This window comes from Emys orbicularis, chromosome 4 (assembly GCF_028017835.1).
Source record: "Emys orbicularis isolate rEmyOrb1 chromosome 4, rEmyOrb1.hap1, whole genome shotgun sequence".
Taxonomy (NCBI): domain Eukaryota; kingdom Metazoa; phylum Chordata; order Testudines; family Emydidae; genus Emys; species Emys orbicularis.
The window spans coordinates 29,689,874-29,761,962 of record NC_088686.1 but is presented as its reverse complement, the minus strand read 5'-3'; the positions used below and the strand labels follow the sequence as shown (position 1 = coordinate 29,761,962).

Genomic DNA, 72,089 nt, shown 5'->3' with positions numbered 1-72,089 from the left:
TGCCATTCTCATGAACATTCAACACGGCCTTGTGAATAGCCTGCAAGGAAATGAGGCAAATGTTACAGCGTGAGTACAGGACCATGAACAGCAGCTGAAATTGAACTTGCTGTGTTAGGAAATGGGAAGAATACAAACAGGATTGGTACAGCCCAATGAACCCAACTCCACTGAGTGGCAAATCTCCCCTGGACTTCAAGAGGCGTTTTCCCTGTGTCCGGACTCCAGGATCAGACCCAGCAATATTAAGAGGCTGTTGCAGTTATTTCTCAATTGCAGTTCCACTGAGAAGAAAGATAGGCCTGCATGGATCAAGTCAGCTGCCCTTCTCCGCAAAAGAGAGAGTTTTTTTTCTATCAATGATTACTATCAGCAATTCCTCCTTAACATTACAAACAGTCAGTACGTTTAGACAGTACAAAGCCGTGTTCCAGCAGAAATGTCCAGGCGAACAATGATCAAGAATCCATGGCCCTGAGCCCCAGAATTATTTTTCTTCGGTGCAGCTTTTGTGTCATACTGTGCATTGATACTGCTGAACCTTAATTACTCCAAACCCTAACTGGGTTCTGTACAGAGGTGGTGTGGAACCCCACTCAGAACGTCCTTATTGTCCCTAATGTGACTTAGATGATAATATCTCAGTGCTAAGCTAGGGTCAGATTCTGATGACTTTACCTCTTTTGAGCTGTAGCCTATTACCCACAGTTAAATCCTGGCTCCATTGAAGTCAAGGGCATCGCTCTCATTGACTTCAGTGGGGCCAGGATTTCACCCATCTTCTCACTGGAATCTGAGGCAATGCTTGAGGAAAAAGGGTGACTAAGGGTATCACAACCTAGCCCTGGATTTGGAAGTGATTGTCACTGCTGCTATTGAGCCATTCTAGTCTGGGGGCAAGGAATAGTTAACATAAGAACATAAGAACATAAGAAAGGCCGTACTGGGTCAGACCAAAGGTCCATCTAGCCCAGTATCTGTCTACCGACAGTGGCCAATGCCAGGTGCCCCAGAGGGAGTGAACCTAACAGGCAATGATCAAGTGATCTCTCTCCTGCCATCCATCTCCATCCTCTGACGAACAGAGGCTAGGGACACCATTCTTACCCATCCTGGCTAATAGCCATTTATGGACTTAGCCACCATGAATTTATCCAGTCCCCTTTTAAACATTGTTATAGTCCTAGCCTTCACAACCTCCTCAGGTAAGGAGTTCCACAAGTTGACTGTGCGCTGCGTGAAGAAGAACTTCCTTTTATTTGTTTTAAACCTGCTGCCTATTAATTTCTTTTGGTGACCCCTAGTTCTTGTATTATGGGAATAAGTAAATAACTTTTCCTTATCCACTTTCTCAATATCACTCATGATTTTATATACCTCTATCATGTCCCCCCTTAGTCTTCTCTTTTCCAAACTGAAGAGTCCTAGCCTCTTTAATCTTTCCTCATATGGGACCCTCTCTAAACCCTTAATCATTTTAGTTGCTCTTTTCTGAACCTTTTCTAGTGCTAGAATATCTTTTTTGAGGTGAGGAGACCACATCTGTACACAGTATTCGAGATGTGGGCGAACCATGGATTTATATAAGGGCAATAATATATTCTCAGTCTTATTCTCTATCCCCTTTTTAATGATTCCTAACATCCTGTTTGCTTTTTTGACCGCCTCTGCACACTGCGTGGACATCTTTAGAGAACTATCCACGATGACGCCAAGATCTTTTTCCTGACTCGTTGTAGCTAAATTAGCCCCCATCATGTTGTATGTATAGTTGGGGTTATTTTTTCCAATGTGCATTACTTTACATTTATCCACATTAAATTTCATTTGCCATTTTGTTGCCCAATCACTTAGTTTTGTGAGATCTTTTTGAAGTTCTTCACAATCTGCTTTGGTCTTAACTATCTTGAGTAGTTTAGTATCATCTGCAAACTTTGCCACCTCACTGTTTACCCCTTTCTCCAGATCATTTATGAATAAATTGAATAGGATAGGTCCTAGGACTGACCCTTGGGGAACACCACTAGTTACCCCTCTCCATTCTGAGAATTTACCATTAATTCCTACCCTTTGTTCCCTGTCCTTTAACCAGTTCTCAATCCATGAAAGGACCTTCCCTTTTATCCCATGACAGCTTAATTTACATAAGAGCCTTTGGTGAGGGACCTTGTCAAAGGCTTTCTGGAAATCTAAGTACACTATGTCCACCGGATCCCCCTTGTCCACATGTTTGTTGACCCCTTCAAAGAACTCTAATAGATTAGTAAGACACGATTTCCCTTTACAGAAACCATGTTGACTATTGCTCAAGAGTTTATGTTTTTCTATGTGTCTGACAATTTTGTTCTTTACTATTGTTTCAACTAATTTGCCCGGTACCGACGTTAGACTTACCGGTCTGTAATTGCCGGGATCACCCCTAGATCCCTTTTTAAATATTGGCGTTACATTAGCTAACTTCCAGTCATTGGGTACCGAAGCCGATTTAAAGGACAGGTTACAAACCTTAGTTAATAGTTCTGCAACTTCACATTTGAGTTCTTTCAGAACTCTTGGGTGAATGCCATCTGGTCCCGGTGACTTGTTAATGTTGAGTTTATCAATTAATTCCAAAACCTCCTCTAGTGATACTTCAATCTGTGACAGTTCCTCAGATTTGTCACCTACAAAAGCCAGCTCAGGTTTGGGAATCTCCCTAACATCCTCAGCCGTGAAGACTGAAGCAAAGAATCCATTTAGTTTCTCCGCAATGACTTTATCATCTTTAAGCGCTCCTTTTGTATTTTCATCGTCAAGGGGCCCCACTGGTTGTTTAGCAGGCTTCCTGCTTCTGATGTACTTAAAAAACATTTTGTTATTACCTTTGGAGTTTTTGGCTAGCCGTTCTTCAAACTCCTCTTTGGCTTTTCTTATTACACTCTTGCACTTAAGTTGGCAGTGTTTGTGCTCCTTTCTATTTGCCTCACTAGGATTTGACTTCCACTTTTTAAAGGAAGTCTTTTTATCTCTCACTGCTTCTTTTACATGGTTGTTAAGCCACGGTGGCTCTTTTTTAGTTCTTTTACTGTTTTTCTTAATTTGGGGTATACATTGAAGTTGAGCCTCTATTATGGTGTCTTTAAAAAGGGCCCACGCAACTTGCAGGGATTTCACTTTAGTCACTGAACCTTTTAACTTTTGTCTAACTAAGCCCCTCATTTTTGTATAGTTCCCCCTTTTGAAATTAAAGGCCACAGTGTTGGGCAGTTGAGGTGTTCTTCCCACCACAGGGATGTTGAATGCTATTGTATTATGGTCACTATTTCCAAGCGGTCCCGCTATAGTTACCTCTTGGACCAGCTCCTGCGCTCCACTCAGGATTAAATCTAGAGTCGCCTCTCCCCTTGTGGGTTCCCGTACCAGCTGCTCCATGAAGCAGTCATTTAAAGTATCGAGAAATTTTATCTCTGCATTTCGTCCTGAAGTGAAATGTTCCCAGTCAATATGGGGATAATTGAAATCCCCCACTATTATTGGGTTCTTAATTTTGATAGCCTCTCTAATTTCCCTTAGCATTTCATCATCACTATTACTGTCCTGGTCAGGTGGTCGATAATAGATCCCTAATGTTATATTTTTACTAGAGCATGACATTTCTATCCATAGAGACTCTATGGAACCTGTGGATTCGCTTAAGATTTTTACTTCATTTGAATCTACACTTTCTTTAACATATAGTGCCACTCCTCCCCCTGCACGGCCTGTTCTGTCCTTCCGTTAAAGTTAAAGCCATTCTTGTGCTTGTGCCCATTCTTAATGTACTTGCTGCTCCCTAGGACCATTTCCTTTTATAACAACCTTCAGAAACTACAGGTGAAGCCTTGTGCTTTCTGTAATGAGCCTGTTTGTGCCCTAGTCTAGAGAAAACTGACTGAGTGCCAGCAGCTACTGAGGTCAGTGAGAGTTCTGCCAGTGGCTTTAGTGGGAACAGAATCGAGCCCGTAAATAGTCTCGGATGTAAACTTTATAATCACAGGTACAGACAAATCCTGTTAACAAAACCATTTGTTCACTAACTTACTTTTGAAACATGCAGGTTGGACGTCCCAGCAATTCCAGACAGATCAGCATGGCTAGAAAACACATCAGTAATACCCATTTTCTCAAACAGGACTTTCACATCGTAGGACCCCGAAATAGAAAACTTTGGAATGTACAGATTAATACTCCTGTCAACAAAGAACACAATATGATGGTGGAACATTGCACTCAGCTAATACTACGGAGTACCCGCAATTTAATGACACTGCCCAGTGCTTTTCTGATTCCTGAGACATCGGCATTCTCTGTGTGATTTGTGTGTCTGAGTGAGGATTGAGCACCTAGAAGGGTCTAGGTGAGCCTTTTGTACATGCCTGGATGCTCCTGAACAGATGTGGTTGGACCATTAATAATAATTAATAATTATTATTAATAATAATTTATTAATAATAATAATTAATAATAACAAATGAACTTCTCCTGAGTCCATAACTTCATTTCAGAGCCCTGACATGTACCTTCCAACAGACTTCTGTGGGAACAGGAGCAGTTGGAGGGACAAGGAGATGGTGGAGTGGGGTCAGAGATTAGGGTAAGGAGGTTGGAGTCAGTGGCACCAGGCAGTTAATAAATCTCATTAGCAACATGAAAGAAGTAGGAACTTTCAAACATTCAACTGGCAACAAGATCAGTACTTGTTGTAGTCCTAGGACCTGCCAGACTTGTTCAGATCAGTGGCCTGGCTAGAGTCCTAAGGGACCAGCAGTTGGGATGCTGCAGCCTGTGCTGTCAGAAGAGCTGGAGCTGTACATTCTGCGACGCTCTCCTCTAAGGTAGCTGGGGGATCATTTGAGAACTCTACTTACTCAACATGGAGAATATTGAACTATGATACCTGCGTTAATATTTTGCCTTGCTCTGGAATTCTCTCCTAAATGACCATCAACTATCTATCCGTACAATGGTGGGCAAAGGGTTACCTTTTTTGAAGTAATTTCTCCCATTTACACACAGTTTCTTTCAAGAGAGCAGCCTCCAACTGCTTCATCTTCCCTTCGTCAGGCAGAATAAATAACGCTTTGGCATTTCCATTGTACGGTATCTGCACCAGCCAGCACGACAGCTGGTTATCATAGTGACTTTCATAGTCGGTATCCCGGCGCATCATACTGACTTTAACGGAGGTTTTCTCATCCACCAAAAAATCCTCCTCGAGGGTGTGGAAAGGATCGAAAGGATTTTCCCAGGAGGCTTATCATCAAAAGCAAAGAGAATGCAATTTAATAGTGGAGGGAGAGAGGAATTTGTTGGTAGAAATTGGACTAATTCAAAGGGAAGAAGCTCATAGGTGGGGGTAACTCCAAGTTTATTATTATGAAGCGATGTCTGTTTTGCAGGCGAGCGGCAGCAGAATCGCTGATGTGCTGGAGTTTGGGGTAAATGGGTTATTAGTCAAGATGAAAACCACTAAGTGAAATGAACAAATGTTGTCGGTTTTCTTTAAAGCATTATTGTGGAGAGAAGAATAGGTCCCTTAAATATTTATTCTGATGTAATGCTGGGGCCCCCCCCAAACTATTCCAAATCAAACTGTTGCTACCTAGAGATGTCAAACCAAATATTGTCTTCATGCTTCTTACCCCTAGGAGCCAACAGGCACAGAACCACACTGGGTGAAGGCACAATCCCACTTGCAGCTCCAGGGACCAAGAGCCAAGAGTGTATGCTGCACCATTCCTGAGAATGGGCTCCCCTCTCCACAACCAGCAATGCCCCTCCCATTGTTGACTGGTGAGGAGCGGAGCAAAGCTATAGCCTGCTCCACTCAGCTGGCTTGTGTTCCACTAGTGATGCAAAGAGGCAACAGCCCTTGGGCTTCCCATATTGCTAGGAGTGCGGGAAATGCACATATTGTTTCATACATGCAGTAGAAACTGACCTGAGAATAACAAATCAAATAATGACTGTAAATATTCCACCCCCCTTGCAGAACAGTGGACTGGAAATCAGAATCAAGTCACTTCTTGTTTTAATTCTTTATTAGGAAGAATTTACCTAGCAGGTGCCTCAAATAAAACAGCTATTAAAATGATTTCTTGTAGCTGTTTTATACTCAGTAGGCACCTAAAACACAATAAATGAACATGACTGCTCGGATAGAGTTTAAGGCCAGAAGGGACCATTTGATCATCTAGTCTGACCTCCTGCACAACCCAGGCTTTGGAATATCATCTGGTGACCCCTGCATTGCATCTGTTCTTGATTAGAAGACATAAGAGATGGAGAATCCACCACTTCCCTTGGTAGTTTGTGACACTGGTTAATCACCCTCATTGTTAAAAAATATTTCTAATTTGAATTTGTCTTGCTTTGATTTCTGCCCATTGGTTTTTGTTATTTCTTTTCTACCCTTCCAAAGTCCCTTCCAACTAAGAATCTTAAAGGAATTTTAAACTATTGGATCCCTCTTTTATGGTACATCAAATAAATGTTTTTTGTCCTTACCTTCAAGGCCCTGCACAATTTAGTCCAGTTCTAGCGCTGCGCTCTATTATATTATGACAGTTTCTCTTAATTTATAGAAAAAGCAGCAACAACGTTTTCTTTGCTTTAGATCAAAATCAGCCATTCAAAGATTATAATTTAAATACATACCCATCTGGGCTCCATGCCTTACCTTTGAAATAAATGTAGTTAACAAGAACCATTATAGTGTTTGGATCAAGATAGCCGACTAGTTCCGGAATTTTCCCATGGGTTTTCTTCTGTACATAACCATTGATCTTTTTCGTAGCCTCTTTTGAATTATGGAAATCAGTAGGAAAATATTCTGTTTCATAAAAGGTTTTGACGTCTTGTAAAAACTTCTCTAGTGCTTTAAACTCGTTCGCTATGAAAAGGGCATTTCCCATACTTGTCTGGATCTTATTGTTAGGACAATTCATCATGTGGATGTGATGATGGAAACTTTCATGTATCTCCTCCTCCTGAATCTCTGTCAGGCTAAAGCCCATTCCTTCAAAAATCTGAGTCCGAGTGGCCGATTTAGCACCCATTGCCAGCATTGCAAAGGCAGTGGCAATGCTCACGGGAGAGAAGAACACATTCTTGTCTGCTTCTGCTAATATAGCCTGCTTATAGAATCTAAATGTAAAGTCCGCATAGCTAGTACCTTGTTTGACACAGGCCTGGCTCAGCAGTGCATGCTCTTCCGTGTGATTTGTATCTTTATGGTCATCCTCGCAGGTGGGGTGATGAGGAAAGTGATGGCAATGGGCAAGAGCACAAAGAGCAGCAAGTAACAAACACGCAGAAAGGGCGGAATTCATTTTCCTTTCAAATTATTCTGTCACAAAATAGAATCAAACAATTAGAGGGGCAAAATTAATAGTGACTTTGGTAGCAATTAATGGCTAGTCGTTTGCATTAGTTGTCATAACAATTATTAATAAAATGTATATAAAAATTATGCAAAAAACAAAGGAACATGGCATATCTAACATGACTATACATGATTATAAATCCCACTAAGGGATAATTTGGTTTAGTTTACTAATATGTCAGTTATAATAAAGATTGCAATATGCCTCCGCTGTTTAGGATATGTGATGTGTTCTTCTCCAGCAAAATTCTGGAGCTAGTGTGTGTAGGGTCAGTAGTAACAGTGATGTCATTTTTTCTACCATAACTATGTCTCACTAGTCACTGGACACAATTAGAAAGTTTAAGAGGCCTAGCAGGAGTTGGAGCAGCAGCTCTTTAGCTCCCTCTAGTGGTGAAGTGCGAGAATTGAGGGAGTCTGCTGCCTGACTAATTTGCATATACCACTGTGACTCCCCCTATAGTAGTGGTTCTCAAACTTTTGTACTGGTGACACCTTTCACACAGCAAGCCTCTGAGTGTGACCCCCGCCCCCTTATAAATTAAAAACACTTTAAAAATATTTAACACTATTATAAATGCTGGAGGTGAAGCAGGGTTTGGGGTGGAGGCTGACAGCTTGCGACCCCCCCAAGTAATAACCTCATGACATCCTGAGGGGTCACGACCCTATAGGAAAACTGAGTGGCTCCCTACCTGTTAGCAGGTATAATTTGCATCATGTCAGGAGTTCCATGAAGTGCCAAAAGCTGCACAACCTGGGGTTTCCCTGGTGCCACACATACAATCTGTGATAAATGTGCTGGGTAATTGCAGGTATATGAAAAAGGAGGTAAGTGTGAAAACGTGGGGAAGTGGAGTTATCCACTGGGCCACTCTTAGCTGGGCAATGGGTCCAGATTGGGTAGCCATGCCCAGATGGGCAAGAGGAACACAGAGTCTTACCTTAGAGAAAGGGGGTTTCTTTTGAGTCCACTGGGGATTCGATAGGACCTTGGAGTGAGGACTGAGCTGAGCAGTGTAATGACAGCAGCAGCAGCAACCGGTGGGGCACTTGCAGGCTAGAGCAAGTCCCCAGCTGAGAGGAGCCCCTGCACCCCCCTGACTGAGGTGGGGGCTGGCCTGGATTTGCAAGGGAGGCCCAGGTGGAGATATACCTAGCTCATAGAACTGGAAGGGACCCCGAAGGGTCATCAAGTCCAGCCCCCTGCCTTCACTAGCAGGACTAATTTTGCCCCAGATCCCTAAGTGGCCCCCTCAAGGATTGAACTCACAACCCTGGGTTTAGTAGGCCAATGCTTAAACCACTGAGGGTCTTGACCACCAACCCAATTCCCTATTACTTTAATACCTTGTTGGTCTTGTCATTTGTTTATTTGTGTACCCTACATAAAATTTGGTTGTGTTCCCAAGTTTACCAGACTGCGAGCTGCTTGCCGGAGGGGAAGGTAACTGCCATGAAAAGTGACCAGGGGTTACATTTTAAATGTTCAAAAGTCAGAACATGGCCCTGAGTGGTGATTTACCCCAACCCTATTTATTTATTTTAAATGGAACCCCATTTTCAGCCCAGCAGAAAGTCAGATTCCCTATGTAATCACACCCCTGTGTGTTTGGAGATACACCAAATAACTTCCAAGTATAAAGGGAGGTTGACCTCAGTTTTTTCAAATATTTTTTGTTTCATATTCCCTGCCATCCCCCAATGCTTAATCTTTAATCAGCTCTATCAGTGATGCAGTTACATACACTAATAACTACAACCCCAGCAGCACAGAAGAACAGCTCTCACTTATTGTATTTAACCTGGAGGGGATAAGTCATGGCCAGCATTTTAACCTGCGTTTTTCTAATTATCTGAGAGGTAGCACACTAGTTCCAGAAGCACTTTTTCTTTTGTCTGCCTGAGTCAACAACCTCCCCCTGTCTACTTCCCATAGCTGAGCAGAGTTTAATTCAGTGTTTTAGAAAGCTTGTTAAGTACAGAATATATGCTGCCTATAGTGAATTTATACCAGGCAGGGTTGAAGACCCCGTTTTCTATTTCTGTTGTACTGCAAAGATGTCATCAATTTCCATTTCCTTTTCTCATAGAAATTTTAATTTGTATTTTTGTCAAAATTTTGACATTGGAAAAATTTTGGCCAGCACCTTTTTTATTAGTTCCCCCCCCCCCCCCCCCGCCCCCCAGGATGGGTGAAATGTCTCAACTGAAGAGATCAAAAAGGTGTGTTATACAGCCTAGCAACATTTATACAATAGCCACAGCAATGACTTTTCCCTTGGAAAAGCTGGGATGGCATCTTTAAGCCCAAGATCTGAGTCCAGAAATTAAAACGGTGCTAGACTTTGTTTCCCTGAGATTTGGTTGTCTATGGGAGTAAAAAGAGAAACTACATTCAGAAACAATGGCATTTTTCTTCCCTCCTCTCTACTCCCAAATTCTAATAGTAGGGTCTGCAACTAGACATTCAATTATCTGTTCTAGGCTATTTTGAGTTTAGTCACCAGGAAAATGTAGCAATGTACTGCATTTTAAATGTTTTCTCCCATTTCCCAGAATGCATTCATCTCCCCCCAATGAATGTGTCTTGGTAGACTATGCCATTGTGAAAGACACAGAAAGGGTGACCTAGCACAAAGGGGCACCTCAACAGCTTCCTAGTTGATTGGGCACTTTAATGGCTCCTCATGGCTTCAAAGGACATTTTATTCTAAGGACTGGGCTCCCAACGCTGCGCAGCAGGGATCGATTTAGCGGGTCTAGTGAAGACTTGCTAAAGTGTCTCACATCGACTCAGTGCTGTGAAGACACGGGGTAAGTTGACCTAAGCTACATCGACTGCAGCTATGTTATTCACGTAGCTGGAGTAGCGTAACTTAGGACGACTTACCCCCATAGTGAAGACAAGCCCTAATTTTAGTCTGAGTGCACGTCCACTAGAACAGCAGGGTTTGCTGTTCCCTTGGATGTTTGCTTCAGTCCTATTTGAGAGTAATAAATCAATTGTAACAGCTACAGGGAACAAAGTCACAAATATGTGAATGATATAATCCTAGCACCAAAATGGCAAAAACCATAAATAACATCAATTCAAAGTCTCTAAGGAAAAATGAATACAGAACTGTACTTACATTGTCAAAGGGATCCTGCTGTGTTCATTTGATCTGGATTGCTCCTTGCATCACTATTTATATTGCTAAGCAGTACTCAGATGAATTTCCACTATTACACATTAAACAGGTTAAAGAAAAACGATCAGTGAGAGCACAGAGTAAATACTGATGGCCTGAAGGGGACTGAACCTGGGTGAATGCCCTAGTCACTGGGGTAAAAGTTATAAGGGGAAGGACTATTTCTCTTTTGGCTGCTTTGTGAATCATGAATGGCACCAAACGTAAGGCACTAGAACCTGGATCTTAAGAGCCTGGGGACAGTTGATGTTCCCACACCAGTAAGAGGCCATGCAAAGCAACATCCATGGAGCAATGTGGAGATTAGGTGCCATAGGAAGTACCACCCAAAGGGTCCAGAGGGACAGCACCCTGTGACTCTCTGATTGGCCCATGTGCACTATTTAACCCTGAAGGGTGCCCAAGGAAGCTGTCTGGGCAGCCACATACACTTCTGACTTGCTGTGACTTCAGACTGCACCTTGCTTTCTGATCTCTGTCTTCTGACCCCAGCCTGACCCTGGCCCCCTGATTCCAGCCTGGTTGTGCCTCTGATCTCCAGTCACCGACCCTGGCCTCATGCTGACCCTGACACATGCTTATCAATCCTGGTGATTACGCCAATCCTTGCTCACTGTCTATTGCCTCAGGGCTGTCCTTGACTTGTGGACACCAGCTCAGCAGTGACCATTACGCCAGACCACCTTTACCCCACTCCCTTATACCAAAGTCCCCTTGTGAATCCAGCCTGGAAAAAACCCCTCAAACCTATTAGGTGAAGGTGTGTAAAATTCACAAATAGTTTTATAGGCTGCAACTGCATTTTTCAGCAAATAAACTATTCATCCGGAAAAAAATTATCCACCTTTATTGATAGCTTTCTGGTGTTAGGGTGGCCAGACAAAGTACAATGTTCTGATATAAGTGTGGGCTCAACATATCATCTCCTTCATTAAAGATGTGATGCATGCATGTTACATTTCCATTCTTCTCAATGTATGCAGGAGGGAGGGAGCAAAGGTTTGGGAGGGGTGGGGGTTATAGTCATGAGAAAGCCTTTTGTAGTATTTTCTGTGTTTCAACCAGTGGGATAAGCAGCCAGGATGATGTATGTGGACAATATGTTATAAATTGGAATAACATATTTTAATGTTTGTCTTGATCGAGCATTCTCCCCCAATCTACAGACAAGTATCTATCAACCCCAGACAAAAGATTCCTCCTTCTGAGTGACTTCTCCCATTTGAGCAGTTTCCTTCAACAGAGCACCCTCCCCCTACTTCCTTCTTCCTTCTTCCAGCAGAGACAATAATGCAGCAGCATTTCCCTTTAAATGTATTTGTATCCACCAGCAAGGCAATTTCTCATCATAGTGATCTTCATACCACCCTATTTCACTTTAACAGATGTATTCTATTAACCAACCAAACAACAACAACAAACCCTCTTCTTTGGTCAAATTTGGATGAAATGTTTTTTCCTGGTGGGCTTCTGATAAAAAGGAAGAAAAGGCTATTGAGTGCTCGTGGGAAAGGGAGTTATTAGTATAAATCGAACTGAGCCCATAGTTGGAGGTTTAAATGAACTTGAAGCTAATTTTCACAAGGGGATTTTTTATCTGCAACGTGCTAGCCAGCCTATTGGCAGCAGCATCTCTGATGCATTAGGATTCGGTATAAATCTTTGTGAGTTACAATGAAACGTCAAATGAACAAATATCATCTGGTTTCTCTAAAACTATTATTTTGAGTGAAACAAATGCCCTTTAGTAAATATTTATACTGCTATTAAATTGGAGATGCCAAATTTGCCAAAAACTGCTACGGATCACATGATGGTAACTACAAATGTATAGTCATTAATAAAGCAAACATTTTCTTCATGCTTCCTATCACGAGGAGCTAATAGGCACAGACCCATGGTGGAGTAGTATCGAACTGCACTGGTGTAGGGGAGCTCTTGGAGAGACATTGTGCAGCTCTGAGGCAGAAATGGTCCCCGGTCTCCAGGGGCCCTGGGAGCAGCATGCACACTGCAGAATCCTTTGCAATGCTGCAATGTCTGTTCAGCAAGGTCCACTCGCCAGCACTTCACCTACCTGCCCTTGATCAGTCAGTCTCACTTCTTCAGTATTTCAGATCTCATAAAATTACTGGTTCTTCAGTTGACCGTAGCCTTGCACAACAGGAAAAGCCTGAATTTCTAATGTAAAAGGCATACTAGAAAAAGAACATTTTAAAAGCAAATTGTTAAACAAAAAAACCCTCATGCCTTCATTATACTTACTAAAGAAGGGAAATGGAGCCTATTTTTCAAAATCCTTTGCATGGCCCCTCTGTGCTTTACCTTGTTTCAATGAACAAGGTAAATATAGTTATCTCCATTTTACAGATAAGAATACAGAAGCACAGGGCAAACTTTGGGGACATTCCCAAGGTCACAATGGAGCTCTGTGATCCAACTGGCCCACCCCATGCTTCAAGTCTCAAGACCATCCTTCCCATCCCAAGTTGGTTGCAACATGGAACACTAGCAGGGCAATGTGACAGTCTGGCCGTGAAGTTTAGTGTTGGTGAAATAGATACGCACTTGGTCATTTGATTTTTCATCTCTTTTTTGCTGTATAGAGGAAGAGTCAAAATAAACATGTGCTATCCTTATGGAAAGACTTTCCAGATGGGATCAGTCTCCAATTAGGTGAGCTTACAGGCCAAACCTCTTATTGTTAGTATTATGCTAGCACTTACACAGCAACTAGACACCTGTGGCTAGCCCGTGCCAGCCGAGTGGGGCTCTGGGGCTTGGAGCGGGGCTGTTTCATTGCTGTGTAGACTTCTGGGCTTGGGCTCCAGCCCAAGCTCTGGGACCCTCCTACTCTCAGGGTCCTAAAGCCCGGGCTCCAGCCTGCGCCTGGAAGCCTACACAGCAATGAATAGCCCTGCAGCCTGAGCCCCATGAGCCTAAGTTGGCTGGCCTGGGCCAGCCCTGTGTGTCTAGTTGCTGTGCAGATATACCCTAAGAGGTCTCAGGCAAGATTGGAGCACCATTATGCAAGATGCTATACATACAAATCATAAAAGAAAGTTCCTATGCTGAGGAATTTACAGCCTAAATAGGCAAGACAGATAAAGGAAGGATTATTATCCTCATTGTACAGCTATGGATCTGAGACACACAAAGAGATTAAGTGACTTGCCCAATTTATACAGGGAGACTGGCACAGCTGGGAACCAAACCCAGATCTCTTATAGCCCAACCCGGTGCCCTAATTATAGGACCATCCTTCTCTCTAATTACGTTCTTTTATTAAAAGACAAATGACAGCGTCCTTCCCCCTAGGTCTCAGTCAGGAATCCAAAACTTGTAATTGCTATAAAATGTGTGCATGGATAACATGCATGTATAGTTAACAAGCACCATGACAGTGAGTGGCTCAAGATCCTCAATTAACTCACTATTTTTCCATGGCTTTTTTTCTCTGGGTGATTACTGATCTATTGCTCAGCTTGTGGGGATTCTTGATGTCACTAGAAAAAAGGAGACATAGGTTCTATTCTTGGCCAGAAGTCTGCTGAGAGACCTTGAGCAAGTCGCTTCACCTTTCCGTGGCTCAGTTTCCCCATCTGTAAAATGGGGGAAATGATACTAAATTTGTCAAGTGCTTTGAGAGCTATTGATGAAAAGTGCTATATGAGAGCTAGATATTATCATCATTATTATTCCTAAAAGCTTTTGTCATCATCTAATAAACTCCTTAGTGGCTGCAGTTACTGCACTACAAAAAGGGCATTTCCCATTGTCAGCTGGATCTCACTGTCGGGATCGTTTAGCACATGTGGGAGATGAAAACCTTCAGCATCTCCTTCTTTGAATCTCTGTCAGCTTAGAGGTGAGTCCTTCCAGAATCTGCCTTTGGGCTTGTCTTCACTATCATGCTATATCAGCGCAGCTGCATCGGCTGCAGCTGTGCCGATGTAGTGCATCTGGTGAAGACGCGCTATGTCGACGGGAGAGTTCTCTCCCATCGATGTAATTACTCCACCTCAATGAGAGGCGGAAGCTATGTCGACAGGAGAGCGTCTCCCACTGACATAGTGCGGTGTAGACACCACTTTAACTCGATGTAACTCACGTCACTCCGGGGGGTGGCCTTTTAACACCCCTGAGCGACGTAAATTACATCAATTTAAGCGGTAGTGTAGACAAGAGTGGCAGATTTATCATCAGCATTGCAAAGGCAGCGGAGATGATCACAAGAAAGAAGAAAATATTTTTGTCTGATGCATTTGCAGAAATCTGCTTGTAGAATATAAATGCAAAGTCAGCATTACCAGGAGCTATTTTGAGAAGACCATGTCACCATGCACATTATCTATTTCAATCTGGGTATCACCTTCGGTGTGACTGGTATCTTCATGATCATCATGGCCTTTGAGGGGACCGGGCTGGGGATGACTATGGCCGACCGCATGTAGCCCAAACACAGCCAGAGGGTAGGTTTCATCTTCCTTAGGAATTATTCTGGAAAATGAAAGTGCCATTAAATCTGCAGAAATTAGTAATGCCTTAGTTAGTAAACAGTTATTATAGTTTAGTACATAGCATTATTCATCATAAATAACAGAGGAAAATATTTTAAAAACAATTAACTGTCATGTCCTACTTAGTATTTCTGATAGCATGAAATGGGGAAAATTAATCCCATCAATAAACAAATGAATTGAATTTGATTATATCATAATTCTCTATAACATAAGTACAGGTCCCAATTTCACTGATTTTCCACAGTGGAAAAGCTGGAAATACGGGGTTGCATCCCAAAGGCCAATGCTAATCATTACCCACAACTTTAAATCCCTTTCCAAGTTTTGTTTACTAATCCCTTAGATGTAATCAAAATACATGATTTCAAAACCCTCAGTGAAAAGTTCTTACCATCCATCTGAGCTGTTCCTTTTTCCATTATTTATATGTTCTGAAAAGTATGGAGCCGAATGCCCACTTTTAAAATACTCAACTGAGAAAATCAAACTGAGCAGAGAGGATGCAAAGCAAACAATGCCGAGACTGGATTATTTGGATACCTGTGACTAGGTGTCCACACACACTAGGGAATACAGCCAAAGCAAAAAGAGAGTCAGGAGGGCCCTGTACCATAGACAGTAGCAGTGACCAGCTTGTTTGCTACCTCCTGGCATGTGGCAGCTGCTCTGCTGCACTCTGTGACAACACGCACGTAGACCTCCACTGGGTCTGCGTGCCCAGGAGTCTGGCATGTAAATAACACAGATAACATTGAATTCGGCCGCCTATTTTGAATAACAAAATACACCTCTACCCCGATATAACGCTGTCCTCGGGAGCCAAAAAATCTTACCGCGTTGTAGGTGAAACCGCATTATATCGAACTTGCTTTGATCCACCGGAGTGCGCAGCCCCGCCCCCCCAGAGCACTGCTTTACCGCGTTATAGCCGAATTCATGTTATATCGGGTCACGTTATATCGGGGTAGAGGTGTATGTATTTATTTGCACAAGCACTTAGGCATTGACCTGAGTGCTCCCACTGAAGTCAATGGTAAAACCCCCTTTGACACTATTAAGAGCAGAGTTATGCCAATGCTGAGCACTTTTGAAAATCCCAGATGAAATGACAATGATTCATTTTCCATATGATAAGCTATCCCATTGCCCATTTTACATTGGTTAGTGGTCAATAGAGATCAGTCTGAACTGTGACCTGTTGCATACGGATTCAGATTACCCCAGTTCTAGTTTGGAACTCTCTCCAATGTTTGCTCTTACTGGTGCACTGAGGGACATTTCTTCTCTTCTTGCCTCCCTTAACATCACTGACCCAGATGGCTTCCAGCTCCCTTACTGCACCGTGCCCCCAACCACAGCTTTCTAATCAACTGTGGATAGAAATGGCACATAGGATCTACTGGAGGCTCATGTGGGAGGGAAGGCAAGATTCCTTTTCAAAAGCAAAGCCCAGAGGACAGGCAAAGTCTGGACTGGTTCTTATTGTCTCTGAATTGATGTACCCATCCACCCCTGCAATATATCACTGTATCCTCCCCTACTCCTCCACACAGCAGATCCATGGTGGTTACACTGCATCCAAGTGCTCCCATGGACTGGGGGTGGAGGTGGGGGGGGAAGCAGGGAGGATGTGTCCTAGTGAGTATGACGCCAATGAAAGAGTTAATCAGGTCACTAAAGATTCTAGGTGACAATGTCCTGCCCTCAGGTTTATTGATCAACCAGTGAGAATGTTTTCGGACGATGGGATGCTTTTAAGTTTATGCCTTAATAAATCTTAGGCAGGTGGAGTTTACAAAAAACAGTCTGAGCTAGTCTCCTACCTTTGTGAACTGACCAGCGCTCCTGCTAATGATGCTAACTGAATTAATCTCTTAAACACAGTTGGTCTACTAATTTGCATCCACACTCCTAATCAGTATAACTTCAAACTCAACACCCAAGTATTGCAGCATATATGACATCATCTGCCCTTCTGAGACGTGTGAAATAGGTTAACACAATGCTTCTGAGCATCACACTAGTTTATACAGTGTAAGAACTAGGGTCCTTTTCAAAATAACTATTTCCCACTGACCCATCTTTGACAGAAGGCAGTACAAATCACAGGCATACTCTAGATTTACATCAGTGTAACTCCACTGACTTACTCCAGATTTACAATGGCAAAACTGGAATAGGACTTGGGCCTATGTCTGAGTCCCACTGTTCCCACTCCCAACTTCTTGTTCTATGAAAGGATTTAGCCATTTTCACTAAATTGTTTTATACCATAAGCATCGATTCCTTAACTAACATATGAAATTCATGCAGAAATTCAAATAGTGATTGATGGGATCTCATTGTAAACCAAGTAACTTCAGCTGGAGTATATTTCTAGTTTATAAATATTGCCTGTGTGGATTCTTTAGCGGGGCCATAGAACGTACACACTGAAAGACTTCTGTGGCAGACACGTTTTGCCTGGTAGTTCTCCAGAAAACCAGTTATTTATGAATAAGAATAAAACAACATTTAGATTTAAAATGTGGTATGGCACATAACTTCTACTATTGCATAATGCCACTGCAGCCAATCGAATTATGCTGATTTGCCCCTGTGGAGGATCTACCCCGAATGTATTGATATCTATCACCAAAAGATCTTGTTTGCAATTTCAAAATATATATGGGGCTGGCCTGTTCTCTCACCTCCACCCTTTCCCATATTGGTTCTCTGCAACTGATTTCCTCTGGGGACAAAGGCAGTAGGCTGGCCCCCACAAGTTGCTGCTGTGGGCTCCTGCCTCAGGTGTGTTTGGAAGAAGAGATGCCTTTCATTTTGGATGGGGAAATCTAGAAAGGTCTGAGGAAAGATAGCCCAAGAAAGTAAGCTACAGGAAAGGTCTCAAGAAGCCTGTTTGAGACTATGACTAGCTAGGAAGCCAGAATATAACCAGAAGGGAAGCACCAGTCCAGAGCGTGGATGGCCTCCATTGTTGCTGCTAGTGTTTCTATATTTTGCTAGCACGTATCAAATCCTTTCCCTTTAAAACTGTGTCTGCTGTTTTCTTTATTGGTTCTGAGCACAAGTACATTAGAAACAGTCTGGCTGTAACAATCTCAGACATTTAATATCTTCAGTAACAATGTAGAAAAGCAGAAAAAGAGCATATTCATGACATTCATAGATGATAGTAAATTGAAAGGAATTTCAAATGCTACTAAGGAAAGAAAAGAAATAAAAAAGGGGACTGTGATGGGGTGGGAGTTCCAGTCTAATGCAGGGTGAGTTCATCCCATGCCTCAAACTGTTCTTTACCTCACAGCAGTGAGGCCTAAGGACTAAAGTCAATATAGTTACCCTGATTCGCAGGGCAGTAAGGCCTAGGGGTCGGAATCAATATGGCTACCCTAGTTTGCAAGGCAGTAAGGCCTAGGGGCTGGAGTCAGTAGGGTTTACCCTGATTCACAGGGCAGTGAGGCCTAGTGGCCAGAGTCAATAGAGTTGCCCTGAGCCACAGGGCGGAAAGGCCTAGCGGCTGGAGTCAACAGAGTTTACCCTGAGCTGCAGGGTGGTAAGGCAAACTGGCGAGAATCAATTGGCCATCACCTGGGGTGGGGGTGGCGACCAGAATAGGAGGACCCGGACCCACCCTGCTCCACCTGGCCCCAGCCCAGGGCCCTAACAGTGGCAGGGTATTCCGCCACTGAGTCAGTGGGGCTCCAACCAAAACACGCCGATTTCGCACTGGACTATAGCTTCATACCATGTCTCTTGGAACTGTAGCTGAAGCGTCTTTGGGGTATCTGGGCTTTTCGGCACGTGTGGTTCCCCCGATGACTCTGATCCGTCTCAGAAGTCCACAGGCACTTGAGCGTCCATTTGGCTTTCTGTGGTTCCGGCTTCCATGGTCAGTGGTTCCAGCTGCTCCTGGGCTGGGGCAGGCAAGGAGCATCCTTCCTCTCTGGTAGTCAGCCCAGACTGAGCTGAGCTGCTCATTCTTATACTAGTGCTACACCTCGAGCATGCCTGATAGGGACATGGCTTTCTCTACCCACAGTGAGGAATTAACCCTTCCATGTCCAATGTGGGGTGAGTTCACCCCGTCACAGGGATTAAGATTAGAAATGTGAGCAGAAGAGAACAAAATGAAATTCAACTTGGAGTGGGAGGAAATGCAGGTTAATACACCTGGAAAATGAAGCTCCAAATCAGATATTCAATTAAAAAGAATTCTGGAAATTAATGGAGACAAATATAAGGGGGCTGGTAGCAGAAAATTAGACATGGATATGCAATGGCTGGTGGAATTTTTGGCTTCATATTTGCAGGCATTATCACATCATGAAATAGGAAGGTAATGAACCTTGTCTACATGGCTTTGATGTTACTGTACCTGGAATGCTGCATATAGTTTGCTACTAGAAATATATTTATAAATTGGAGAAAGTTCAGATAAGAAAATTAAGTAGGGGTTGGAGGGACTTACAAAGAAAGCTTACAATTATTAAATACATATTTGTTGGCTAACTGACTAATAAGTAAGGCTAAGATTTGTCATGGATATTTTTAGTAAAAGTCACGGACAGGTCATGGACAATAATGAAAAATTCATGGAAGCCTGTGGCCTGTCCCTGAGTTTTACTAAAAATATCCATGACAAAATGGGGAGCCTGGGCAGCTGCGGGGGGACTAGGAGCTCTGGGGGTCCCCACCACCCTGGGGGCTCAGAGCTCCAGGGTCCCCTTCCGCTGGTGGCTCAGAGCTCTGGGGATTCCCCGACGCCCACGGCGGCCAGTAACTGCAGGGGTCCCCCCTGCCACCTGGGGTGGCCGGGAGTGGCAGGGGTCTTCCCTGACACCCGCAGCGGCCGGGATCTTCAGGGGACCCCCTGCTGCCCGCGGCAGCTGGGAGCTCTGTGGTCCTCCCTGCTGCCTGCAGTGGTCAGGAGCTGTGGGGGGTCCACCTGCCACCCATGGCAGCTGGGGACCCTGCAGCTCCCAGCCGGTGCCGGCTTCCTCCTCAGAAGAGCTGGTCAAATTGTCCAGTGGAGTAATTTTCTGTTGGAAAAGGCTGATTTGACAAAATCTAAACATCAAAGTTTTCAAGAGGAAATTTTCAAAATATTCCTTTTCAACTTTATTGTTTAGATTTTTGTTTAATATATGTCAAAACAATATATTTCAACGTTTTGCATAAACATTTAGATACGGATAAAACAAAATGAAAATTTTTGACTTTTCATCCTGATTTGGAATTAAATGAAATGTCAAATCTCAGATTTTGTCTGGGGACAGAATTTCCATTATTTTGACCACTATAATCCTCATAGGATATAATTCTGCTTAATGTTGCCAATTTTGGTTGGTCACATTCCTGGAGATTTCATCATACCACAGAGTCCTTAATTAAAGATTAATCTTTAATTTCTGGAGACTCCAGGACAATCCTGGAGGGTTGGCAACCCTGCTACAGCTGTCAACTAGGAGACTTTGGGCCCGATCCAAAGCCTATTGAAGCCAATGAGAAGACACATTACAAAGGGCTTTGGATCAGGCACTTATTCTATTAGTTCAAGATTTATGCTTCACGTGGAGGTCCTAAGCAAGATGACAGTTGTTACACTTACCCATTAAATGCACTGTTTAGGGTTGTTTGGGATTTTTTTTAATATAGGGAGAACATATATTTCATAAATATTTGAGAGATGAAACCAAAGAAGGAGAAGAATTATTTAGGATTGCTACAATGGGTTTTAACAATGAGTAATAACATGAAATTAAAAATAGGAAAAATTTGGGATGAATATGAGGGAAAACTTCCTGGCAGTGAGCTCCAGTGGAATAACTTCCCATAGGAAAAAACAAAAAATATTATTGAAAAATAGATTGGTTTACATTTGATATATGCTATTCTATTGGATAATAGTCTGATATTACAAAAATTATACTACCTGTACTTACAACAAATATGGAAAAAATTATTTCTGTAACCTAATAATTATCATCTCCAATCATGTAAGTAATAAAAATGATGAGACCTCCAAAAATTATAAAAAACGTATGTTACTCCTTACTATAAAAAATGCCTCTAATTGGAAGAGCAGTTAACCAAGTGTTCCCTTTTAATGACTTCCATTCAAGACATTGAGTTGTGATTCAGAGAATTATCTTTGTCAAGGCATGTAGATTTAATGGACCAAATTGTGCTCTCATTTACATCTGTACTGCACCAATGAATTTGGTCCTATGCACTGCAGGAATGGCTTCCAGTGGCCCTCCGAGTTACTGTTAATCCATGTCTGAATTGAGTTGAGTCTGGAATTATTTATCGAAAATAAATTATCTCATTTTAATTCACATGTTTACATTTTTAAAGCATGTTTGCTCTAATCCACTAGGGATGATTGGCTGACTCCAAACAGGGATGTATGTGAACTTCACTCTATTGCGCCAAAACAATACTTGGAATAGAATTTCATATAAAATTAGGCCTAGGATGACCAGATGTCCCGTTTTTAAAGGGACAGTCCCATTTGTTGGGACTTTTTCTTATATAGGTGCCTATTACCCCTCACCCCCTGTCCCGTTTTTTCACAGTTGCTATCTGGCAACCCTAATTAGCCTAGTCCTGCACATCCAAACTCCCCATGAGGTCAATGGTGCATCCTCTGGTGCCTGAACACAGGGTTACAGGAACCTCATTTTGGTCATTGGGAGTTTAGGGTGCACAAGAAATACAGGACTGGACCTTATGTAGCATTAAAATACGATCTTCTCATTGCCATACACAAAGGCTTTATCTCAATGCTCACACTACTTGACCTTTCAACAGCCTTTGGCACAGCTGACCATTGTTTGTCACAGATGGCCCATTTACAGGAGTAGCTAGAGTAGTCAGCACAGCAGTAGAGTGACTCCAATTATTCCTCTCCAGCAGGACCCAGAGACTGATGATGGACAACCGTCTTCTTCTCCAAAGGCCCTCATGTGTAGAGACCCATGGGGACCTATCCTATCCCTTCTCCTTCTCTTCAATAACTACATGGGATCCCTGAGAGGGGATAGACCCATGGGAGTCATATTATTACCATAGGATCCTAAGCTGATGTTGCATATGTCAATAAGCTGATGTTGCATATGTCAATTTCCATGGACTCAGCCTATATCACTGCACAGATGTCAAACCTCAAGGAGATCAGCATCCGGATGAAGAACAACTGGTCTAAATGCTGGTCTGGCAAGACTGGAGAGATGCTGATGAGAGGGGGGAACACTCAAAGAGCAAGCTGGGACATTTCCTTCCCTTACTTTGAACATGTCTGCTCCATGTTCATCAAATGTTGTGTGAAGAAGTCTCTGGTTCCCTTTTTATCCTCACTAAGCCTAGATGATTAGGGTAGCATCAGTGGTGAAAAACACCTTCCACCTCTATTTTGCTAGAAACCTTTTCTGCTTTCTCTCAGATGAGGACCTGGCCACAATGATTCAGCACCAGCACCAGACTGGTTTACTGTAACTCATTGTATCTGGCACTGCTGGTGGCAGTACTATAAAGGCTCCAGTTTGGAAGAAAGCAGCAGCTTATCACCTTAATGGGAGAGGTCACTGTGAGCATATCCCCCCTGGGCTCTAATCCCCTGGAAGTCTGCTTCCTTGGTCAGTTCACTACCTTGATATTCATCTTCAGAACCACCAGAGGGTCAGGATACAGCTACATCAGCAACTCCATCCAGAACTGTGGCACTCTCTCTGGTACAACAGTTTTACAGAACCCAGGAAGAAGAATGCAAGAGGAGCATTCTCAGTCCAGAGTGTTGTATCTAGCGAGGTGCAGATAGCAACACCAGATTGCAAAAATGTGTAAGTTTGCTCCTAGGTGGTTCCTGTAACCCTGGGTCCAGGAACTACAATTCCCAGGATGCACCATGGGAAGTGAGGGTGGAGGAAGGAAAGAGGAGGGGAAGAGGAAGAGAAATAAGAATGTGAGCTCTGTGAAGGAGCAAGGGAATAAAACTTATCTTTGCTCTTATCTAGTTTCCCGAGAATTCCTGAGAGGGTTCAGATACAAAAAAAGGAAGTTCAGCTGTGGAACAGTTTCCAAAGATGATCAGACAGACCCAGAATCTGACCACCTTTAGGGCACTCTGCCAGCTTTCCCACCATAACCGAGCTAGGGACTAATGGCAAATGCAGGGGCTGTACCTGTCTCTGTGTGGTGTGAAAGAAGTAGAAAGCTGACAGATAAGGTAGCAGAAAAAACAATGAGACAGCAAGAAAAGCATTGGTAACATGGTCCTGAGAGAAAGCCAAGAGATAACTTTTTGGGCAGAGTGCTAGCTGAACAGAGGCTTAGAACTGTGCGCAAAGAAACTGCCTCCTGTTGTTTGCTTCCTGCTATGTTTGGAGAAACAGGAGTTTATGTACATTCTTTATAAATAACAAGGATTGCATCAAAGAAATATCTATCATCAATAACTTCTCCTAATGAAAGCAACCCGCAAGACCCTAAATATTGGCTAACCACTCGGGCCCAAAAGGGTAACAATATATACATACATGGCAAAGAGCAGAGGCCTCTATGAAGTCCACTAGAGACCTCCCTATGGAGATCTTAATTAGCACATAGTTACAACGCTGGTTGACGCTGTGATTAGCTAGACTCTTTGCATCATATGTCCTAATTGCTTAATTCCTGTTCTGCAGAAATCACATAGTACAATTAAAAACTTTTAAATTTCATGTTTATTAATTTTCATTTCTCTAACATAATAACTTGTCTGTATATTTCAAGGTCAAACATAAAGACTGGAAATCATAACATAGAATACCCATTAACAGAATCACTCAGTAATTTACCTCTTCTGCCACTAGAGGTCAGAAAATATACCATCAGCATGAATATATGAGAAAAAATATTGATAGATCTTCTGAAAAAAGAGTAAAATGGTATGCAGGTAAATTTTGGGTAAGAAAAATATATAAATAAGCATCTGTAGTATAAGTGAGCTTGGAACCCTTTGTATCCTAACACTAAAGAGAAATCCTATACAACTGTGACTATATTAAAATATAAAGCAGGTGTTGAGCTGAGTGCAGATATTCTGTGAAGGTACAATCTGGGAATAGACAGGGCACACTTCAAGACACCACAGCCAAAACATGTAGTTATGTAAAACGCGGTATAAGTTACAGATAGGCTGTAAGTGATGGATCCTGCAAACATTTACTACTAGAGTGATGTTTACTACTATGAGTGGTTCCACTGGGTTAGATTAATCCTATATTGTCAAAAATACTGACACAGGGACATTGGGGAAACACAAGCCATTTTCCCTATTTGGGAGCTTCCAAAACTTGACTTGGGCCCCGGCACAGGGCTGACCTAAACTGAACTTTGATTCAGTGTTGCACAGAAGCCACTTCAAGGATTCAGAATTGCTGGGGCACAGTTCTACTCCGGTCACACCTCCTCCCATTCTGATCTGCCACTTCCTTCCTCTGGCCCAATTCTGCTATGCCTCTGTCCTACCCTAGAATGGTCAATACAGAGGCGTCAATGTTCTTCACCAGGGAGACCTTACACCTTCTCTATGATCCCTTTTCACCCGCCTGGGTGGCACAAAGGGGCCACGGGGCAATGGTTTATCAGACTCATTGACAGCATTGGGGCCACTCAGGGTTGTAAGCACTACATTTGTTAATAGGTATCTGTTAGACTGAGCCTCAGGTTGGTGAGAAAACGGATGTAAGTGGTAAAGAAGTGTAACGGACTAATTTGGCAGTCAGTGAGCATTCAAAACAAATGTAATTTACATGGTGAGGAGGTGGACAGGAGGGGTGCAGCAGGCATAGGTTAGTAATCTCAACATCTTTTCTGATCCTCACTTTCCAGAAAATGTTTTGCTGCTTTCAGCATTACAAAGGATTTTCTCTTTTCACCTCTGCTGACAGTTCTGCCTGAACTCGAATTCCTTTTCTTTTCTTTGTTTTTAAATGCAAACTCAAACAAATCTGTAGTGATGGTGATTTAAAATCTATTAAAGGTCTCAGTTGTGAAGCAAAATATACAACACTACAAGGGAAAAGGTGGCCTCTAAAGCCATCTCTACGCTGATTAGGTCAAAATGTTTCTTTATTTAATAGTGGTGGTCAATTACTCATAGTTAATGCATACAGAACTTTAGTAACTATTGTTCCACAGGGTTCGTGATTTTGCCCATAAAAAGTATGGTATCATTGCTAATTATCACCACCAGGAAGGGTCTGTTGAATGTAATGTTAGTAGGCGTAGACATTGGCACTATTTCCATAGTAGAGGCTGCCGAAGCTTCAGTGCCATTCTCATCCACATTCACCATGGCCTGATGGATAGCCTACAAGGAAATCAACAAACATTACCGTTCCAGGTGTGGGCTGTAAGCAGCGTTCTGAATATGAGCTTGATTGTTTTTAAACCAAAAGTGCTGAGAGAAATAACTGCTAAAGAATGAGCAACAGAGCAACAGGTGTGAGTGAACACCACAAACCAAAGGGGCAACTGCAAACCCAGTGAGAAAAATCAATGATCTGCATGAATCAAAATCGCCTCATCCTTAAAAGAAGACATTCTCATAGTCACTATTTCATACTACTATCGCAAGCACTGGCCCCGATTCTCCTCTCGCTTACACCAATGTAAATCAGGAGCAACTTCACTGAAGTCAGTGGGGTTACACTAGTGTAAAACTAATGTGAGAGCAGAAGTACACCCAGTTGTCTTTGGCAAATTTATATAGTGGAGTAATAATAGTTCATAAGTGAGAACAATGAAGAGTGGACAGAAAATAGATTTGAGGGGTACAGATTGCTTTCCTTGCACATGTCTTGTATGATAACAGCATCAGAAGTTGGATAGATAAAATGGGTTTGGGGCAGAAAAGGGCACAAGCTTGTCCTTACCTCACTGAGAGACATTTATAGACTGGATTCATTAGATTACATCTGTTCATTTGTGGGTGGTTCAGGGTTTCTGTATTGTTTTTTAACAGGAGTTCAGTGTTAACTAATGGAATGTACCCTGCAGGTAAGGTATAATTGTAAGGCTCTCAGACTGACAATCCGTATGAACTGAACATGGGTTGAACTGTAATGGTCTGCAAGGGACTGGCACTGAAGCCAACAGGAGCTAAGGGTGCTTCTCAAACTGGGAGAAATTTTTGGACCAAAACTTTTTTCAGTGAAAAATGCAGATTTGGTGACACTGAAATAGTTTGCAAATGCATGCCAATTTTGACAAGTTGTGTGTGTTTAAAAAGATTTTCTAAAAAATCAAAAAATCAAAATGTTTTGATTTTTTCAATTCAAAATGGCTTTTTTGTTTCAAAATTCCCTTTGATTTTTTTTTAATTAAAATGCTGAAAAGAGAAACAAAAGGTTTCATATCTGGTTGAGTGAAATGTTTCAGTCAAACCAGAACAATTATTTCTGACTTCTTGCTTTCTCAAAAATGTTGTTGTCAGTTTGACCTGAAATGATGTTTTTCCCCTGAATTTTCAGAATTGCCAGTAATCCAAAGAACCTGGTTTTTGCCCAGCTGTTCATAGCACCTTACAGAATTGAACCCACTGTTTTTAATAACGGGAGGGGCAAAGGCAGCTATGCACAGGCAGCAGCAGCAATGGAAGCTCTGAAAAACAGCACTTTGCCCCCCCTTTCATATCAAGGGAAAGATGGCCGTGGGGTCTTCTCTGGGAAGTGGGGGAAGGGAGAGAGAGATTTGTTCAAGTGTGTGGTCAGTAAAGTGGCACCCTGCACTGTAAAACTCTGCTGGGCCAAAATGTTGTACATGCTGTAACTTGCTGTGATACAACTGCAGAGGCAACCTAGCTAGTTTGGGCTGAATATCCCATCCCTCAGTCCCTGCTTCTCATACAGAGCAAAGCCCTTTTATGTGTGTTTCCCGTAGGAAACATTTGTAAAGAAATGTTTTTAAATATCAGTTACCATGGATCCTTTAAACAGAAAGAAACCTAACTTACCTCTGAAATCCTGTGCCTGGGCTGCCCAGTAATTCCAGACAGGTCAGCTTCATTAGTGAATACATTTCTGATGCCCATTCTATAAAGAATTTGTTTTAATTCAAATTTGTCATGAATGGAGAATCTTGGCAGATATAAATTGGTTGAGCTGTCCAAAGAGAAATGCAAGAAAATGGTAAAACATTTCAATCAGATGTCACAGTGCAGGACAGGCTCATTCCTGACAACATAACATGCTGTGGTGATTACTGAGAAATTTGTTTGCATTGTTTCCACTAGCCCATAGAGAAGATTTGACTGAAGATCCATGACAGATTTCCTCTGGTGGGGAACAGAAGGTTTCTGAGAAGTGATATTGGAAGCTTGGATTAGGAGGAAGGATGGCTCATAGCTAAGGTGCTACCCTGGAACATGGTAGACCTGGGTTGTATTCCCTGTCACTTAAAATCGCTGTGCCTTAGCGCCCCAGCTGTTAATTAGGTATAATAGCACTGCTCTACCTCACAGGGGTGTCGTGAGGATAAATACATTGAGGTCTGTGAGGTGCTCAGATACTATGGTAATGGGACCTATAACGACCTGATAGAGAGACAGTTTCAGGAAAACTCTAAGTAATATTGCTAAGGACAACGAGACTGAGGCTGTGCTCCTGAATTCAACAAGTGCAAAGCATCTGGATTATCCCTTCACCTAGCTTGTTTTTCCTCTCCATCCTCCAGGAGATTCCTTATCTGCCCCACCAAGAACCTGATTCAGTGACACCCACTGAAGTCAATGGGAAGATTCTCATTGACTTCAAAGGACTATGGGTCAACCCTCAGGACAGCTCATCTCAATGTCCATAATCAGGAGAACTGTCCAGCAGGCTTTAAAAACAGAATCAAACTTCAGAGCCTGCTGGACCATCTTCCAAGCTCCTATTACTGGTAGGTTGCCAGTGTCCCTTAAGATATCTAAGGTATTCCCATTTTTAGGGAAATTTTCCTCCTTAAGGCTCTTTAGCCAAGATTTTCAAAAGCGACTAGTGCCTGATTTTCAGAAAGTGCTGAGCATTCACCCTCTGAAAATCAATCCCTTTTAAGGTGTCTCTAGCTGGACACCCAAAAAAGCGAGGCACCCAAATTCATGAGTCCCTTTTGAAAATGTTGGCCTTAGCTTAACAATTAAATTAAACCTGTGGGGGGAAAACAAACAAAACAGATTCCAAAGAGAGCAGAAGAATGTGTGGTGCCTAATTTATTTAGGATAAAAGCTAACAACAAAGCATATCTGTCTAGTTCATTAATCATATTGTTGGCTCTATGTAAGATTTAGTCAATTTAATGGAAAATGAATACGTCAGTGCTTTCTGTAAAACTAGTCAATGCTCAGCATTTCTGGTGCATTTTTTTCTCTCACTGTCCCACTGTCTCTAGTTTTTCTGGAGTTAGTTCTAGCATCTACAGTGAGAAGCACTAGCCATTTGATAGCACGTGAGAACATGTCTTAAGTTAGATGCTAGGATTGTTACTAACTAATAGTGCTAGTGGAGGTGCAATACTCTTTCCTGATTGCTGATCTCGTCCCTTTTCCTGTTTTTTTGGCAGAAGGTGCTGACTGCTGCCCTATTAATGATGCAAGTGTCACTGGGCCATTTTTATCCTCCTATTATAAAGAATAAGCCATTCCACCTGTCCCCATCTACTGCTAATGTGAGGGGAAAGAAGAATGCAGCACACACACAGCCTCAGGAAGAAAGAAGTAGACACTGGGACACACAACAAATTACCCACATGTTAAACAGGGCCCTTGCTATACATAAGGGTAACACTCCGTGCTTCTACACCTTCCATCCAACAATCTCAACAGGGTGACCAGATAGCAAGTGTGAAAAATTGGGATGGGGGCAGGGAGATAATAGTTGCCAGTATAAGACAAAGTCCTTAATATCAGGATGTCCGGTCACTCTAATCTCAACAGTAATGAACACTTCTCACAATACCCCTGTGAGTGGTATCAACCCATTTTGCGGGTGGGAAACTGAGGCACAAAGAGGTCAAGTGACTTGAACAAGATCACACAGGAACTTGGTGACTGACCTAGGAATAGAATCCCGAGCTCTTGAGATTTAACCATAGGGCCACCCCTTCTTCCCTACTGAAATGGCCTGAAAGTACACTGCTCCCAGCTGCATGCAATTCTACGTTATCTCCATATATTTATTCAGACCAGATAGATTGAACGGGACTGTGCAAAAGTTTTTCACTGAAACCAGGCATAACTCAGCTGGGTTTGTGAAAGTCAAATGACCTCCCCTTGGAAACTCTCTTCACTACTGCAGTGGGGTGGGAGGCATCAGGCTGCAGATTGACATGAAGGTGACAAAAAGAGAACAGGACCCAAGGAGTTCCAACTGTATTACTGCTAAACAGAAAAACAGGTAGATAGCCTACTCCCCTGGAGGCCCTTAAGTGGGTTTGATTTAGGGAGTGAACGGATTTACTACACCCTCCGAAAGATGCAAAATGGACCAACCAACCGCTCTGAAGATTATGTGGAGAGAGAGGAGGTGTTTACTGGCCATCGGTTTGCATGAGTGCCAAACTCCAGTGAATTTCAGTGAGTGAATGTGTCCACACAAAGCCAGCTCGTTGGGGGTCTCTAATAATGAGGTCTTTCTATACTACAAACCATAGAACCCCACTGCTGCTTTATAGGTAGATTATTCCAGTTTGGGAAAAGGTAAGACATTTTGCTTAGTTCCTTGTCTGCTGATACTAAGGCGGCTCCTCTTTGCACAATTCATGTTTATTTGACAGGGATAACACCACTGACATTTTGGTTAAGCTGTTTCATTGCCCAGTACTGATTTTAGGAACAATCATGAGCATTGGGGCTGAAACTAGCGGTGTGGGGGGTGCTGCCGCACCCCCTGGCTTGAAGTAGTAAAATAACAACCCAAATACATGGTTTCTGCCTTCAGCATCCCCACTATAAAAATTGTTCCAGCACCACTCGTCACAAGGATCCTCCTCTTGGTAGAGCTAGATTAAATTTTTACATTTCTGAAGTTTCAATGAAAAACAGTTCACATTTTTCAGTGAAAGATTTTGTGAAAAAGTGTTGCCAAGTTTCAAAAGGCTCTGCCAGCTAGTCAACGTAAAGAACTGTAAACTGTGTATTTAATTTAATTCAATTCCTTGTCTTAAAGCTGGGGTTTGGTAATCTAAGGCAGTGTTGTCAAGCATTCAGCCTGCTTGGTGCATTTATGTGGCACATTCTTACTCTCCAGAATGAAAGGCCCTGAGTCCGCCAACAGGCACATGCTTAATTTTATGGCCATTAGCAGTCCCACTGTAGACATGCAAGAAGCCAAGCACGTTTTCAGCACCGGAGCCTAAATTTTGCCCTTTCAAAGTGAGTTAAAATTCTAGCTCTCATGGTTGCAAAGATAATATGACATGAATGTAATAAATGAAGTGCCATCTTCTTGGGTCTGCCAGCAGCCTGAAACAATGGCTTTGAGATGCATGAACTCTTCCCCCCCCACACACACACACTCCTTTAGTCTTACTGGGGTGATAATTCTGAAGACAAATGATGAAACTTAAAATATTAGCATTAACTTTTTCATTGATAATCACCTTAGCAGGTGGGATGGGGGAAAGCATAGGAGAGAGAATCCAGGGGGGCTGGAAATGAAAGCTGCCACAGGGAGGGAAATGCAGAAGGGAAAAAAATGAGATAAAGGGAGAACAACAGACTACAGAGAAAGGCACACAGGGAAGCAAAAGAAACAAAATGCAGAAATGGCAGTGGTCCTAAAGGGAAGCAGATTTTCACATTGAGTGATACAGAATGTGACAGTAGGATATTGAACAGATAACATGTCCTGGGCTTGGTCTACACTACAGACTTATGTCAGTGTAACTACATCGCTCTACAACGACACAGTTATACCGACTGAATTTCTGGTGTAAACAGTGCTATGCCGACAGAAGGGCTTCTCCCATCAATATATATATATAGCTACCACCTCTTGGGGAGCTAGAGTACCTACACTGACAGGAAAAGCTCTCCCTTTGGCATAGATAGCGTCTTCACTACACTACAGTGGTGCAGCTGCATCAGTGCAGTTCTATATGTGTAGACAAGCCCTTGAAAATAACTAAAAAAGTTAACTACATAAAGGCCATATTCTAGTCTTGATCTTTGTACATTAACCTCACTGAGGGTAGCACATTAGTCCTAATTCTATACCACAGCCAGGGGATCATAGTTAAAAATACAATCATCCTTCCCCAAGAATTTGTCCAACACCCTTGATCTAAAGGGACTGCCTGCCACCAGAGTAGAGAGCTGAAAGATTTTACCTTTCTGAAAGTAATTTTCTCCATTTAGGCAGACTTTCACATGACAAGCCATTCTCCAACTTCCTCATTTGTCCTTCATCAGGCAGAATAAAATATGCTTTAATGCTTTCTTCCTTATAATCCATTTGCACCACGGTGCTAGACAGCTGGTCATCATAGGCATGTTTGCACATGCCCATCCGGAACATCATAGGGACTTTAACAACTGTGTTTCTATCCACAAAGAAGTCACCGTCTTTAGTGTACTTTGGATTGAAAGTTTTATTCCACGTGGCTTATGATTCAAAGAAAGAGAGAGTTAGTGGATGTTCTGGGAACAAGAAACCATCCTTAGTTGGCATTAACTGCAGTAGCTGTATTTGCCTTCAGAGCTACACAAATTCACACCAACTGAGGATCTGTCCCTAAATGTATAAATTAGAATAACTCAACTGTAATATGCACATGGAGAGGGTTGGGTTGGGAGTGGTTTAAACAAACCCAGAAGCTGTTCTGTAGTGAAAGGATGGTGCTTTCAACTTAGATAGCCATCATATACCCCAATGCCTCTCCTCATGCCAGAAGGAATTGCCAGACTATTCTCAGGGAGGAGGCTTAATACATTCCCCGGTGTCCTAACACGGGATATGAGTTGATCTTGCACGTCTGGTAGCAATTTTCAAGTGACACCAAGCAGCATGAAAGCTGGAGTAAACATCTCCTGCCACCACATTGGCTGGGTAGCAGACCAACATTTTAAACACCCCCCAAAATCTAATTTGGATGGGAAAAGTCATAAGTAGACTGTGCCCTGCTCCCATCTCTAAGAAACACCCTCACAACCTCCCCTCACCTCAGTCTGGTTTAGGTGCGGGACTAGGTAGAGGAGTTTTCAGCCCAACTGATCCCTTTCTTCCACTTGGCTGAAATCCATCCCCTTGAACAAGAGCTCTTTTATGGACTTCAGCCAAATGGAAGAAAGGGATCAGTTGAGCTGAAAACTCCTCTACCTAGTCCCACACCTAAACCAGATTGAGATGAGGGTGTTTCTTAGAGATGGGAGCAGGGCACAATCTACTGATGGTTTTTCCCATCCAAATTAGGTTTTGGGGGATGTTTTAAATGTTGGTCTGCTACCCAGCCAATGTGGTGGCAGGAGATGTTTACTCCAGCTTTCATGCCTCTTGGTGAAAACCCTCTTGCAAAATGTACTGGGCAAGCAGAAAACATGGGATTTTCAAAAGCTAATAGCTTGGTCAAAACAAAACCAATCTTTTCTGAAGCACTCAAAGTGTTTTCAGAGAAGTGTCTTCTTCTCAGTGAGAAGAAATTCCAAGCCAAAATCCAACTATTCACCCTCATCCACTGCAGCCATAGAGCTGTTAACAAACAACTAGAAAAACAACAAAACATTGCAATGATGTTTCTTGTAATACGGAAATAAATTGTTCCCTGTCCTCCCAACCCTGTGTACTAAAAAACAGTTGATCTATTAATCAGTTTTGCTTAGACTTTCCCAACTGATGTATTTTTCAGAAAGTACTGAATGACTGAAAACAAAGCATTAGAATGCATTCATATGCTTCCACTGTAATGCTATATGTTCCCAGTAGATAATGCTTAATATCTATAGCTTCCTTTTCTTTGTATAATGCATATATATATATATATATATATATATATATATATATAAAGTGCCAAAAATACACCCCTTTCTTGTAATTAGAGGCAAGATACCTTGAGTTCTAGTCCCACCTCAGACACTGTCCTTAATGATACTAAAATAGTGTGTGTTAATGCCTAGATATATGGTGATGGGAGCCTTAAAAATACCTCAATTACATTAGCTCGAAATAAATCTTGTTTAACTGAATTACTGAAGTGACTAATCTCGTCGAACTACAGATGGTCCCAAGTGAAGCTGGTTAAAAACTGGCATGTTTTCTTGCCAAATCAAGACAATGCCAAAATATCAAAAACAGCAGAATGGAAAGTTCTGAAACATTTAGATCCAGAATTGTTGAAATGTTTCATTTTTATATTTCTGATCAAAATTAAATGTTTTAGTATTTTTGAACCAAAATGTTTCATTTTGGTATGTTGAACCTCAAAATATTTCTTTTCATGATGGTTCTACAATTAATCTGTGTCCCTTGAGCTGCTTCAATGTCTCATGGGAGCTATAGTTCAGGTGCCTTGTGCCCCAATTCTCCTCTATGGGCTAGGCTCCCTGGCTGGACTACAACTCCCACAGGCACTGCGGCAGCTCAGGCAAACATAGATTAATGTGCAATTGATCTGAAATGAAATGTTTTGATTTGGTTTCACAAACCAAAATGTTGATGATTCAGGTTAACCCAACACAAAATGAAATATTTAATTTAGATTTTTCAGATGAAAAATCAAAAAATTTAGGCAACAATCAAAATTTTTCACAGAAATTTTTGATTTTGTAGCAACTGCATTTTCCATTTAAAATAAAACAGATGGAAAATTCCTGACCACCTCTAATCCTAAACCCCAAAATTCAGATCTGGATCTGGATTGCAAATTCCTCAGAGTTCATCCAGAAATGCCTCCTTTATGACTACTAGCCTTATCAGCTCTTCCTAATTCAGAGACAATGAATCTGCATTTATAAGCTTTTGGATGCAGTCTGCCATCATACAAAATGTCACGAAGAACAGAGGATACTGTAAGTAGGAGTTGTCGACAATTTTCCATCTATTTTTCATGGAAAATCAGGATTTTGATTAGAACCTTTTTTATGAAAAATCGCTGCTTTCTGGGGAAACGTTTGTGGAAAAACTGAATCCCTGAACACCAAAATATTTTGGTATTTGAGATTTCAGTTAAAAGTTGGAAAAGTTATTAAAATTTTCTGCAGAAACCAATCCCTATTTTCTGATCAGCTCTAACTCTAAGTTACACTTTGCTTCTTAATTAAAGTACATGGGCAGCACGATTACCCTGCTGGGTAAAATTGGTCTAGTTGACTAAACCCTGGACTGAGAACAAAGTCCTCTGGAATTCTAATCCCTCCTCCAACCCTGAGTCACTCTGAGGCCTTGTGCAAATAATTTCATCTCTACCCTTTGTTTCCTCAGCTATAAAACTGGCATAATAATAGTTACATACTACTTAAGGGTGTCATTATTATTAATTAATGCTTGTATGGGGCTTTCAAGATATAAAATGCAAAGCATTATTCTTTAAAGAGGAGAAAATTACTACATTGTGACTGTAAGTTTCTCCATAAACAGTGTAGCCACAAACATGATGTATGTAATTTTAGAGTAAGTCTGTCTGTTAAAAGAAGTCTCCAATTTTTGTACTGTCAGATCAGAGCCCCTGGATTCTTCTTTAACACGGCAGAAGTATTGCCTTGTCATGTTTTAGGGAAATTCCATAGTGAGTCACAACATTTTTTGATAAGTCACAGGCCCAAATCCTGATATGCTCAGGCAGCTATTACTTGCTGCTTACTTGGACAAAATTCCTACTGGTTTCATACAGAGCTTTGGTTAAAAGCTGAGTAAGGATGTCAGAATTTGGCAGACAGACTGCATATTGGGGACATTCATTAATTCTTCCCTCCTCCTCCATCCAAATCCAGATCTGCCTGTGCTGCTCTTCCTCTTAGCAGGGCACTTTTCAAGGAGGTCTTGCCTCTGCAATTCTTTACAATGCTCCAGGGACAAAAGGAAACCCAGAGCTTGCCCTTTCCAGTGGGTTGGACAATAATTCCTCACTGGACTATGGGGCAAGTAAAATGGCAGGATTTTTTGGGGGGAGGGGGAGAACATGCTCACTATCTAAGCCCCAAGACAAACAAGAAGAATAGCAAATCATCCGGTGAAACCCTCAGTACAGTGCAAGTTAGAATGCCACCAAACCTCCATCCTCAGACAACAACTCAATGTAAGCTACAATGTACTGTGGAAAAGGGAGAAGAGTCATCAGGACTGCGGGGGGAATAATCACATAGTACAGAGGATGGGACAGCCATTAAACGTTAGGTCAGACTTTATAAAAGCTTCTAAAATTTCAGATTCTTCTCCAAACCAAACCCAGCCTCTGAACCATTCAACATTTTAGCCCATTCTCATTTTCCATGTGGAAGCAATAGCAGCAATAGTTTGGATTTTAAGTGTAATTCTTCGCAATTTCTTTAAAATCAAAAAGAAATGCAGTTTGTCTGAAGGCATAATCATCCACTCATAGCAAACATTTTAAAGAGAGAGGGATTTAAACTGGAAGACAGGATCTACACATGCAAAATATTGGGGGTGCTGGGAATTCATTCAGATATGGAATTGAACATTGTGGCTAGGGGCATCTCTACTTTTAAATAAATATCCATTTTAAAACATATGTGACAGCTGTACCTTCATATGTGCGATGTAGAAGGTTTTAGTTCCTATATTATTTTCAGTGAATATTTTCCTCTTATTATTATAATGTATGATATTGTACTAAACTTATGGCTAAACCCTTCAAATCTATGTAACTTTTACTTCCATAGCGGTTTGATTTTCAGGGTGGGCAGAATCATGTATATTTTACATACCCTTTCATCGGAAAAAAAATTAACTTTTTTAATATTTTTTTTATCAGCTCTGGCTTTGATCAGAAAATGGGGGGGGGGGGGGGAATCACCAAAATTTTGTTAAAAAAACAGTCAAGACTTTCAATCAGAAAATTATTTTCAATGAAAATGTGTTGACCAGCTCTATTCATAATTAATACTGTGAATAAAAGGCCAATTGTGAAGCAGATTGTGATTCCCCCTCCAAAAATAGTACTCCAAAGGGAGTGGTGAAGCCTAGAGTTGGCACAAGGATAGCCAAATGACCTGAGGCGAGATGTCCTATGATTTTGTCTTACCTTTAAGGTAAATATAACTAAGAAGAAGAATTTCAGTAGCTGGATCCAGATTATTGAGTAGGTTGATAATTTTCCCATGTGTTTTTTTCTCTATGTAATTATTGATCTTCTGCTGAGTTGGTCTGACATTCTTGAAGTTTTCTGGGAAAGCTTCTCCACTGTAAAAGTTTTTTAGATCATTTAAAAATTGCTGTTGCAGTTTCAGCTGGTCTTTCACAAACAGGACATTCCCCATATCCAGCTGGAAGTTAGCATTCTGGCGGTTTAGTGATTGCATGAGCTGACAGAAACCTTCATGTATCTCTCTTTGCTGGATCTCATTTGGTTTAAAGTGGAACACTCTAAGAATCTGTTGCAGTGTCTCTGATTTAGCACCCAGGGTCAGCATTGCAAAGGCAGTGGAGATGCTTATGGGAGAAAAGATCACATTCCTGTTGTTTCTCTGAGAAGAAGCCTCCTTATAAAAATAAAATGCAAACTGACAAATGCTTCTCCCTACTTTATGACCCAGCATATTTTCGTTTGCTAGACCTACTTGGTTTCTGTTTCCACCGTGGTAATTTTCAGGACTGTTGTTGCTAGAATTCTGTTGGCAAGGTATATCAGCATGAATCCCAGCAATCAAAAAACACAGGTAAAAGATTGACTTCATTTTTCTAAGATTCTGTAAGAAAAAAAACATATTTGGTCTACAAATCTTAATAATTTTCAACATATGCTCACCAACAGGAAGGAATTGTTTAAGAACCTGAACATACTATGGAGGAGGCATGGAAGCAGTGACCACAGGCTATTTGAATTCAATACAGTGACAAAAGGGTTCCGAGTACTAGCAATAATATAGTTCAAGGAAACAAATTTTGGGATATTACTGAATTGTGAAAGAAGAAATGTTAAAATCCATGAATGTGGAAGAAGACTGAAGTATCTTAAAAGACGCCATAATTAAGGTGCAGTAGGCTAGAATTCATTTGAAATCAGTCATTCCCCATTTGTTTGCATTTTTCAATGAGGGACTGAGGGTTAAAAGAAATTTGGTGTGCAACAGAAACGGGGAGGGAGTCAAAGAATATTCAGTTAAATTTTGCAGGTGAAGATAAGGCAGAAAGAAAGCAGTATTAATGTTAGCAAAAGGGGAACAAAGAATGACTTTGTTCAATCTCAAGTGTGTTGAGGGGAAATACATACACCAGAGAGAAAATAGATCCACTAATGTTTGAGGAATGGGTGAAAAATTATTATGGTTCCATAACGGGTGAACAAGTTTTTAAAAAAATCTGTAATTAACAGCAGAAAAAAAATTGCTCTGGGCAGTTAATACCTGTTAAAACCTTAGTGAATATACTCTAGCAATTGGTAAAACACAAATAGGTAAGGGAATACACAGAAAATGTGTATATATACATATCAACAAGTCCAGGTGATGTGCATACCAAAGTGTTAGGGGAATTGTTAATGAATGTACCAAACCAATGACAATTATTTTTGAAAAATCATGGAGAACTGAGGAGATCCTAGAGATCATAAAAAAGGGAGGAAAGTGTGATGCTGATAGTGGGGGTGATGAGGCTGAACTGGAAAAATCTTGAGAAATTACAAATAGTGGAACTCTGAATAAACAGAACCAATGGAAAAGGACAGTAGCAACCAAAACAACAGGAGAGGGTTTTCCAAAGTGGTGTGGGAACTGTCAGGGTCAATGTACCTGTGGTAACAGCATCTTTAAATACTGAAATGACATAATTGGGCACAAACTGTGCTAGTATTTGGTGTCTGGGTTTTGATCAACAGACCAAATAAAAAGTAAATAACAGTCTTGCTTATATATAAACCCAATATGCCCAGTAGCCACTCCATCCAGGGGATATGTTTTTAAAATAAAATACCCTGAATGAACAAACACAGTGTCTGGGATTTTCAAAGGGAGTTAGTTATGTGTCCAATGTTGATGTTCAATGGGAACTGGGCACCTCTCTTTGACTTAATTTGATTGCCTCCATCAATTCTCACCTTGCCCATGGCATTTTCCTCCACCATATTCCATCAAAACCCCAGTTCTCCAAAATCCAGCCAGCTCAGAATGCTAGGAGGTACACCTATAGCAAACCCACCATGACTCCCCTGTCTCGTCAGCAACACATTTAAATTTGTCCTAATTGATCTTACAGCATTTCAGGCTTACTCCAGCTTCTCTCTCTCAGTCTGCTTTTCCAGACTCTGCCTCCAGGCACTTCCTCTAATGCTGGTGCAAGAACCTTCTCTACCCAGCTCTGCAATCTCCAGAAGCCTTTGAGTAATCCTCTGCCTCGTCAGCTCTCTCTCCCTCTCTCGAAGTCTCACGTTAAATCATATCTTTTCCTACTTACATCAGCCTCCCTTTTCTCTCTCCCTCTGCCTTGGACTTGCGGCATAACACTTTAATGTATTCACTATACAATCTCTTTATGCCACACGTGACATTTGGTACCATGACTCTTGTATTATTTAACTACTTAAAACATTTGGAGATACAGTTTATCTGAAAGGAGCTATTCCATACAAAGAGGTTCTGTAGCGCAGATTTTTTTTTTTTTAAAAGTTTGAGATTGAACAAAAGCAACCAGCGTGTGGATGGAATAATTCCACAACTGATTATCCATGAACCAACCTGCATGTAGCACAGGGAACATGGATTATAATTCTCCAAGGGAAAAAACATTACTTACAGTGCAATCAACAGAGTCTTCTTGTGTTCTCTAGGTCCGCTCTGCTCCTTGCTCTGTTGTTTATGCTGCTGAACATACAGCAAGGCACCCACTAGTAAATTCTAATTACATCAGCTAAGAGCTATGACTCAGAACTCAATTTCAGAGATGAGGCAGAGCAAGCAGTGGTGAAACTAGTTTTACTGGACACCTAATTTTGTTGAATATGCTTGTCCCACATGTGACTGTTTATATTACTCAAGATTGTCTAACTCTCCTTGATGTTTTGAACTGGTTTCCCTCAAACCAGTTGAATGTTTACATCAACCACCCATCCTAACCTCAATTGTTGAAATCTCCCATCTCTGTTTAAACAAAAGGAGCCATCAAAAATAACAGGTTACATCCAATACCTTGAATGAGGTTTGTAACAACTCTTTAAGTGCTTCAACCAATATGCCATAAGGATAATGTTTGCTCTATTTAATCTACAGGGACAATTTGAAGTTGTGTGGGTTCACTGTACATCGGGCATGATCTTGCTCCAGTTGATGTCAATGGCAAAACTCTGATTTGGTTCTAGTTGGAGCAGGGCTTAAACCATTTAGCAAGATCCTCGGCCCTGCCAAGGCATTGGTACAAAGCAGCCATAAACCCAGCATAAAGAGCCACTTGAGGATACCCCCCCACCCCCCGAATGGAGAACTCCTCTGATAGCACTGGGTTGGTGTAGGGGTTCCATACCACATAGGGGGCAGGTAGCCAGATGAAAGGGGACATGGCTGGGATGATGCTGCATCCAGCTGGTTCCCAGTTATAAGACTGGTCCTCAGGGACCATGGGAATCTAGGTGCCAAACAGAACAGCCTTTAGAAAAGGTTCAGAATTGGAAAAGGTTGGAATTGGAAAAGGTTCAGAAAAGGGCAACAAAAATGATTAGGGGTATGGAATGGCTGCCATATGAGGAGAGATTAATAAGACTGGGACTTTTCAGCTTGGAAAAAAGACGACTAAGGGGGGGATATGATAGAGGTCTATAAAATCATGACTGGTGTGGAGAAAGTAAAGAAGGAAGTATTATTTATTCCTTCTCATAACACAAGAACTAGGGTTCACCAAAAGAAATTAATAGGCAGCAGGTTTAAAACAAACAAAAGGAAGTATTTTTTCACACAACGCACAGTCAACCTGTGGAACTCCTTGCCAGAGGATGTTGTGAAGGTCAGGACTATAACAGGGTTCAAAAAAGAACTAAATAAATTCATGGAGGACAGGTCCATCAATGGCTATTAGCCAGGATGGACAGGGATGGTGTCCCTAGCCTCTGTTAGCCAGAAGCTGGGAATGGGCGACAAGTAGGGGTGAAAGTAACTTAATGGACTTACCAGTACACAGAGCGGCCGGGGTCCTGACCAAGGTGTGTGGGGGGGGGGGGGAGGCAGCTCTGGGCCCCCAGAAGGGGTGGGGCCTTGGGCAGAAGGGACGGGGCCAGTAGTGTAGCTAGTGGGGTGCAGGGGAAGCAGCCGCTTCCCCAATCACATTTTTCAAAAGCGGCGCCTTAGGGGTTACCTTATGTGGTGCCAGCGGGGGGGGCCTGCTCCTCTCTAAAGGGCAGCACGGCCGGAGGAGCCATGGAGGGGGGAGGCGGTGGGCGCCTCCGGAGGAGCACGCCAGGTGGCCAGGTAAAGAGTGGGGATGGGCTGCGCGCGCCTGCTCTGCTGCGCCCGTTCGGGTCCGGAGCGCTCGGGCCGGGCTGGGGCGTGCGGCGGTGGGGGGCTGGGGGGAGCATGTGCGGCAGTGGGGCTGGGCTGGGCGCGTGCTGCCTGGCGATAGGGGGGCCGGCGGCCGGGGGGAGAAGTGGTGAGGGGGGAGGAGGCTGGGCGCCTCGGCAGCAGCCTTGGGAGAGCTGGGCTCAGACTCAGTGCTGCCGGCCGCCCCGCTGAGAACGGCCCGGCTCAGTGCACCCGCGGCGGGGGAGGGGGTGGAGTGGAGGAGAGAGGGGAGGGGTCACTAGGCCGCCCCGGGAGTGGGAGAAGGGGGGGGCATAACAGGGTGGCCCGCAGCGCGGCCAGCAGCCGCGGCCGGAGGAGCCGGGGGGAGGGGGGCACAGCAGGGCAGCCTGCACAGCGCTGCCACGGCCGGAGGAGCAGGGGGGGCAGGGAGCAGCACTAGACGGCCATGGAGGCCACCAGGTTGTGGGGTACGCCCTCTGGTTGGCCGCTGCTGCCCATGGGGTGGGGGAGAGGTTCAGGGAGCCGTCCATGCCGTATGGGAAGGGGAGCGGAGAGTGGCCGCCAGCTCCCACCCAGGCGCGGCGGGATCGTGGGACTCAGGGCGCGGGCGGCGGGCTGGGAGCCAGTTGCGCCTCTGTGCCCGGCCCGAGGCAAAGTTTGGGGGGATGTGCAACCATGGCGCTGGGCGCCAACGGGAGGGAGCGTGACCGCGGGCTCGGCGCCGGGCTCCCAGCCTGCCCAGGGGACTGGAGAACAGCCCCGCTCGGGGCGAGCCCCGGCACCTCCGCGAGCGAGCCCTGCTGGCCCCGGCCTGCCGCGGAACCCCCTGCCACCCCGCCTGGGGAAGCCGTCCCCGAGCGCCCGAGCCGCGCTCCCTGCAGCAGAGCGGCCTGCACAGCACTGCCAGCAGCCGCGGCCGGAGGAGCAGGAGGGGGGGGGGCGCAGCAGGGCGCCCCGCACAGCGCGGCTGGCAGCCAATGGAGTGGGGGCGCAGCCGGAGGAGGAGCCAAGGGGGCGTGGCCAGAGGAGGAGCCAAGGGGGGGGCACCTTTTTTATATTTGCTCCCCCTGCTCTTAGATCCTGGCTACACCACTGGGCTGGGCCAGACTCCCCCAGTCAGCCCTTCAGCTCTGCCCGGCCCGCACTGCCCTGGGCTCTGGCGGCAATTTAAAGGGCCTGGGACTCCCTGCCGCCACCGCCACTAACGCTACCCCGGGGGTCCAGCTGTGATTTAAAGGGCTGGGGGATAGCGGCAGTGACAGCTAGGAGCCCTGCGCCCTTTAAATCACTGCCGGAGCCCCGGGCTCCCGGCTGCCACTACTGCAGCAGCGCCCAGAGCCCTGGGCCCTTTAAATCACGGCCGGAGTCCCATGGTAGCGGCGCTGGCGGCCAGGAGCTCCGGGGCTCTGGCAGCAATTTAAAGGGCATGGGGCTCCGGATGCTGGCAGGACCCCCTGGCCCTTTTAAATTGCTGGGCCCCAGGGAAGCTGCCCCTTTTGCCCCCTCCCCCCCTCATCAGTGGCCGTGCTGGTATGGTCGGCTGTGTACCGGCTTTTACTGGTATGCCGGACCGGACTAGCTTACTTTCACCTCTGGCGACAAGGGATGGATCATTTGATGATTACCTGTTCTGTTCATTCCCTCTGGGAACCTGGCACTGGCCACTGTCAGAAGACAGGATACTGGGCTATATGGACCTTTGGTCTGCCCAGTATGGCCATTCTTATGTTCATGCAGAGGACTAGGCTGTTATCTGGCAGCCTGGGACTGGAGGAGCAGACACTTCTGATTCTGTGCAAGTGTAGCTGAGTTGGCTCAGAGAATCTATCCTGCTATGTTTAAACATGTGCCTGTCTCTTCTTATGCTTTCCCACAGAAATTAATGCAAAACCAGACATAAGAGTATGAAACCAGATACCTCCTCTGCATGTTTATATACAAAAATGATATTGGTTTAAAGAATCTTTTACAGGGACTCTACATAACTTGCTATGTTTTACAACTTACAACTGATGTGCAATTAAAGAGAAAGGATGAACATATGGTTAAGGCACTGGACTAGCACTCAGGAGACAGGCTTCAATTTCTAGTTCTGCTATAGATTTCCTGCATGACCTTGGGCAAGTCACTTAACCTCTCTGTGCTTCAGGTCTCCATCTGCAAAACTGGAATAATAATACATCCTTACTCTCAGCATGTGTCAGTTTTATCTATTTAGATTGTAATCTCTTCAGGACAGGGACCATTTCTGACTATGCATATGCAAAAAGCATAGTACAATGGGGCTCTGATCCCAGCTGGGGCCACTAGGTACGTCCGGTGGTACAAATAATTAATAATAATAATCAGATAACATTTTCTAAGGACTATATAAACTCTAGGTTAAGGCCTGACCTGTGAAATGCCAGGCATCTTCAACACCCACTGAATTGGAGGTGACTGGATCAATGAGAGTTGAGGGTGATTAGCACCTCACAGCAGGTACTCAGTGCCTTGCAGAATTAACTCCTTAAAGGGAAATATAAATGGCTTTTTGAACCAAGGACTGAGAAATAGAAAGCTTTCTTGGATACAAAGCTGATTCATATGTGATTAATCTAAATCCCACAAGGGCACAGTATATTCACCTGGAACAGCATTTATGATTTTATTTTCAGTGCTTCTTATTTCGTGTAAATGTCACCAATCTCACTCAGAACTGGCTTTTAAAATTGGGCTATAGATTTCCTTGTACCGAGATGGATTTCTGATGAAGGAATGTAAACCAAATTAAATATAGACGCCATGAATGACAATGTGATGGCAGTGAGTAAGCTATATTTAAACCCACTTTGACCACACCTCAAAGTGTGCGCAGGAGGAAAGCTGCTACATTCAGCACATTGTGTAAACACACGCACCCAGAGAAGAAAAGAAAATCAATGGTATTTATACGGATATGCTGGGAATGAGAATTTCCTGACTCTAACATATCAGCTTTGGAAGTCTGTATCTGAGTTTCAGATGGGATAATCCCCAGAATCCAACGACCAGGGACAGGGGATAAGGAAATAAGAAACACACTCATATACCATCATGATACTAAAATCTAGAGAGATGATAGCTAGGAACACTGATTCACGGGGAATCTGACCATTTCATTCAATTTTTGAGACCTGATATTCCAAGACTATGCTGTTATGTGCCAGAGATGTGCTGCGAATAGCATAACAAGGTGCTCCCACTGAGCCCTTGCCTACACTTGGGAAATTTCTGAAAGTTCCCACTGTATCTAACATAGGTTCAACCCCACTAGTGCTAGCAGCAATAGTAGCTCTAGTGTAGATGGACCACCAACTACCACCAGTGTTGTGTTGATTATATCTGCTTTGAGAGGGTTCCAAGAGAACTGTCTACACTAGGGCGGACTCCCCACTTTGATATACTCGGTGGCACTGAACAAGTGTTAGCAATAGTGGGGAATTTTGACAAAATTTCCTGTATAGATGGCACCAAAAAGGTTCCACCTTAGCCTGTGCTAAACCCAATACATTAGGTATGTTTGTGATTTCAGAGGAGTCTCTTAATCTGGAGATTGAGGAGTCTCTTAATTTGTTGTTCCATTGAAACCTAAGCACTTCCTCACAACCATAATTAAAGAGGGAGGCAACAATTTTGACAAGCAAACTTATACCAAGCTGCACGTGGCCGGAGCGGTGTATACTTTCTCTTGGAAAAATATACTGAGTCTCTTGATAGTAAAGTAGAGCATTTGGCTTCTGTAATTTGCAAGGTGTGTGCGCATGCTAGTTGATGCACTCTGATGCATTATAATGTAACATTTTGTTCTTCTCCATGAGCCTCAGGGATGTCAAATTTGTCAGAGATGCTATAGCAGTAGTTAGAGATAGGTAAGGGCGAGCTGAATCAGAGGCAGAAAATGGCTCCCGTCTTCCCTCCTGTTTGGTTGTGGAATTTTAACAGCAGCCTCCACCAGCAAATCACTGGCAACTCTATGGCACAACACGAATCTCCACAATGGGGGATTTAATACTAAATACCCTGACATGCCAGACCACCACCGATGCTTTCCTTTGTTTCTTATCTATTTCCTCCCTTAGCACTCACCCTCTTTTCCTACAGGAACCCATTTCCAAAATATACATATTTAAAATACTTCTTGTTGTGCGCAACTTGCCAGGATAGCTTCCACTCTCAAATTACATAGTCTTATATTGCAAGAAACGATAGAGAGTTATTGAAAGCATCATTATCCCCATATTACAGATGGGAAAACTGATGCATGGGGAGGTTAAATGGATCCTGGCTCTCAATCCTGTACTCGTTGCACCAGACCACATTCTCTGCCCCAAATGATTCAGATCAATTTGTTTCACAAAAGGCTTTTGGCAGCAACTTTCCAAAGTACTTCAGACATAGCACAGTGTGCACTTACTCCAACCCAGAGACAGAAGGAGGTACAATAGGAATGGCATTAACCAAGAGAAGGCTGCTCAGCTTAGGGCATTCCATGGAGGCAAGGCTGCACACCACTGGCATGCAGAAGTACTGGTTCCTCAAGAAAATGACCTCTGTACTCCTCATTTCAGAGCCATTGCTCTGGACACACCTAGTCTCCACCCACAGCATGTCCACATATAGACCCTGCAGGTACCAGCTCATGATTTCTCTGTTGGCCATTCATCTGCTGAGCATGTGCATGAGCATGAGCAGCTCACTGGGTGAGCACATTCCCGTCTCTGGCACTTATGAGGTTTCAGACCGAGATAAAATCTGGTGCAAATTTTGCTTTCAGTTACACCTCCCCATACACACCCACACTCCATGCCATTGATTCCAATGCATGGGGGTAGCTCAGACCTGAATTTGACACCAAATATTTCCAAGTGCCATAATGAGAGAAGCACGAGTCTCAGAGAAAGAAAACAAAAACATCCAACAGCTTTGTTTCTCTAGGGCTTAACAAGACCAAAACCTGCCCCATGCACCTATCTCTTGTATCCCACGCACCAGCCAGCCATTATACATATTTTTTTAAAAGTTTCCTAACAGAGGGTTGTGGCATGAAAGAGAATAAAAATGCAATAGTTGCTCAACAGCTGTAAGATGAAAGGATCCTTTGCAGCAGCAGCTGCTAAAACAGGTGGAGTTTTGGGGAGTGGGAGTGGGGGGGGGGGGCGGAATACAAATCATCCACATTCTTGAGGGTTTTCCTGGTGGCTGCTGTTCTGAATCTCATCCTAGGGTCTCATCTAAAGTCCACTGAAGCCAATGGGAACCTTTCTTGTTGACTTCAAAGGGTTTTCTTCGAATCATACCCCTATTGGGGTATGCACAGCTTCCTGTCAGTCCACATAGCAAACTGTAAATTCACCAACAGCTCATGCAAGCGCAAAGCCCCGTGATCACATTCATGTGAATTCGGTCTCATATGTCCATGGCTGCTGTTTGTTGCAAACTTGTTAGGCATTGCCTGCGAATTCCTATGAGATTGCAGTATCCTATTCTGGTTATTGTGGAGCGGGGACCTGATCCAAAGCTCTTTGAAGTCAATAGAGAAACTTCCATCTTTAATTACTTTGTCTTGAATTTTCAATGGGAGTTAAGTGCCAAACTCCCTTAGGCTCCTTTCAAAATCCCAGTCTTACTTTACAGTTTTGCCCACTGGGATGGTTTCCCTGAGTTACACATTTCTATTTTGTGTGGGTTCCAGGGAGACAGCAGTCAGACTGCCATACACCAATGCAAACAATATGAAGCATACAAATGGCAGACAGTATCTCTTGCTTTTGTTTTGAGATCAGTTCAGCTTTTGTTGGCTCCTCCTTCGCACATAATAGGATAGTGTGGTTCCATCTTCCACTTGAAATCATGATTAATGCACATTTCTAAATTCATTAAGGGGGTAAAATGCCATATTCCACTCCTGTCTCCTGCCCATTCTAAAGCGTTTAGACTCAGGATTTGGAAGCCTAAGTGGGGTTTCCTTTATAGAGCTTCTAAATATACCATTCCAGTTTTTGCACTTTCCTAAAAGAAAAACAGTGGCTACTAAAACACCCATTCTGGGGACAGAAGCAGCATTGTCAGCAGTCCCTTAATCTTAACTTTCCCATGCCTCAGCTCAAGGGAGCAAACTTTGAGAAGACGACTTGGGGTAATATTTTCAAAAGTGTCTAAGACCAAGTCTACACTACAGGGACTACAGCATGATAGCTATGGCTCTGTAGCTATGCCAGTATACCCCATAGTATAAATGCAGTCCACAGCAATGAAAGGGGCTTTTCCACCATAGTAGGAACTCCACCTCCCTGAGTGATGGTAGGTAGGTTCATGGAAGCATCGCTCCATCAACCAAGCTGCATTTATATCGGGGGTTGCACTGGCATAGCTAAGGTTCTCAGGGTTGTGGATTTTTCACACCCCTCAACACCATTGCTAGGTTTTAAATGTGGATCAGGCCTAAGTGACTTAGGAGTCTAAGTTCCAAAAGAGAATTCGTTTTCAAAAGTGAGGTAGACACTCGGGGGGCAGCTTTTTAAAGGTATCTAGGAACCTAAAGATGCAGATAGGTGCCTAGTGAGATTTTCAAAAGTGCATAACAGGTTAGGCGTCTAATCTGCTTAGGCACTTTTGAAGATCCCACTAGCACCTAGATTCACAAGCGGGACTTAGGCATTATAACAATGAATATTGAAGCACCTAACTTTTTGGGCATGCTGGCACCTACTAGAATTCACAGCCCCAAGTTAGGTGCCCAAGCATAGGTGCCTAAGAATGGCATTCACAGAAGCCAACATGCTGTGTGGGAAGTTGCCCAAGCTAGCCAATAGGAAATGCTGAGGAGAGAGTGTGATTTAGGCCCTGTCCCTCAAAGTGAGAAAGGCACCTAACTCTGGGTCACATGGAGATGTCATCTCCGCTCACAGCAATGAAGCCTCTTCCGGAGTTAGGCACCTATGCCAGGTCAGATGTTGCTTGAGAAAAAGCAAGGAAGAGATGGTGCCAGTGTAGGGTTGCCAACCCTCCAGGATTGTCCTGGAGTCTCCATGAATTAAATATTATGTCATGTGATTAAACCTCCAGGAATACCTCCAACCAAAATTGGCAACCCTATGCCAGCGGCATGGGTAGTGGTGTTCCCCTCTACCCCATAATAAGTGCTGAGAGCCCTAATTCTGCATGTGAGAGACCTAGGTTCAAATGTCCACTCTACCTGACACCTTGACAGTATTAAACTGTTTTGTTACAATACAAACAGGAGACACTGTGATCTAGACAAGATGTCTCAATCAGTACTAAGTAGCAGCTGCTTAATTATTTTAAAAATAAAATGTCAATGATTATATTATGTCATATTGCGACATGTTAATAATAGTGCATATTAAAGTACAGAGTACTATGCACTACTACTAGCCGACATGTCATGAAATAAAACTAAAAGAATAAAAATATCATAAAAATAAAACCCCATAAAATAAAATTTGAAACAGAATCAGATGCTATTCCATTCCAACAGCATAGCAGGCACTTATACATGGGCTTAGCAGAATCTAACAGTAGTTAGAGATAGGTTAAGGGCGAGCTGAATCAGAGGCAGAAAATGGCTCCCATCTTCCCTCCAGTTTGGTTGTGGAATTTTAACAGCAGCCTCCACCAGCAAATCACTGGCAACTCTATGGCACAACATGAATCTCCACAATGTGGGATTTAATACTAAATACCCTGACATGCCAGACCACCATTGACGCTTTCCTTTGTTTCTTTCTTATCTATTTCCCCCCTTAGCACTCAACCTCTTTTCCTACAGGAACCCATTTCCAAAATATACATATTTAAAATACTTCTTGTTGTGTGCAACTTGCCAGGATAGCTTCCACTCTCAAATTACCTAGTCTTATATTGCAAGAAACTATAGAGAGTTATTGAGCTATGGGATATTCTGATGTGGGGCTCCCTCATTCTCTCCTGTATATCTCAAAAAAGATATACTCGCATTAGAAAAGGTTCAGAGAAGAGCAACTAAAATTATTAGGGGTTGGGAACGGGTCCCATATGAGGAGAGATTAAAGAGGCTAGGACTTTTCAGTTTGGAAAAGAGGAGACTAAGGGGGGATATGATAGAGGTATATAAAATCATGAGTGATGTGGAGAAAGTAGATAAGGAAAAGTTATTTACTTATTCCCATAATACAAGAAATAGGGACCACCAAATGAAATTAATGGGCAGCAGGTTTAAAGTTCTTCTTCACACAGCGCACAGTCAACTTGTGGAACTCCTTGCCTGAGGAGGCTGTGAAGGCTAGGACTATAACAGCGTTTAAAAGAGAACTGGATAAATTTATGGAGGTTAAGTCCATTAATGGCTATTAGCCAGGATGGGTAAGGAATGGTGTCCCTAGCCTCTGTTTGTCAGAGGGTGGAGATGGAGATGGGCAGGAGAGAGATCACTTGATCATTACCTGTTAGGTTCACTCCCTCTGGGGCACTTGGCATTGGCCATTGTCGGTAGACAGGATACTGAGCTAGATGGACCTTTGGTCTGACCCAGTATGGCCGTTCTTATGTTCTTATGTTCTTGTTTTAAAAAATCATCTAATATAATACATTGTCTGTAAAGACAGGAAAAACATCTCAATTGTCATACTGTGTTTTAGAGGTACAACTCCCTTTAAATAATTTAATGATTTAAGTATAGCCTCATATACCTGGTCTTTCTTTCTTTCTTTCTTTCTTTCTTACATGCACACAGCATAAATCTGTGTCTGTGACTTGTTAGTAAATAGCTAATTACATCTTAATGAAAAATCAACTCACAATAATATCTTACTAAAACAAATCTTTCCCCAAAATAATGCTGGCGGATATTTTGTCCCGCGCTCAAGTTTCACAACAAATATTTTTTGCTTTAGACAGAATATTGGGTAATAATAATAAGTAAGCAAGCACATCCTAAGCCTCCTGTTTATATGCAGGAATTTGTTATTGCATGTTGCTTAGAAACCTGTAGTGAATCAACTAGTTTTAAAGAGCACGGGGAAATTGTAAACCCAGATATTTGATTTAGACACACAAACAGGACACTTATGGACACAATCTGTGTTCGTCTCTCCAGACACCACTATATTTGAAGAATATGAAGTAGTTTGAAGAAGTTGCCCTTAAACTACTTGTTAATCTTCAGTACCACCCAAGGAGGCATGAACAATGACAATCATCAAAATATGCTACGGATCAAAATATATCACAAATCAACCATTAACCAACAAGCATCACATTCAGTTACAAGGCTGTAAAAATAATTATATCTGTAAATTGTCATGTCACAGAGATGTGAAGCAAAACAGTCATATGCCAGATCACTGTAAACAACAACAGACTAGCAAGCATTATGTGGCCTGTGATCACAGTGGTTAACAGGTTAAGGTAGGTGATCACAGATCCCTATGCACACAGCTGGCACAGATACCACAAAGCAGTTGGCAGGTGTGGTATAAGGAGTGTGTTTATGCCACAGAATTAGCAGGTTTGCAAGGATCCTCATTATGAAGGAAAATCATAGCCAAGGAAGACTGAAAAGAGATCAAAACACAGGATACAGCCTGCAAGTGGGAAATGTGTGCAAGAGAAGCATATATCTACCTCAAAGTGGAAGCTTTCTATGAAAATAAAACAACGTGAGAAGCAACATCTGTAACAGATACCACCTGACATAAATCCCTACATGCAGCATATTGGCATTATTATGTGGTAACATACAAGCACAGAACTCTGCCTCTGCAGTAAGAGAGTAGGTGTACACTGCAAAAAAAAAAAAAGGTGTGTTCTTAACTTGGGTTAGCTACCGGGGTCAAAATAGCAGTCAAGACAGGACAACTCAGCTTTTAACTTGGTTAGAAGCAAGAGTTGAAGACTATAGGACAGCCTGAGGTTGAACTTGAACAGCTAACTCCAGTTAAAAGCCGAGTTGCTGTGTATTCAATGCTATTTTAACCCTAGCTAAAAACATGCCTTTTTTGCAGTGTAGATATACCTTAAGAGGGTGCATATGTACCTAAAGAAATCTCTGGTCTTATAAGCACGTATTCATTGCTTTCTGTTATTTGGTGGCCTGGCTACACTATCCACAGCCTCAGCTTTCTCCTCACAGACCTGAAAATCCATGCAGACAGATGGGAAGGTGGTAACCTGCTGCATTATTATTCAGTACCCTTACACACAACACATGGCATACCTTTTGGCGCTCCACTCCTGTGTAGATACTGAACCCTATTTTCAGCATGCCCAAATCCTTCACACTCCTCAGACATTTTATAAACCTCACTGTATGAAGTTTAAGCTGAAGAAGCTGTGGAACCTTATGCAATCTGAAGAGGTATGTTAGCAATGGGAGTTATTGCCTAGGATATAAGATGCATAGCATTAGGAGCAATGGATGTGTGCAGATATGCTAAACACATATGGTACAAGAACCAAATCAAACTTGTATAAAGACATAAAGGGAGATTGCTGATACCACTATTGTTAGATGGCATACTCGAGCACTTGAAGGCAGCAACTATTTCCAGATGCATGAACATCATTTTGAGACAGACACACCTGTTCTGATTGTATGAAACAGAGCAGCTAGCAAAGGTGATCATTGTGATTCCCTACAACAAGCATACATGATTGTCAGTCAAACATAGGTCTGAATGCAGGTGGAAGAAGTGGGCATAAGTTCATGAGACATGACACAGGTCCATATGCCACTCTGTAACAGACCACGACATGGACTTTGTTTCCTTCTGTCTGCTCCTCTCTCCATCCTATCATTTTGCCAATGACTCTGTTGATTCCCATTTCCACATTGTTCTCCATGCTGCCTGTATATATGGCACACAAGTCAACATCATCTCCTCAGTTATATACTTTCTAAGGACTTATTTTTTCCACACTGCTACAAGAAATGAGCTAATTTACAAATATGGAGAAAGAGGAGCCAACAAGAAATGCACAAGCCGAAACTTGCTTAACATGTGTTCTTATTACAGTTTTATTTATTTGTATTACTGTAGTGCCTTGGTAGGAGCCCTAGTCACAGACCAGGAGCCCATTGTGATAGGCACTGTACTGACATAGAACTCCCATGTGGAGTCTTTCCATTCCTTCTGGTCTTTGTTACTCTGACTCATTGTGGCATGTCTAAAATGAGCTTGCAAGATCATTGGGGCAGGGACTACCTCTTTACATTTGTTTTGTAAACTGCTTCACATGCTTTGGGGCACTACATAGATAATAAAAAGAAATCGTCATTATAATAATTAAATAATAAATAAACATCAAAAGGTGGTCCAGGAACAATTTGTGCAGGATAATGCTACTCAGCATTTATGTAGTAATTTACATCTTCAAACCACTGTGCAGATGTTAGCTAATTAATTAAAGGTGAATGACAGCGCCATGTGGAGGCATAATTGGCTGCGCACAGAGTGCGCCTGACCACAATGGATCCTCTAACTTATTCAGTGCACTCAAACAATTCTATGAAGATAACATTGTACCATCAGAGTGCTAATGTTAACTGGTGCATAATGTTTAGATTCTCCTGATCACAAGTATGTAAATAAGAAATGTAGCACTTACACAGAAGGAACTTGTAGCTTCACTCAAAAAAAAAGGCAATATCCAAATATTGCATGTAGAAATAGTGTCAGTCTCATGAGCAATGGAGGCATAGCTCAGTTGGATCAGCATCTCACAAACCTAAGAGGGATATACAGAGGGATTTAGAACAGCTACCATTCATTATGCAAGTAGAACAGCTTTGCACTCATTAGAGAATGATTCCTCATTCCAGACACTCACTGATTATGTCCCTCACATGATAATTTACAGAAAATAGATGCATGGTGCATTGTTTACACTATATTAGATATAACCCTGTGACTGCCATGTACACCATGGAAATGCTGTCCTTTCCTATATCTTCTCTCTAGAACAGCTAAGGGCTGAGTAACCACGTGTGTTCAGCTGATTGGTCCAGTCACATTTGGGGAAATCAGCTACTGTATGTCCACAAATGATTGCTTCGGTGCATTTGGTTGGGTTACATCAGTGAGGAAAGCAATTAAATCATCCCTTTGGAGCACCATGACTTCAGAAACTCTAGACACATGACACAAATGAGTGGATTGTCAACTGCCAGAAGCTGCCTGCTATCTATGCCATCAGCTGGAATGATTCAAGCATTCCAAACATGCTTAGGGAGCCCTACATCTCCTACAAACAAGGAATGTTGCAAGGGTGATAAGAAACAGAAGAATGTTGATGGGACAGCAGGTCACATACATAAATTATTTCCCATTGGCGCAAATGAAACAGTGATATTCTATGCATTCTGAATCAGACATGCCTTATTCACAGAGCCATGGAAAATATTCACTCACACATTCACCCATTCATGTGCCTTTTCTCTCTCTCTCTCACACACACACTCCTCAGTAAGGGACTACACGACAGAATGGAGTCAACACCCCGTACCTTTTTCTGAGTTAAACAAAACTGAGACCTTTCAAAAATGTTCATGCAAAAACCATGAATGTGAGGCCCTGGAATAGCCAGGACATTCACCTAGCATGTGGGAGACCCAGCTCAAGTCCCTGCTCTGAATTAGGCAGAGCAAGGGCAGAGGTGAAAGTAAGCCGTTAAGGGCCGGTACGGAGGACCGGTAAGAAAAGGTGCAGTAGCTACTGGCAAGAAAATGGAGCATTCACTCCCTCTCTTACTCCTCCTCCTGGCTCCAGCAATATTGAGGGTCCGGGGGCCTGGCTCTATGAATGTTCAGGGCCGGGTCTCACCCCTGGCCCCCCCTGCTGCCCCTCCTGCACCTCCCCTGAGTGTGGGCTGGCCCCTCTTTGCTGCCCCCATGCATCTCCCTTCCATGTCTCTCCCCTGAAGCTCCATGCTGCCTGCCTGCATTAACTGCCACCGCAGGGTCCTAGTGCCCCCCCCACACACACACTACTGCCAGGGCAGGCTGCCCTTCCCCCTCAGACCCTTTCATTTTCCGGTGGGACCCTCCACTAGTACAGCCGCCCCCCCTGCCCGCAGTCACCGCTCTTGCCCCACTCTGGGCAAGGGGCAGCCCCATCCCCCACCCCCTGGAGCCCAGTGCCCTTTAAATTGCCGCCAGAGCCCCGCTGCCAGAGCCCTGGGGTAGTGGCGGCAGGGCTAGGCTGGCGATTTAAAGGGCCCAGGGCTCCTGCCACCGCTATCGCCCCGGGCCCGTTAAATCGCCGCTGGAGCCCCACTGCCGCTACCCCAGGGCTCCGGGGACAATTTAAAGGGTCCGGGCCCTTTAAATAGCCCTCGGAGCCTGCCAGAGCCCTGGGGTAGCAGTGGCAGGGCTCTGGTGGCTATTGAAAGGGTTCGGGGCTCCCGCTGCCTCTACCACTCCGGGCCCTTTAAATAGCCACCGGAGACCTGCCACCCCCAGGGCTCCAGCAGCAGGGCTCCAGAGATGATTTAAAGGGCCCTGGAGGGTAGCGGCAGCTGGAGCCCCGGGCCCTTTAAATCGCCCGCGAACCTCGAGCTCCCAGACACCTCTGCAGCTGGGAGCTCAGGGGGTGATTTAAAGGGCTTGGGGCTCCCAGCTGCTGCTACCACAGCCCTAGCCCCGGGCCCTTTAAATCCTGATTTAAAGGGCCTGGGGATTTAAAGGCCTCGCCTCTTCTGGCGGAGGCCACGCCTCTTCCGGTGGAGGCCACACCCCTCCTCAGGGCTCCGGAGTACCGGCAAGTCCTTTAAGTTACTTTCACCCCTGAGCAAGGGCTTGGACTTGGGTCTTCCCCCAGGCTCTAGAGCACCGTTTCTCAAATGTGGCCACATGTGGCCACCAGGGGGTTTCCCTGCAGCCATCACAGCTTCCTGGGTGGTGATGCGGGGGCAGCAAAGCGTCAGCCCCGCTCCCTCCCTGTTGCTCCTGGATGCACCACTCTGCATGTCTCTGGAGAGAGGTGGGGCACAACACTGAAGGAGCAAGGTGAGTCCTCTAATGGGGGAGGGGAGGAACAGGAAGCTTAGTGGGGCTCGGACTTGGTTGGGTGGCAGGGACTTAGGGAGCCTGGCTGCAGACTAGGGCTCCAGCCATGGGGCTTCAGACTCCAACCCCGGCCACGAGGCAGCGGGCTCCAATCCCTGGCTCTGACCGTGTGGTGCCGACCCCCAATCCCGCCGGCAGCTGCTGGCCAGAGCCAGGGATTGGAGCCCATTGCCGCATGGCCAGGGGTTGGAGTGTGCTCTGACCCCCAGCCCCAGTCACTGACCCCTAGCGCCGGCCCCAGGAGCCAACCCTGAGCTCCAGCAGCTGCCGGCCCTGGGTGCAGATCCGCGGCAATGGCCTTGGGCTCTGGCGGGTGCTGGTTCTGGATGCTGACCCCTAGCCCTGGCTGTGCAGCAGCAGGCGCAGACCCCAAGCACCAGCCCCAAACCCCGGACCCGAGAAACATTTGATGAATCAACATTTTCTGACAGCAAAACATCCTGCTGAAAAATTCTCTTTCTGACCAGCTCTTCTTTCAACCTACTCCATCCTGCCATAACAATCATAGGTGTGTTATTCACAGGCAAATGTAATGAGCCGCAGCAGTCATCATGAAATGCCTGTAAACCAATGGTGGGCAACCTGCAGCCCGCACGCGGCCCGTCAGGGTAATCCGCTGGCGGGCCGCGAGACAGTTTGTTTACATTGACTGTCCGCAGGCACAGCTGCCTGCAGCTCCCAGTGGCTGGGGTTCTCTGTTCCCAGCCAATGGGAGCCACAAAGGCACTGGGACCACTCCCATTCTTTTGCACTCTGGGTGCAAACTGAGAGTGAAGTTTTGCAGGCACAAACTGCCCTCACAAAAGAGAGGCCAAGCCTCTCTTTTGAACATATGGCCTTAATTTTCTGACCTGTACCAACACTCAGGGTATGTCTACACTACGGGATTAATCCGAATTTATATAATTCGAATTTTGGGAACAGATTGTATAAAGTCGAATGTATGCGGCCACACTAAGCACATTAATTCGGCGGTGTGCGTCCATGTACCTGGGCTAGCGTCGATTTCCGGAGCGTTGCACTGTGGGTAGTTATCCCATAGCTATCCCTTTGTTCCCGCAGTCTCCCCCGCCCATTGGAATTCTGGGTTGAGATCCCAGTGCCTGATGGGGCAAAAAACATTGTCGCAGGTGGTTCTGGGTACAGCCTCACCCCTCCCTCCATGAAAGCAACGGCAGACAACCATTTCGCGCCTTTTTTCCTGGGTGAACACTGCAGACTCCATACCACGGCAAGCATGGAGCCCGCTCAGCTCAAGACAGCAGTCATGAACATTGTAAACACCTCGTGCGTTCTCATGCAGTTTATGCTGAGCCAGGACCAGAAAAACGAGGAGAGGAGGAGGCGGCGACGGCAGCGCACAGACAAGAGTGATGAGGACATGGACATGGACATGGACATGGACACAGAATTCTCTCAAACCGCGGGCCCCGGGGCTTTGGAGATCATGTTGTTAATGGGGCAGGTTCTATCCGTGGAACGCCAATTCTGGGCCCGGGAAACAAGCACAGACTGGTGGGACCGCATAGTGTTGCAGGTGTGGGACGATTCCCAGTGGCTGCGAAACTTTCGCATGCGTAAGGGCACTTTCATGGAACTTTGTGACTTGCTGTCCCATGCCCTGAAGCGCCAGAATACCAAGATGAGAGCAGCCCTCACAGTTGAGAAGCGAGTGGCGATAGCCCTGTGGAAGCTTGCAACGCCAGACAGCTACCGGTCAGTCGGGAATCAATTTGGAGTGGGCAAATCTACTGTGGGGGCTGCTGTGATCCAAGTTGCCAGGGCAATCAAAGACCTGCTGATATCAAGGGTAGTGACTCTGGGAAACGTGCAGGTCATAGTGGATGGCTTTGCTGCAATGGGATTCCCAAACTGTGGTGGGGCCATAGACGGAACCCATATCCCTATCTTGTCACCGGAGCACCAAGCCACCGAGTACATAAACCGCAAGGGGTACTTTTCAATGCTGCTGCAAGCCCTGGTGGATCACAAGGGACGTTTCACTAACATCAACGTGGGATGGCCGGGAAAGGTACATGATGCTCGCATCTTCAGGAACTCTGGTCTGTTTCAAAAGCTGGAGGAAGGGACTTTCTTCCCAGACCAGAAAATAACCGTTGGGGATGTTGAAATGCCAATAGTTATTCTTGGGGACCCAGCCTACCCCTTAATGCCATGGCTCATGAAGCCATACACAGGCAGCCTGGACAGGAGTCAGGAGCTGTTCAACTACAGGCTGAGCAAGTGCAGAATGGTGATAGAATGTGCATTTGGCCGTTTAAAAGGTCGCTGGCGATCGTTACTGACTCGCTCAGACCTCAGCCAAACCAATATCCCCATTGCTATTGCTGCTTGTTGTGTGCTCCACAATCTCTGTGAAAGTAAGGGGGAGACCTTTATGGCGGGGTGGGACGCTGAGGCAAATTGCCTGGCTGCTGATTATGCACAGCCAGACACCAGGGCGATTAGAAGAGCACACCAGGAAGCTCTGCGCATCAGAGAAGCTTTGAAAACCAGTTTCATGACTGGCCAGGCTACAGTGTGAAATTTCTGTTTGTTTCTCCTTCATGAAAACCCGCCCCCTTTATTGACTCATTCTCTGTAAGGAACCCACCCTCCCCCTTCCCCCAGCTTGCTTTCAAAGGAAATAAAGTCACTATCATTTAAAAATCATTTATTCTTTATTAATTGATTATAAAAAGAGGGAGAGAACCCGGGTGGGGTTTGGGAGGAGGATCGGAGGGAAGGAAAAGGCTACTAAAAAAAGGTTAAAAAACTGACAGCCTTTTGCTTGGGCTGTCCACTGGGGTGGAATGGGAGGGTGTACGGAGCCTCCCCCCCTGCGTTCTTACAAGTCTGGGTGAGGAGGCTATGGAACATGGTGAGGGGGGAGGAGGGTTATACAGGGGCTGTAGCGGCACTCTGTTATCCTGCTGCCGCTCCTGAAGCTCCACCAGACGCCGGAGCATGTCTGTTTGCTCACGCAGCAGCCCCAGCGTTGCATCCTGCCTCCTCTGATCTTCCTGCCGCCACCTCTCATCTCGAGCGTCTCTCCTCTCCTCACGTTGGTCCCTCCTGTCCTCACGTTGGTCCCTCCTGTCCTCACGTTCACTGGCTTCTTTCCTATACTTTGAAACTGTGTCCTTCCACTCATTCAGATGAGCTCTTTCACTGCGGGTGGATTCCATGATTTCCGCGAACATCTCGTCTCACGTCTTCTTTTTCCGACGCCTTATCTGAGATAGCCTTCGGGACGGAGGAGGGAGGCTTGAAAAATTTGCAGCTGCTGGAGGGAGGGAAAAAGGAGAGAATTTTTTAAAAAGATACATTTTGCAGAACAATGCTTATACTCTTTCACGATGACCAACACTATTCACATTACATAGCACATGTGATTTCTGTGCAAGGTCGCATTTTGCCTCTTAATATTGAGTGCCTGTGGCTTTGCTGCTAGAGATCACAGACGCAGGTCCGGGCAACAGAATTCGGTTTGCATACGGCCATGGTAAGCCATTGTCTTTCGGCTTCTGCGCCCTCCTTTCCCACATACCAAGCAAAGCCCGTTGAGTGCTGCGGTTTTCCTGTTAACCTTCAGCAGCAGAAAACAAACTAACCCCCCCCCCCCATCCAATTCTCTGGATGATCGCTTTATCCCTCCCCCCACCGCGTGGCTGGTATCAGGGAAGATCCCTGCAGGAACCAAACTAACATTCTCCCCCCCCCCCCCCCCCCGCGCGCTTGGCTAACTGCAGGGAAGGATTTCTTTTCAGCCACAGGCAAACAGCCCAGTAGGAATGGCCACCTCTGTCCCCTTAATTAAATTCCCGTATTTCAACCAGGTTACCATGAGCGATATCACTCTTCTGAGGATTACACAGCGAGATAAAGAATGGATGTTGCTTGAATGCCAGCAAACACCGGGACCATACGCTGCCAGGCTTTGTCATACAATGATACCAGATTACTTGCTGCAAGCATGGCGTGGTCAAGTGTCCTACCATGGAGGACGGAATAAGGCCGCACTGCCCAGAAACCTTGTGGCAAGGCTTTTGGAGTACCTCCAGGAGAGCTTCATGGAGATGTCCCTGGAGGATTTCTGCTCCATCCCCAGACACGTTAACAGACTTTTCCAGTAGCTGTACTGGCCGCGAATGCATCCCAAGTCCTCAGGGCAAAGTAATCATTAAAAAACGCTTGCTTTTAAAACAAGTTTTATATTTTAAAAGGTAAACTCACCTGAGGTCCCTTCCATGGGGTCATGGTCTTGGATACTGGCTTGGGAGGGTTGGGAGGGTACTTCAGTCAGGTTGAGAAAAAGATCCTGGCTGTTGGGGAGAACGGAGTGCTGTGTGCTCTCCGCAAGCTTGTCCTCCTCGTCCTCCTCCTCCTCTTCCCCGTCTGCAGAATCCTCAGGTGTAGCTGATGAGATTACCCCCGCCTTGGAATCCACGGTCAGAGGTGGGGTAGTGGTGGCGGCCCCCCCAGAACTGCATGCAGCTCGGCGTAGAAGCGGCATGTCCGCGGCTCTGACCCAGAGCGACCGTTTGCCTCCTTTGTTTTTTGATAGGCTTGTCTGAGCTCCTTGACTTTCACGCGGCACTGATCTGAGTCCCTATTGTGGCCTCTCTCCATCATGCCCTTGGAGATTTTTTCAAAAGTTTTGGCATTTCGTCTTTTCGAACGAAGTTCTGCTAGCACTGAATCCTCTCCCCATATAGCGATCAGATCCAGTACCTCCCGTACGGTCCATGCTGGTGCTCTTTTTCGATTATCGGCCTGCATGGTTACCTGTGCTGATGAGCTATCTGTGGTCACCTGTGCTCTCCACGCTGGGCAAACAGGAAATAAAATTCAAAAGTTCGCGGGGCTTTTCCTGTCTACCTGGCCAGTGCATCCGAGTTCAGATTGCTGTCCAGAGCGGTCACAATGGTGCATTGTGGGATAGCTCCCGGAAGCCAATACCATCGAATTGCGGCCACACTAACCCTAATTCGAAATGACAATATCGATTTTGGCACTACTCCGCTCGTCGGGGTGGAGTACAGAAATCGATTTTAAGAGCCCTTTATTTAGAAATAAATGGCTTCGTTGTGTGGATGGGTGCAGGGTTAATTCGATTTAACGCTGCTAAATCCGAATTAAAGTCATAGTGTAGACCAGGCCTCAGAATTGCCTCTACAGAGGCAAGCATGGGGTATCATGGTGATAGGAATGAACAGACAAACCTCGCCTATAGACTGGTATATGCTATTTGTCATGCAGCCTCTGAAACACTGTGCTGTGCAATTTTTTACTGACAAGCTCCACAATACGCTTCAACAGACAATCAGTATGACCTGACAGTGCTTGCAACTCCCAGCCTCCCTGGTGCGGATATTGTCATCACAAGTCATGAAGCAAGCCTGGTCTCGTGATGAGACATATTCCTGTCATAAGTGAAGCATCATACAGCTATCAGCACAAGCAATCGCTGGCATCACCAGCTGACAATCATCTCTAGCACACACTTAGTTAGCATACAACCACTACCAGTGCCAACCGTCAGATCAGTACTATAACCATGTCTCGTAGCTAGAGCAGTGAGTCCTACTGAAAAATGAGATGACCAGCCACCAACAATGTCATAGAGTGGCTAGATGGAGCTTAGTCCCTCAACTCCATCTCTGGCAGGGCCAGGGCCAGGAAAGAGGTGGAGCAATGCAGTGGGAGGATCCCATTCCCACCTGCACCGTAGATTCCCTGCAGGTGGAGCTAAATTTCTCAGACCCAGTAGGGGGTGCTAGCTCCTGAGCCGTGCTTCCCAGGAATGGAAAGGGGGAATCCTGAAGTGATTGGGGGAGAAGGGGAGTCCCGGAGGTGTGGAATCCTGAGGTGACTGGAGGGGGAGCCCTGGGGTGATCAGGGGGAAGGAGAGTCCCAGGGAAAGGGGGGAACAATGAGGTGATTGGGGAGGAGGGGAGATTGCTGAGGGGATTGGGAGGGAAGGAGATTCCTGGGGGTAGCGGGGGAATCCCGGTGACTGTAAGGGGAAGGGTAGTCCCAGGGGAGGAGGGAACCAAAGCACCAGCAGAGTTGCTAGGCCATGGAGTTACTATTGGGCCTGTAAAATGTGTGCCCATCGTAAAGACGCATTTCAGAACTGGATGCCGTGCTGGTACACTGAGGTGTTCTTTACTGTTTAGTGCAGTGCCATCAGCACAGCAAGATCTGCAGCAGCAGCAGGATGTTGCTAATGATGCCGACCTCATAGACTGGGATGAGGCCACAGCTACCATGAGATGAGACCCTGATAACCACCTGCGGCATAGGCACTCACATATTAAAGGGATGAGTGAAACACAGATTAGATAATCTTGAGTGGTGATATGGAGGCTTCCTCTAATCATTTGACATCATATGAAGGGGAGCTATCAACTACGGCAGCCTAATGAATTGACTGGTCAAAGACTGTGCATGCCATCAACAAGAGCACACTGTTAAGAATACTGTGCATTGAAATGCATGGAGCAGCCTCTGTGTGGGATCACTGTGGAGTTCAGACCATAACATGACTGTACAGACACTGCAGAGCTTGGTCACAGACATAGTGGGTACATCTACACAGCATTTTGGAGCCCGTGGGAGCGAGCGTCCCAGCCCGGGTTGACAGACTTGGACTAGCGGAGCTCAGGCTAGCACTCGAAAAATAGCTGTGTAGACAGTGCTTTGAAGCCTTGGGCTGGAGCTCGGACTCTGAAGCCTAGGAAGGGGGGCTCGCTCCCATGGGCTACAAAATGCCATGTAGACATACGCAGTAAGGCCACCACTAAATGCAACACTGGGGTATTAACTATATGGTGTGAATGGGCCAATGAGCTACACCATACCTGAGGATCCCTTGCTTACTACCAAGAGCTTGCTAAGCCCATGTATAATGCCTGCTATGCTGTTGGAATGGAATAGCATCTGGTACTACCACCAGCCAGGTACACATCTACTGTTTCAATCAACATAGGCGATCAGAGCTTTTCTCTCAGTTAACATTATTCAATATAATGTCCTAGGTGTACACCTGCCCTCCCACATCTCACAATAAATCTCAATACACATCCAACCCCATATTGTCATATGTGCTTGTTTGCCATGAGTGGAACTCTTGTCATTTGCTCTTTGCTGTACATATCTCCTATAACCATATTTCTTCCAGTGCTCTTTATTAGCTCTTAGTTAGCTGTCACCAACTGTATGGCCACTATTGCCTTCTATAAACCCTTCATGTTCATTTGGCTTAGATGCTGCTTGCAGGCATCCTGCTTGATTGGAACTTGTGGGTGACGCAGTGCTGTGGGTTTTAATGCCTTCTCTTTTCACCCCTCCTTTAGGTGTGGTCTCACCTGTGGTTATCTACCATGACTTATAATATATCTCACAGCCCTAGCATAGCTCTTTCACTAACCACTTACACAGGTCTCTGCTCAGACCCTATGCCACCAGCACTCCCAGCTATCTCCGTGACACCACTGATTTCCTGAGAAAACTACAATGCATTGGTGATCTCCCAGAAAACACCATCCTAGCCACCATGGATGTGGAGGCTCTCTACACAAACATCCCACACACAGATGGAATACAAGCTGTCAGGAACAGTATCCCTGATGATGACACAGCACAACTTGTTGCTGAGCTCTGTGACGTTATCCTCATGCACAATTATTTCAAATTTGGTGACAATATATACCTCCAGACCAATGGCACCGCCATGGGCATCCGCATGGCCCCCAATATGCCAACATTTTTATGGCTGACCTTGAACAACGCTTCCTCAGCTCTTGTCCACTCACGCCCCTTCTCTACCTACGCTACATTGATGACATCTTCATCATCTGGACCCAGGGGAAGGAGACTCTGGAAGAATTCCACCACGATTTCAACAGCTTTCACCCCACCATCAACCTCAGCCTGGACCAATCTACATGGGAGGTCCACTTCCTAGACACCACAGTACAAATAAGTGATGGTCACGTTAACACCACCCTATACCGAAAACCAACCGACCGCTATGCCTACCTTCATGCCTCCAGCTTCCACCCTGGACACACCACACGATCCATCGTCTACAGCCAAGTGCTGAGGTACAACCGCATCTGCTCCAACCCCTCAGACAGAGAACAACACCTACAAGATCTTCACCAAGCATTCTCAAAACTACGATATCCACACAAGGAAATAAGGAAACAAATCAACAGAGCCAGACGTGTACCCAGAAGCCTCCTGCTACAAGACAAGCCCAAGAAAGAAACCAACAGAACTCCACTGGCCATCACCTACAGTCCTCAGCTTAAACCTCTCCAATGCATCATCAGTGATCTACAACCCATCCTGGACAATGATTCCTCGCTTTCACCGACTTTGGGAGGCAGGCCAGTCCTCGCCCACAGACAACCCGCCAACCTTAAGCATATTCTCACCAGCAACCACACAACGCACCATAACAACTCTAATTCAGGAACCAATCCATGCAACAAACCAATCGATGCCAACTCTGCCCACTTATCTACACCGGCAACACCATCACAGGACCTAACCAGATCAGTTACATCATCACCGGTTCATTCACCTGCACGTCCACCAATGTTATACATGCCATCATGTGCCAGCAATGCCCCTCTGCTATGTACATTGGCCAAACTGGACAGTCACTATGTAAAAGGATAAATGGACACAAGTCAAAAATCAGGAATGACAATATACAAAAACCTGTAGGAGAACACTTCAACCTCCCCGGCCACACAATAGCAGATGTAAAGGTAGCCATCTTACAGCAAAAAAACTTCAGGACCAGACTCCAAAGAGAAACTGCTGAGCTTCAGTTCATTTGCAAATTTGACACCATCAGCTCAGGATTAAACAAAGACTGTGACTGGCTAGGCAACTACAAAAGCAGTTTCTCCTCCCTTGGTGTTCACACCTCAACTGCTAGCAGAGGACCTCACCCTCCCTGATTGAACTAACCTCGTCCTCTCCAGACTGATTCTTGCCTGCATATTTATACCTGCCTTTGGAAATTTCCATTACATGTGTCTGACGAAGTGGGCATTCACCCACGAAAGCTTATGCTCCAATACATCTGTTAGTCTTAAAGGTGCCACAAGACTCTCTGTTGCACTTACACAGGAACTCCTGCTGGCTCCTGAAGGTCCTGCAGCATAGTCCCATGACTATGAAATGAAGCACAGTTGACTCCCACCACTCCAGCGTTCCTAGGACCCATGCAGTGCCCCATGCTGAGCTACATGGGCTTGGAGAAGAAAAACAGTAGAAGCCAACCCCCAAAACCAGAGAAACACTCAATGGCAGGAGCAGACACAGATGTGGCCTCAGCAGGTGCTGTAGCATTGGGGCAATAAGTCACATTAATGGTATCAGAGTGCTGACTCTGAACTTTCTTTTCCCAGTGCTGACTGGCTGTTTGCTCCAACCTTCCCTTGCCACCACTCGCCCTCTCGTTGTCTTTTAGTGACTTGCTGTGATAGGTATGGGGGCAGGACAATGCTCCTCCATACCTGTGTCTTTGACCTACTGCTTGGCTGCTTCCCTTGCAGAAATAAGACCACACATCTGATGAATGTGGGAACTTACCCATACTATGACCTCCCTCTACACCTTCTTGCCACCACTGACATTCAGCTGAGTGACAAACGAAGTAGCCTGGATGGGTAAGACACCACTCAACTCCAGAGTCATTTCCAGAAGCCAGAGAAATAGGAATGAATCTGTGTTAGACCTATCTGGAAAAAAAATGGAAGGACTGAAGCTGGCATGCTATTTCACGACATTGATGTCTGAGCCCCTTTGGACAGACTGAAAACAGAACTTTATGGACTGAAGGGGTGCACTCTTAAGTGACTTAGGGCTGGTCTTCACTACCCACCCGGATCGGCGGGTAGAAATCGATCTCTCGGGGATCGATATATCGCGTCTCGTCGGGACGCGATAATCGATCCCCGAATCGACGCATGTACTCCACCAGCCCAGGTAGGAGTAAGTGCCGTCGACGGGGGAGCCGTGGCGGTTGATTTGCTGCCGTCCTCACAGCAGGGTAAGTCGGATCAGATACGTCAAATTCAGCTACGCTATTCCCGTAGCTGAATTTGCGTATCTGAAATCGATCCCCCCCCCCGTAGTGTAGATGTAGCCTTACTCTCCAGGGCAGAAGAATATAAAATGTTACATTTGTCCAGAGTCCAGGTAAACTGTAACAACCTATTCAGCATCTCCATCACGATGACAGAGTGTTATTGAGAATCCCTTTCACAATTGCAGATATAGATGAGAATGTTTGATGGAGACCCCACAAAGGCACTGGGACCAAATGGATTCCTTACGGATTTCTTCACGTGAACCACTCCCATTCTTTTCTCTTTGCGCTGTCTTCTTTAATTGGTTTTACCACCCAAATACATATATAGCTTTTAGATCTCATCATCAGTGTTATGAACAAGTATTGTTGAAATTTAGCATCCTACTCCTAAAGATATTGATTACAGAATGAGAACAGCAGGTGCCCTTATCAGTGTTCTCAGCAGAATTCAAAGATACAGTACATTTAAAAATTCCACCCCCACAAATGATAACTAGACTTGGAAGCATCTGACTGTTTACAAATGAATTTTGATGGATAATATTTGATGGATAATATTGACATTTCTTTCCAAGTAAATTTTATATTTGTCATTATTATTTATTAGCACTGCAGCAACTCCTAGAAGGATTGGGGTCCCAGTGTACTAAGCAAAGGACAAGCATGAAATAAAGAGACAGTCCCCTGCTCCAAAGGGCCTACAATCTAAGCATCTGATGAGACAACAGGTGGAAAAGACAAACAAACAGAAGGGAGGACAGGGTCTCAGTGGCATAAGTTTGGCATAAAAAATACCAGGCAGAGTACACCAACTGGCTAATCTTAATATATTTTTTCACTAGGAGAAAATTTTTAAAAGCATCAGACACCAATTGTTATGTATACATAATGTAATGATTGTAGAAGATTCATAAGAGATTCAGAAATTAAAGGATAATATTCAATAGTGTCAATTTCTTAATATTCCACTTTTAAGAATCACTATGTATTGTTCCTTGCTATAGACATTAATAGGTACATGCCTAGGTTCTACCCTGTGGTATCACAGTGATGAATGAATTATAAAAACAAAGGTTAAAAAAATAGAATAAAATAAATAAGATTAAGGCTTGACTATAATTAGACAGACAAAATAGATTAGAGAGATTACACAAAAATAGACTAGATACATTAGATATAGATCAGATACGTAACTAACAATAGGGGTCTGGACTTATGTACACAGAATTGTGATGCAACACAAAGGTTCAGAAGTCTCTGGCACAGCAGGAGGAGGACAGGGTCCCCGCCCCAGGTAACGTGGGATGGATGTGGATCATGGGGAGGGGATGGGGAGAGCGTGGAGGCCCCGGGCTGTTGGGGGGGGTGGGGAGGAGTCAGATGGGGGGGGTCACATGCCCCCGCCCTTTAACTGGTGTCCCCCCTTTGTGTCCTTCCCATGAGTGCAGTGTACCAGTAAGAAATGAATTCTACTTGCACCACTGGTTACCATAGGTGCTCAGCACCGGTGACATGGGAAACATCCAGTGTGTCCGATTCAGTGAGTTCACCCTCAATTCAGTTTACACCAGCGTGTGTCAGAGGAGGACTAAACCCAGTGATTTTAGACACAGCCTGGGGGGAATGACGTTCATGCTCCACACTAAGGAGTCTGCATTTGTATGGGAAATGTAGCAAAGGCAAGGGGAAATTCTACCAGCCCTGAACAAGTCTGCCCTGCCTGCACGTCCACTCCCACTACCTCCTACTGCTTTTTCTCACTCCCTTCACTCTCCCAGTGCCTCGAGCTTTTTCATTCAAACCCCTCCCTTAATACACACTGCCTTCCACCAAGCCTGCCAGTGCAGTTATTAATGCGGTTACACAACCGACAATAAATAATAATAATAATAAATAATTACAATGTTTTGATGAGCATCCAGGACAAATGTTATCTGTCTGGGGTGTGTTTTACATCCTAAGCCTTGTGGGACATGAACTGTGCTTTTCTTTATATGAGACCAGCATTGAACAAATGAATAGCTTTATCCAGATTCTGACCACAGAAGGACTGACCCCATAGTTAAATCTCCATTTCCCAAATGTAGGATTGTATATATTATAAATGCACATTGTATATAGTACTATACTAGTAATTTAGACTTTCATATCACCTTTCATTCCCAAAGGATCACAAACTGCTTCAAGGATGTAAGGTAGAAGCTATAGTTTGTATCTAGGAGAGGGCTTTTTTCTCACCCCTGAAATCTAGTCACTGCAATACTGTTTAGGACCATGTCTATTAAAGTGTTTATAATCACTGTTGTGCTGCAATCTCAAAGCAGCAGCCAAACAAGATCCCAGAGGAAATTTGTCAGTACATGCTCACATTAGTACAGCAACACACAGGTTTGTTCCAGTGTAATCTAGATACCTCCCAAGGTACTCACATCACAGAGCCTTTTACCTCAGCAACTTTGTTATCCCCCAAAATTTGAGTTTTCCCCGTTTCATCATTTTTTAAAAAGTTCTACTTTTAATGCCAAATCCTCAAAATTGGAGTAAACCTCCCAAAGCCACAGAGCACCAACAAAACAGCTCTGACTGCTGTAAGCATTACTGACCCCTGTGCTCTTTGTAGGAGATCTGGGTAATGGGAGACACAGCAATGGATTCACTGAGCAGTCCCTCGTTTTGCCTACAAGTTCCGCTACCGTATTGCTCCAAATAGAACAGCTAGAGCACTGCATAGTGGCATGCAGAGTGTACAGAGGACCACCTGCACACCTCTATTTCCACTAGTTGATTGAAGAATAAAAGAAAAGGTCTCTCACAGGAGACTCTTAACTCTTCTCTTCAGACATTATGGATCAAATACTGCTTTGCATTCTCCCTTGACTTCAACTGAGTTCCTTGGGGTGTAACAGAGAGCAAACCTTGCCCTTAGATGTACAAATATTTTCATTAGACACAGACTTACAGAAGTTAATAGGAAGTGGAGGTTCTTTAGGTTTCCCCTTTATCATACAATAACATGCCATTTGGAAGTTTATAACTGGGCAAATGTGGGTCTGAGTTACGCAAACTCTTCACCTCAAGAGGTATTAGCAACCTTATTTATGGGGGGGGGGGAAATATTTTCTTTTCTCCCATGGATAATTAGCCACTGTTCTGCCTTTCAATTAATAGAATAGCATTGTTTCAAGGTAGTGTGAATCCAGTCCTCCTAGCAACTGTCATTCAATTATTTCTGATCTTTTAAAAGACAGCTAGGTTGATTTTGAATCTCTTCGCTGAGTAACAGAATCAAATTAAACCTTCATCAGGCTGACACAATGAACTTTAAAGCAGGTCCAATTAGCACATCTGACTATCTTTTTTCTTTTCTTACCTTTGTCTCTCTCTGTGTAAAATTGTCTCCATTTGTGACAAATGTATATAGACCATGTTCTTTTAGGGGCAAAGTGTGTCCTTGCAAAGGCCCCCAAAGCCTGTCATGCAATGGAATCATTATGGTGCTGCTCCGCAGCCAACAGGTAGTGGGAAAGCGATGCAGAGAGCATGGAGGAGAGACAAAAACCAATCCAAGCCATAGCTGTAATATAAAAGAACAAAATGACAATGACAGACAGACTGTGTTGCATTGCTCTGCAGCAGGGAGGAGTGACAAGCAGAGGCGTAGCGAGCGCCCTCAGTACCCTCCGACCGGAGGGGGCCCCGCAAGGAAGGGGGCCCCTAAAAGTGGCAAAATAAATACCGCATTCCAGTTTCTGCATTGTAAGGGGCCCCGCCCGGACATATGTTCGGAGGGGGCCACCGTTTGGAGGGGGCCACGTTCTTTGTTGCTACGGCCCTGGTGACAAGTCCCAAGAAAGGGCAGGGATGGGGCTGGTAGGTCTGTAAAACTATATGGCTCTTCTGGTCAAAAGTCCCAGATGAAGGGACCATAGTTGGCTGCAGCTGCTGCTACTGTACAGCCCAGGAGTTGCAATAACAGCCACAGAATGACTGCCCAGTTGCTCTGCATTGTGGCTGTGGTCTGGGGGATAAGGATTGCATTTGCCCAACCACCCGGTTAAGCTCCCCCTGCAAAACATGTCTACTTAGTTTTTTGGGGTGTGGGGGTGGAAGGGGAGAGATAAGAGTTAGGCGGGAGTTTTGTCTCAATTACTCTTCTTTGGTTTCTTCACAGTTTGTGATAAGAATTTTGGGCTTGATCTTGCTGCAGCAAGGTGCAGAGCACTCTGGCAAAGTGTTGAATGCCCTCAGCTGACATCAGGGGGATTTGAAGACACTAGTACTGGATCAAGCCTTTAATCAATTGGTGTTTTAATCAACCAGCATGTAAGATTTAAGCATCTGCTTTTCCTGTGTTGAAAATGAAACAACCCCCTATACCAACAAATAAAACACAACAGGCTCAATCCCACAGTCTTTGCCTAGGCAAGTCAGTAAGGTTTGAAACCATGTAACTGAGGGCAGAAGTGGACCCTTTGATTGTGTTGAGACTTTTACCTGTGTAAGGACTGTGTGAGACCAGGCCAAGTACTTAAAGAACCAAGGCTTAACTCATTGATGGATAAAATATTTTGATTCTTGGACAAAGAACAATACAAAATATAATTTGAATATCAGCATTCAGTTAATGAATTCAGTAGCTATAAATAAGCAAACTTTAATGCAAGATCAAACTATTATTTACTCAATACATTCCTTACACAACACTCTGAAGCCAAATCAAGAGATTTGCACCATCTACTGGTGAATCTGTTTTCCAGATTCAAAGTACATGACACCTATTATTATTATGGAGCTTGAGTATAAAACCATTTAAAACCCCATTATTCCTGTAGACATATTTAGTAGTCCCTGCCTAAAAGATTGTGTTACTTTGTCTGTGAATTATTAATATCAACATACAGAGCAAACTCATCCCTGATGCAAAAACCACTGAAAGTGACTGATTTTAATATAGCTCCCATGTAATTCATCTTGGGTAAATTGTTACACCAAAGCTTTCATCAAGGAAGCACTGACACAATTTCAATCTCTGAAAGTTTGCCTAGCTCAATCCTCATGCTTATGTATTTGAATCCATTACAAAGTTAACAGCGTGACAAATGCTTTGTTTTCTTTTACGTTTATGTTACAGGTTAAATACAGAATAGTAATTCTGGGCCAAGTTAATTGCTACTCAAGACTTCAATGGAGCTGCACCCATTTGTGACAGCAGTGAATGTGACCTGCTCTGTATAGGTTCCAAATTACACATTACTGTTGATGCTAAACTCTCTCATTAGTTGGGATATGATCCCTTTATGGGGCACTCCGTTGCCTATGTCTCTTGATGTCTTACGTTGCATTTGACAGATAAAAGTCTCTTAGAGCTTGTAAAGATATTTTGCATCCTTTTCATTGCCCAATGCTTAGGGTGCTGGCAACAGGTGAATTACAAGTGGATTAAGTAAAAGCAATAACTTTTAATTACAATAACTGAGAAATAGGATAAAATGTTTATTCAGCAGATTTAACAGGAATTGCTATAACATTAAAAAAGGAGTCATAATTTTCATTTGAGAGTGATGTATTGATAAGAGGCAACTTGGGTCCAAATTTTCAAAAGTGGCCTCTAATTTTGGGGGTCTTATAATAAAGGTGTGACACACAAGAGTGATGGGCAAGAGACTTGTCTTTATGTCCCAGACCCTATCACATAACACTGACACAAGTGGCCATCTATGTCCTCAATGCTAACTGAAGACCACTGGAACTATGGGGGACTCAGAACCTCTGAAAAATCAGGCCCTCAATGTGTTAAAGTGCGCATCAAAAAATTAAAGTCCTCGCAATTAAAAGTCACTTTTGAAAGTTCAGCCCTGTGGTGGCTATGTAAATAATGCCATCTACTGGTACAGTTTGGAGCATAGGCTAAGGAATGGGCTCTGCAGCTCTGTCTGGTTGTCATTTCACCTCCCCCAGCTGTGACAATTTGAATACAATAGAGTAGTAGTGTAGTGCTCAGGAAGTAATATGAAAGCGTGTGCCTATGAGTCAGTCTATAAAGGACAGGGAAAACACAACATATGTGTAACTCCCCAGGCACCATGCTGGAATTCTATACTCGTGCTGCTATGAGTAAGTACACTGATTTTTTTTTTTTTTAAATAAAGATCCTTTGAGAACCATTTTATTTTGTTTTCCTGAAAAGGAAAAAATGTCAGATCTTGGACTAATTAATTCAGGTCTCTAAGTGAATAAGCTATCATTCTGACTATATGTAGAAATGCAAAGAGTCAGGACCTAGTAAAATTTTAATTTATATTTAGCTGATCGTCCCCTTTTTTAGAGGGATTTGCAGTTAAGAAACATTTTGCCTGACCGGCATGTATTCCATGGCCAGAATCTATTTAAAGAATTGTCAAACATCTCACAAAAACATTCACTGATGCAGCTAGCTTCATTTTCTTTAAGGGATGGAATTATTTGAGAATAAGAGACACTCACACTCTATATAAATTGGCTCAAGAGGAAGTGCTTTGCTTGCTACTATCCACTATATGGGTGTGCATACATAGTTCAAAACCTTCTCACCTTGCTCAGACAGGCAGTCCCACTGATGTCAAAGGGAAAACAAATTGAGCAGAAATTGACCCATAATTTTCCTTGTTCCTTCCCCCAATTCTGAGCTCCATCCAGTTCCAGGGCTATATAGGGAAGGGCAGTGGTGCAAGGACAGTGGTACGGTCGGGTACACCTTACCAGTAAGATATTTATAGCTGGTACGGCTTACCAGAAAGACAGAGGAGGAGCCCGCCCCCAGCCCCGCCCAACCCTTCCACGAAGCCGTGTCTCCTCCGTCTGTACAGTAACCCTGCCGGAGGACAGGGCTGCGGGGGGTCCAGCCGCTGGAGGAGCTGCCTGTGTTCTGTTCCTTTCCCCGCTGGGCACCACCTCCGGCGGGGCTGCTGTACAGACGGAGGAGACGCAGCTCTGTGGGAGGGCAGGGGCTGGGGGCGGTACAGCAGCCGTGCCAGAGGAGCTGCTGGTGTTCTGCTCCTTTCTCCGCTGTGGTTCCCTGGAGAGCCCTGCGGTTCAGGGCTCTCCCTGGAATGGCAGCAGGGAAAGGAGCAGTACATGGGGCCAACGGGCAGC

General features: G+C 44.2%; 2 protein-coding genes across 2 annotated transcripts in view; both read right to left on the bottom strand.

The window, feature by feature from the left end:
- Positions 1-7,349, bottom strand: part of LOC135878382 (serpin A3-1-like) — a 7,504-nt gene extending 155 nt beyond the window's left edge. The window contains exons 1-4 of the mRNA XM_065404033.1: positions 6,698-7,349; positions 5,001-5,271; positions 4,061-4,208; positions 1-40 (exon numbers count right to left, since the gene is read on the bottom strand). The exon at positions 1-40 is cut by the window's left edge and continues 155 nt beyond it. Coding sequence (XP_065260105.1) covers positions 1-40; positions 4,061-4,208; positions 5,001-5,271; positions 6,698-7,349 — 1,111 coding nt within the window. The remainder of the gene's footprint in view (positions 41-4,060; positions 4,209-5,000; positions 5,272-6,697) is intronic.
- Positions 7,350-25,290: 17,941 nt separating this feature from the next.
- On the bottom strand, positions 25,291-68,448 carry LOC135878488 (alpha-1-antitrypsin-like). Its single transcript, XM_065404169.1, has 5 exons — positions 68,329-68,448; positions 36,339-37,002; positions 31,473-31,746; positions 27,121-27,268; positions 25,291-25,476 (listed from the first exon to the last, which is right to left on the bottom strand). The coding sequence occupies exons 1-5, from the start codon at positions 68,446-68,448 to the stop codon at positions 25,291-25,293; spliced, it is 1,392 nt and encodes a 463-aa protein (XP_065260241.1).
- Between the last annotated feature and the right edge of the window lie 3,641 nt (positions 68,449-72,089).

Excerpts from the sequence above, each read along its gene's own strand:
- LOC135878488 (XM_065404169.1), bottom strand. The coding sequence starts at position 68,448 with ATGATTCCATTGCATGACAGGCTTTGGGGGCCTTTGCAAGGACACACT. Across the intron at positions 37,003-68,328 it reads TTACACAGAGAGAGACAAAG|AATCTTAGAAAAATGAAGTC; the intron begins GTAAGAAAAGAA and ends TTTTTCTTACAG. Across the intron at positions 31,747-36,338 it reads TAGTTATATTTACCTTAAAG|CCACGTGGAATAAAACTTTC; the intron begins GTAAGACAAAAT and ends TTGAATCATAAG.